The sequence below is a fragment of the Pinus tabuliformis genome, chromosome X (genome assembly GCF_031772625.1).
Source record: "Pinus tabuliformis cultivar Carrire ecotype Pingquan chromosome X, CPIR1, whole genome shotgun sequence".
NCBI lineage: Eukaryota > Viridiplantae > Streptophyta > Pinopsida > Pinales > Pinaceae > Pinus > Pinus tabuliformis.
The window spans coordinates 320,297,376-320,358,323 of record NC_142308.1 but is presented as its reverse complement, the minus strand read 5'-3'; the positions used below and the strand labels follow the sequence as shown (position 1 = coordinate 320,358,323).

General features: G+C 37.0%; 1 protein-coding gene and 4 pseudogenes across 1 annotated transcript; 1 reads left to right on the top strand and 4 right to left on the bottom strand.

Annotated features, from left to right (window-relative positions):
• Positions 1-6,058: 6,058 nt before the first annotated feature.
• On the bottom strand, positions 6,059-6,523 carry LOC149139749 (short-chain dehydrogenase reductase 2a pseudogene; annotated as a pseudogene).
• A 69-nt stretch (positions 6,524-6,592) lies between these two features.
• LOC149139748 ((21S)-21-acetoxyl-apo-melianone synthase SDR pseudogene) lies at positions 6,593-17,478 on the bottom strand (annotated as a pseudogene).
• A 30-nt stretch (positions 17,479-17,508) lies between these two features.
• On the bottom strand, positions 17,509-18,048 carry LOC149139747 (short-chain dehydrogenase reductase 2a pseudogene; annotated as a pseudogene).
• A 4,420-nt stretch (positions 18,049-22,468) lies between these two features.
• Positions 22,469-26,061, top strand: LOC149139746 (short-chain dehydrogenase reductase 2a-like). The gene is made up of 2 exons (XM_089452962.1): positions 22,469-22,482; positions 25,257-26,061. Exons 1-2 carry the CDS (start codon positions 22,469-22,471, stop codon positions 26,059-26,061), a joined length of 819 nt encoding a protein of 272 aa, XP_089309088.1.
• A 32,743-nt stretch (positions 26,062-58,804) lies between these two features.
• Positions 58,805-60,622, bottom strand: LOC149139745 (zerumbone synthase-like; annotated as a pseudogene).
• Positions 60,623-60,948: the final 326 nt, after the last annotated feature.

Genomic DNA, 60,948 nt, shown 5'->3' with positions numbered 1-60,948 from the left:
AACAACTTAAATTACTTGAATTGTAATTGATGCATGTGAGATATTGAACATCACGAGTATGTTAATTTGGTTTCCTTGTTACAGCAGGGATTACCATGGCAACTCCATGAGCTTCAAATTCATGGCCATAACTATGTATTTATTTATCTATTTTCATTGTCTAATAGCGTGTGTGATTGAAAACACATCATAAGTAGCATAAGACAAAGCCAAGGTAGAAATGAGGACTGGAATGGTCCAGTATAGTTCTTAGTAGTCTCATTATGGAAGTGAAGAGGTCAGGGTCAATGAAGAGGAAATATCAGTTAACCAAAGGGTAGGGATTCACTCTTTAGATTGGATGGATACCCTAAGAAGCCTAAGGGCTAAAGTTAGAAGCTTCAAGGAAGATAATAAGAGGCTAGTGAGAGCTGAAGAGAAGTAAGCTAAGATAAATGCAGTCATTATGAAAAGTCTTTTAGATTTGCAGAGGTAGAGGCAATTCGAGATGAGGGTCAGTTATAGAGATAGAAGGAGCCCTCAGAGATGAGAGGAGTATACCAATGAGGCAGATGGTGGAAGTTCTAGGAAGAGGATTAAGCCTGAAAGCTAGGACACCTTGAAGGGAGATGCACCAATGAGCACCCCAAGAGGAGGAGCCAACATTGATGTGCATCATGCTAAAAAACCATCTAGTTCTACTACTAGGAGGAACTATCATTGTTCTAATCATCACCATCATCATCATCATCCAAGAAGAAAGGAAAATGATTACACACCTAAGGAGTTTAAGAAAACCAAGCCACTCACATTTGATGGGGATATGACGAAGGTAGAGGATGAAAAATCTTGGCTATTGGGCATGAAGAAGTTTTTTAGAATACATAACTATTCTAAAAATATGAAAGCTAGAGTTGCCACCTACAACTTGAAGGGAAAAACAAATATATGGTGGGAAGATCTGAAGAATGTTAGAGTGATTGTTGAGAGGGAGTTGACTTGGACAAAATTTGAAAAGTTATTCACAAAGCAATATCTTTCTGAACACTATTATGATGGAAATGAAAAGGAGTTCTATGAACTCAAGATGGGGCCATTATTAGATGAGGAATACATCACGAAGTTCCTATGGCTATTGAGGTATGTACATATCTCAATCATGAGAAAGCAAAGATTCAAAGGTTCATTAGTGGCTTTCATGTGGCATTCAAAGATAAAATTAAGTTTCTGGAACCATTAAATTTGAAGGATGCCATAAAAACGCTGAAGCACTATTATGAGCAAGAAAAATGTAGGCCAGAGATCGAGGGAAAATGGTAGGAAAAGGACAATGCCAGAAATAAGAGAAATTAGCCCAAGAAAAACTCAAAAGATAGGGAAGGTAAGCAACCAACCCCTGTAAACCAATTTCAACAAAAAATATAACGTTGTTGTTAAGGAAAATGTGCAACAACTAGCACTAGAGTAGACCAAGTTTGAGGGATGAGAGCCACTAAAATGTTGGATTTCTGGTGAACATCATAGAAGAAGGGATTATCCACATCAACAAAATGTTGGCCCAAAGATCTATAGTGCTCAAGAAGCTTGGACAATAGGTGATATAGCTCAGAACATGCCGAGAGTTTATGTAGTAGTGGACAACTACCAAGCAGACCAGTAGACATCCATTATTAAGAGGGAAGGTAAGTTGCATGACCAAGTTATTTCCATTTTAGTTGATCTAGGTTCTAGTTATAGTTATGTCAACCTAAATATTGTTGGTATATGAAATCTACTTAGGGAATTGAATGAAGATCCATGGTTGGTTCAGTTAGTAAATAGAACAAAAAGGAAAATTTGTCATTGGGTAAGGTCGTGCGTATTTGAGCCTAGCGGCATGCCTATGAAATCTCACTTGAATGTATTTACATTCGTTGCATATGGCGTACTATTGGGCACAGACTGGTTACCCCCATGCCCAAAGATGACACATTCTATGTCAAGATAAAAGCATAAACATAGGTTTGATATAAAGTGGTCATTGTATTAAATATAAAGTTTTGTCTTAAAATATTTTTGTCTCAAAATGCTTTTGTCTTAAATATAAAGTTTTGTCTTAAACTAATTTTGTCTTAAATTGTTTTTGTCTTAAAATAATTTTGTCTTAAATTGTTTTTGTCTTAAAATAATTTTGTCTTAAACTATTTTTGTCTTTAAATTTTTGTCTCAAACTACTTTTGTCTTAAAATATTTTTGTCTTAAACTATTTTTGTCTTAAACATAACGTTTTGTCTTAAAATATTTTTGTCTCAACCTATTTTTGTCTTAAACCTTATATTTGAGACAAATCAATTAATATTAATTTTTAATGTAAAATAAAAAATGAGTTTTTGAGACAAAAGACTTTTTTTGAGACAAAAGATTTGTTTTGTCTCAAAAAAATGTCTCAAAAGTGCCCTTGGTGTAGTAGTGTGTCCATACTGCGACAACACCTCCAACCATGGAATGATAGGGCTGATGAGGAATGACGCAGCTGAGCTGGGCAAATATGGCATCTGAGTCAATGTCGTGTCTCCTTATGGACTACCCTCGGATCTTACAGTTGGGTACTTCAAGAAGAAAGGCAACACCTCCTCATTTTCAAAAGAAGTGGATAAGCTGGTCGTGGCCAACTTTTGCAGCAGTGTTGCCATCATAGAGGGAACGAATCTTACAGCAAACGATGTTGCAGAGTTATGTCTGTAGTTGGCTAGCGATGAGTCTAGATATGTCAGCGGGCATAACCTTGTTATGGATGGTGGAATTAGTGTTGTTAATCACTCCTGGCACACCTACCAATGATAGCTGAATGATACTATTTGTTAATACTGAAGTTGGCTAAGAATCATAGTCCTACTATATAAATAGTGTCGGTTGACTAGTTCTTCATCTGCTGGTTTCGGATACCATCTGAAACTGTTATAGTTTCTGAAAACCCTAGTGCTACAACAAAATAATTGTTGTTCACCGCTGCTTCATCTACTGATTCTCGTAAATATTTGTATTTTCTGATGTCTTTCCTCTGTGAACTTGTAACATGTCCTTCGGCTTTACATATTAATAATTATACACAATATTAAGTGGACCATTTTTTTTTAACTCAAATATTCATCAAAAAAATGGCTAGAAGCTGCACTTCGAACTAGTAGCCTTGTTCGTTTTTTGTTTTACCACATAATGAGATTTTTCAAGTTATTCATCCATGGTATAAAATAATCAATAATTTTCTTTGTTATCTTGTGGTTATGATGGGCTGAAGTCATCAAGTTACAAGTCTATAATAAGTTGTTTTATGTTGTAGTATTCTATCCCATTTTCACATTTGAGCACGGTTGCTCATAAGGATAACCAACCTAAATTTTTATAATTCTCAATTGAATGTTTACTTATCATTACATCGAGATAGGGATAGTGTAATGTACCCCTAAAAAAATTATTATCTCAAGTAATTCGCCACTTGAGAAAGAGTCAATTCCATGATCCCTGATAGCAATATGGTTTAATCTAAAACTTTTAGGTTTTACTTCTAACAATGTATATGGTTCTTTACTTTATTATTATTTTATTTATTCTTTTTACTGTATTATAGTTCTCCATCCTTTTATGTATCATGGTGTCTTTGTACATATCTGTTATGACCTCAAAATTGGTAATATAAGGGACTATGATGAATTTTACACTATGCCCTAAATATGGTTGGATATAGGGTTTTTTCCACAACACTTATTATAAAGTTTATCATAGCAATATTCATTGAGCCTAGGGGTTTATTCTATAACTCAGTATGAGGGGATGTGTAAGTTTGTCTTTGCCCTCCATTCCCTTTAAAATAAAAATAAAAAATAAAAATTATGTTATAAATAGAAAAATAATGTGAGCTATAATTAAAAAGAAAATGAATATGTTGTAAAGTAAATAGAAGTAAAAAAAATGTGTGAATAAGATGTTTAAATCTTATACTTTTCAAAAATATTTCAATAAGAAATTTAAATAAACTATTTGAAGATATATGTTAACTAATTTATGTGGATATCAACTTCATATATATATATATATATATATATATATATATATATAAGTTTTATGGTTAAAATTTTTATTTGGTCCTTTATTTACTCTATTTACCATTTAAAAATACAATTTAAACAATGAAAAATAACACATTTTATTTTTCATTCTAAAAAATTTACAGGTAAATAAATTTGATCCTTTTAAACTCATGTTAAATCCGTACTTAAAATGAGATGAGTCTATACTAGTATTAATATTAAATTATGTTAGACTGACATCTGTATGGTTATAGAAATATGTTATGAAAATCCATTGGAAGTCTTCGACATAATGTCTTGAACCTTCCAAATGCATATGGTTGTGTATGACATTGTTGGTTGTTGGGATTTGCTCTACCTTGTTGATCATGAGAACTTTAGGATCAAAGACTCAAAAAGGTTTTTGAAATCAACGACATATCTATTGCTATGCAGTTATCGAGTTGTCTTGTCTCAGATATGAAGAATTAATTGGATAAGAGGGCTACACGTCTGTCGATCAAATTCTTACTCAATCTAATGATGGTAACTCTCCTTGGGGAGTTAGGGTAACTGTCTCCTCCCTTGCTCCACGGAAAAGCCTCTCACTTGCACAGAACTATTTTGGAGGAGACTCTTTAACCCTAAAACCTCGAGTGGATTCCATTCTCGTTCCTCTTCTGTTTTGAACATAGGTTTAATACATATAATTTAATCCAGGTTGATGACTAACCCAAGGCCTTTCTTCCGGCATGCGAGATGCATAGAATTTCACCAATTTTTGAGGATTTTTATTTTTACTTGTTTGTTGCTATGGATTTATTATCTTATAGCACTTCCCCTCTATCCACAGGTGGTATCGGGGCTCGAGCAGGAGGCATACAGGGATTTATGACTTTGCTCATACCCTACCTTCAACAAATTGTTAACATTATTGAGTGTAGCTACAGTTCAAATTTAGTTTATATTACATGGAATTACTACGGGTTTACTCTACTCTCCAAGATTATAAGAAATCAAATCTGCATGTAATAATGTATAATCAATCAAATCTGCATAGATTTGATATGGATTATCATACTCTATAATTCCAAATGTTTATATTTATATATGTTTTTGTATTGTCATTAATTAACCTCTGCCATGGGTTTGAAGCCCTTAATAGAAAGTTTTCCCAGTCTTGAATTAATAACTGGTAATCCAGGTCCAAACAATATTGTATTCCCATATATATATATGTGTACATATTATCACTATTTGGTGCATTTCTAAAACAATAATTGCATGTTTGAATTGGATAAGTTTTCCTCCAGTTTTCTATAGCCAGATAAAGAATATGATCTTAATATTCTACTTGTTATCGCAGTTGGTCACTGTTATTATTATTTTTTTTGCACATGGGCTTGTGAATATGAATATGGGTGACATATATGTCTATAGAAACACCCTAGTATTTTACAAATTCTTACTACTTTCCTAGTAAAGAAATTCCTGTGAAGAATTTATATACATGTTTACTCCTAATTAACCTGTATTTACTCTACGGATCACCAAATGGTCTACCCTGGCCTCTCTTTCTATTATAGCACCCTCGTGACAAGACTTGTAATCATCTTAGGTTGTTGGTTTCAAATGATTGACCAATAATCATCTTTGGTTGTCGGTTTCAACCAATTGGCCATGAGGACTAACCAACCCATTTATCCTAACTAATATAATGATTGAATAGTGTTTGACTTGGAAGCACACCCTCATTACCATGACTTTTGTATACAATTAGACTCACAAATTTTCACAAAGTAATTCACTAACGAGAGACAGAAATATTAGAAAATAACTTCTAGCAAGAATAATTCATAGAGAAAATTTATAAATAAAACATAATTTTTGGAAATTTATAATTAGTAGAAATACTTATCTGCTCAAGGTTAGTTAGGGATGGAAGAATGTCCCTCCCAATAAACGAGCATGGTATCCCACCAGGGCTCTCCCCGAGCTATTTTCTATTCAGGCATTCTTGGATTGAGACAAAATTAGGTCTGCATAGAAACTCCACTGATTCCTCCATCCACAACAAGGTTATGCCCGCTCACATATTTAGATTCATCGCTCGCCAAGTACAGACCTGCCTCTGTGACATCCTCCGTTGTAAGAACCGTTCCCTCTAAGTTGGCAACTCTAGTGCAGAAGTCGGCCACAACGGGCTTATCCACTTCTTTCGAAAATGCAGAGGGGTCACCTTCCTTCTTGAAATACGCAACTATAAGATCCGCGGGCAGTCCATAAAGAGACACAGCGTTGACTCGGATCCCGTATTTCCCAAGCTCAGTTGCGCCGTTCCTTGTCAGCCCTATCACTACATGTTTGGAGGTGGTGTAGTCATATGGACAAAGTCCTCCTAAAACACTTGTAATGCTGGCAGTGTTTATTATGGTGCCCTTCTTCCGTGGAATCATCGCGCGGGTAGCATGCTTCATGCCCACCATCACCCCTCTCATGTTTACCCTAATCACTCGATCGAATTGATCCCTGTCATACTCTGCTACGCTTTTACCTGGAGCTATTATTCATGCATTGTTAAACATTATGTCTAGTTGACCATGTTTCTCTATGACCAAATCCACCACTGTGCCCACGTCTTGCTCATTTGTCAGATCGCAGTGCACGAAAATTGTGGGAGGAGAAAGTGATTCAACTAGCTTTTTCCTAGCTACATCGGCAACGTCTACAATTATGACTTTGGCTCCATGCTTTGTGAAGAGCTGAACAATGGCTTCTCCGATTCCCAATGCTCCACCTATTATTATTGTGACCTTGCCCTCCAGTCTGCCTTCAAAGATTATTGCGCAGAATTTTAAAACCAATGACCATTGCAAACACCATTAAAAAATGGCAGGTTTCGGCTAAAAAAAAAATAAAAAATTACACTAACAAAGACCAGAACATTCAAAAGTGGACGAGAGGGCTACACGACTGTCGATCAAATTCTTATTCGATATAATGATGGTAACTCTTCTTGGGTAGTTAGGGTAACTGTCTCCTCCCTTGCTCCACCAACAAGGCTCTCACTTGCACATAACTATTTTGAAGGAGACTCCTTAACCTTGAAACCTCAAGTGGATTCCATTCTTGTTCCTCTTCTATTCTGAAGATAGGTATAATACATATAATTTAATCCAAGTTCATGACTAATCCAAGGCCTTTCTTCCAGCATGCGAGATGCATAGAATTTCACTAATTTTTCAGGATTTTTATTTTTACTTGTTTACTGCTATGGATTTATTATCATATAGCACCTCCCCTCTATCCACAGGTAGTGTCGGGGCTCGGGCAGGAGTCATACAGGGATTTATGACTTTGCTCATACCCTACCTTCAACAAATTGTTAACATTATCGAGTGTAGCTACGGTTCAAATTTAGTTTCTGCCACATGGAATTACTGTGGGTTTACTCTATTCTCCAAGATTATAAGAAATCAAATCTGCATGTAATAATGTATAAGCAATCAAATCTTCATAGATGTGATATGGATTGTCATACTCTGTAATTCCAAATGTTTATATTTATACATGTTTTTGTATTGTCTTTAATTAGCCTTTGCCATGGGTCTGAAGCCCTTAATAGAAATCTTTCCCAATCTAGGTCCAAACAATATTGTATTCCCATATATATGTGTACATATTATCACTATTTGATGCATTTCTAAAACAATAATTGCATGTTTCAATTGGATAAGTTTCCCTCCAGTTTTTTATAGCCAGATAAAAAATATGACCTTAATATTCTAGAAATATGACCTTAATATTCTACTTGTTATCACAGTTGGTCATGGTTATTATTATTTTTTTTTTGCACATGGGCATGCGAATATGAATATGGGTGGACATATAGGTCTACAGAAAGACCCTAGTCTCTTACAAATTCTTACTACTTTACTGGTAAAGAAATTCCTATGAAGAATTTATCTACGGGTTTACTCCTAATTAATCTGTATTTACTCTACAGATCACCAAATGGTCTACCCTGGCCTGCCTTTCTCTTGTAGCACCCTCGTGACAAGACTTGTAATCATCTTATGTTGTTGGTTTCAACCGATTGACCAATAATCATCTTTGGTTTTTGGTTTCAACCAATTGGCCATGAGGACTAACAAACCCATTTATCCTAACTAATACAATAATTTAATAGTGTTTGACTTGGAATCACACCCTCATTCTCGTGAATTTTGTATACAATTAGACTCACAAATTTTCACAAAGTAATTCACTAAACCAAAGATAGAAAGTTTAGAAAATAACTTTTAGCATGAATAATTCATAGAGAAAATTTATAGATAAAACATAATCTTTGGAAATGTAACATTAGCATAAATACCTATCTGTTCAAGGTTAGTTAGGGATGGAAGAATGTCCCTCCCAATAAACGAGCATGGTGTCCCACCAGGGCTCTCCTCGAGCTATTTTCCATTCAGGCATTCTTGGACAGAGACAAAATCAAGCCTGCATAAAAATTCTATTGGCTCCCAACAAACTGAAGAATTTCTTTCTCAGAACTTTCACAGACTCACAAGTTTGTACTGGAGTTCTCCTGGTCAGAACTAGCTCAAGAAACTTTCTATGGCAGTGCCCTGTCTTACCTTAGCAATGTCCTGTCTAAGGTAATGAGTTTTCTTCTGCTCTTCCTTGAGTGTTTTTGGTTCCTCTCTCTACCCTCTGGCTCTCTTTTCCCAATAGGGATATTTATCCCTACGAAGAGGAGTAACTTTCCATTAACTATCGGATTGGTAAATCTCCATTTAGCATTTCCACCTTCCCATGATCCCTTGGCTGACCATAACTAATCTTGGTAATTTAATCAGTTTCTCCAAGTCCTAGCCTAATCTACTTGGAAATAATTCAACCAAGTCCAATGATTTGGATCCTTTTGGACACAATAATTGCATCATTTTCCTCTAGATTTCTATAGCGAAATAAAGAATATGACCTTAATATTCTACTTGTTTTCACTATTGGTCACAGTTAGTAATATTTTTTTGCACATGGGCATCTAAATATAAATATGAGTGGACATATATGTGTACAGAAACACCCGAGTCTCTTACAAATTCTTACTGCTTTCTTGGTAAAAAAATTCTTGTGAAGAATTTATCTACAGTTTTACTCCTAATTAATCTGTATTTACTCTACGGATCACCAATGGTCTACCCTGACCTGTCTTTCTCCTGTAGCACCCTTGTGAGATGACTTATAATCATCTTTGGTTGCTGGTTTCAACCGATTGGCCAGTAATTATCTTTGGTTGTTGGTTTCAACCGATTGGACATGAGGACTAAACAACCCATTTATCCTAACTAATATAATAATTTAATAATGTTTGACTTGGAATCACACCCTCATTCTCATGAATTTTGTATACAATTAGACTCACAAATTTTCACAAAGTAATTCACTAAACCATAGACAAAAAGATTAGAAAATAACTTCAAGAGGGAATAATTCATAGAGAAAATTTAGAGATAAAACATAATCTTTGGAAAAGTAACATTAGGAGAAATACTTATTTGTTCAAGATTAGTTAGTGAAGGAAGAATGTTCCTCTCAACCAATGGCATGGTATCCCACCTGGGCTCCCCCTAAGCTATTTTCACTTTAGGAATTCTTGGAGAGAGACCAAATCATGTCTGCATAGAAAGTCCACTAGCTCCCAAACAACTCTAGAATTTCTTGCTCAAAACTTTCATAGAATCACAAGTTAGTACTCGAGCTCTCTTGGTCACAACTAGCTCAAGAAATTTTCAATGCAATGTCCTATCTTACCTTAGCAACATCATGTCTAAGGTAATGAGTTGTCTTCTCCTCTTTCTTGAGTACTTATGGTTCCTCTCTCTACCCTCTGGCTCTCTTTTCCCAATAGGAATATTTATCCCTAGGGAGAGGAGTAACTTTCCCTTAAGTGCCTGATAGGTAAATCTTCATTTAGCATTTCCACCTTCCCATGATTCCTTGGCTGACCATAACTAATTTTGGTAATTTAGTGAGTTTCTCCAAGTTCTAGCTTGATCTACTTGGAAATAATTCAACCAAGTGCAATGATTTGGAGCCTTTTAGATTCATCACAATCAAAAACCCTGGGCACCGAAAATCTTGAAGTTTGAGAGCCATAGCCAAAATTTCCCAAAATTTCCACCAGATTTTTGTAGAAATCCCACAGAATTTCCAATTATTTTCACCTGCTATATGTCAGGACGTTAGGTAAAATGTTTATTTTGTTTTTATTAAGTTATTTTATTATTTTTTAATCTAAAATTTTATTGATTTGGAAAGATATGCTACTTATTATATAGTAGGTAAATCAAATAACTGGTAAAAAAATAGGTTACTAGTTCTGAGATAGATACAATAAATAACGAAATAAATGAGTTCAAAGTGTTTCACTAAAGCATCATGAAGGTTGCATGTGAGCATCCCTTCAGGGATTGGCAGAACCCAAACAGGTGAATTTCAGCCTCCCAGGAAAATTCCCAAAAAATTATATAATATCTAAAATAAATATTTATTTTTAGAAATTTGATATATATAAAGTTGTAAAGTTTAAAATAATTTGAATGTTGTAAAATCTTTCCATACTATTGTTGAATTGATTTATACAAATCATTAATCCATGATCAAACTTCAATCATAATTACAAGTTAGAGGATTGTTTGAAAAATGCAAGTTGTGTTGACCTAACTCTCGCTTGGAGGGTCATCATCCTACTTTCTATTGAAATGATGAAACATTCAATAAAATAGTGTATTAATTCTATAAACGATAATTTTAGTAATCAATCCATCTTGCAATTATAATCCTTGATATAACTATATTATGAAAATTTTAAATTTGGAAAAATTGCATAGAATTTTGACTTCCATCTTGCAGTAGCAAAGACCAGAACATTCAAAAGTGGATGAGAGGGCTACACGTCTATCGATCAAATTATTATTCGATCTAATGATGGTGACTCTTCTTGGGGAGTTGGGGTAACTGTCTCCTCCCTTGCTCCACCGATAAGGCTCTCACTTGCACAGAACTATTTTGGAGGAGACTCCTTAACTGTTGGGTATACGAACAATGTCCCACATTGATTAGAAGTGATTGAAGTGGGAAGGATCATGGGTATATAAGGATGAAACCCTAGGAAGGAGGAAAAATGGCCAAGATGTCGAATGCAAGATTCGAGGTGGAGAAATTCACCGGAAAGAGCAATTTTGCTCTTTGGAAACTGAAGGTCAAGGATCTGCTTGTGCAACAAGGGTTGCACAAGGCATTGGATGGGGTTACTAAGAAACCCACAACCATGACTACTACAGAGTGGGAGGACTTGGATGCCCGTGCTCTCAGTACCATCCGGCTATGTCTAGCGGATGAAGTTCTCTTCAACATCGTTGAAGAAACCACGGCGTCAAGTTTGTGGGAAAAACTTGAAAACCTTTATATGACAAAATCATTAACTAACAGAATTTATCTGAAACGACAATTATACAGTCTTCGAATGAAAGAAGGTTCAAGCGTTGCAGAACATTTGAATGTCTTTAATACACTAATTTGTCAATTAACAGATATGGAAGTAAAAATACAGGAAGAAGATAAAGCCATAACCTTGCTGTGTTCTCTGCCTGAATCATGGGATCACTTCGTAACCTCGATTAGCTTCAGCTCTGCTGATTCTTTGAAGTTTGAATCAGTCGTGGGAGCTCTTCTGTCTGAAGAGGTACGAAGGAAATCCAGCACTGATACAACTGCATCAGAAGCCATGGTTGCTAGAGGACGCTCAAAGGAAAGAGGAGACAAACCAAGGGGAACTTCCAGGTCGAAATCGAAGGGCAAAAAGTGTAAGGCAAAATGTTGGAGCTGCGGTAAAGTTGGACACTTGAGGAAGGACTGTTGGAAACGAAAGGAATCCGAAAACCTGAAGAACGAAGCGAATCAGGCTGATTCAGGTATTGTAGACGAAGTTTTATCTGCTGAAGATTTGTGTACGATAGATGAAACTTCACCTGAATGTAATGTCTCTCAGAGTTTTGATAGCTGGCTGTTAGACTCTGGTGCTTCGCATCATATGTGCCCACATAGAAACTGGTTTACTTCGTATGAAAATGTAAACGGTAGTTTTGTGTTTATGGGTAACAATATGTCATGTCAGACTGTTGGGATGGGAGATATCAGGATTAAAATGTATGATAACACAGTTAGGACATTAACTAGTGTTAGACATGTGCCTGATTTGAAGAAAAATTTAATCTCTTTGGGAGTGTTGGATTCAGATGGTTATAAGTTTACAGGTCAGGATGGCGTCTTGAAGGTCTTCAAAGGTGCTCTTGTGGTTATGAAGGCAGAGAAGGTCGGGAATCTTTACAGGTTAAAAGGAAGTACTCAGGTTGGTGAAGCAGCGGTTGCGTCAGAAAAGGAAGAAGCAGGTACTCGTCTGTGGCATCAGCGTTTGGGTCATATGAGCGAGAAAGGTCTTCACACACTGATGAAACGTAAATCTCTTCCCGGTCTGAAATCCTTGAATTTAGATTTCTGTAAACATTGTGTGTATGGGAAACAGTGTAAACAGAGATTTAAAGTTGGCAATCATAATAGTAAAGATGTTTTAGACTACATTCATTCTGATCTGTGGGGGCCTTCCCCTGTTATGTCATATGGAGGTGCATTGTATTTTTTAACGTTCATTGATGATTATTCTCGTAAGGTTTGGGTCTATCTGCTAAAAAGGAAAGCTGATGTATTCAATGTGTTTAAACAATTTAAAGTAATGGTAGAGAAAAGAACAGGCAAATCTATTAAATGTCTAAGAACTGACAATGGTGGTGAGTTCACTTCTGTTGAATTTGAACAATACTGTAAGGATGAGGGCATTGTTAGACACAAAACTGCTGTTTATACTCCTCAGCAAAATGGTGTTGCTGAGCGTATGAATCGGACTCTTATGGAAAGAGCCAGAAGCATGATCAGCAATGCTAACTTGCAAAAGGAGTTGTGGGCGGAAGCAGTATCTACTGCTTGTTATTTAGTTAACAGATCACCCTCAGTAGCAATTGATTGTAAAATTCCTGAAGAAGTCTGGACAGGTCAGTCTTGTGACTATTCTCATTTGAGGATATTTGGCTGTGATGCTTATTCTCTGATTCCGAAAAATCAGCGTTCAAAGTTAGATCCAAAGTCGAAATGTTATGTCTTTGTTGGGTATGACTATGCAGTGAAAGGATATAGGTTGTGGGATCCTACATTGCGGAAGATAGTTATTAGTAGAGATGTAACATTTGATGAATCATCTTTGTTAAAATCAAATGTTGAAAGAATTGAACAGGAACAAGTATCGCCGAGTCAACGAGTTCAGTTGGAGGCCAGATCTTTCGGTGGCAGTCGAAAGGAAGGAGAGACTTCTGGAGACAAAGGTGTTGAAGACACAAAGGAAGCCGTTGAAGCTTCTGAACCAGAGCAAGTTTCTGAACCAGTTCAGCAACCAGTCGCTCTGAGAAGGTCTACAAGGGAAAGGAAAACTCCCAAAAGGTATGAAGATTCTGCTGCTTCATCTTTTGCTTTGGTCACTGAAGATGGGGAACCGTCTTGTTATCAGGAAGCGATAGATGATACAGATAGCGAGAAATGGAAAAAGGCTATGGAAGAAGAAATGGACTCTTTAGCCAAGAACAATACCTGGGATCTTGTAGAGCTTCCTGAAGGGAGAAGTGTTGTTGGATGTAAATGGGTCTTCAAGCTAAAACGGAAAGTTGATGGTAGTATTGAGAGATATAAGGCGAGACTGGTAGCAAAAGGGTATTCTCAGGTTGAAGGTATAGACTTTCATGAGATTTTTTCTCCAGTTGTAAAACTTGTTTCTATACGTACTGTGTTGGCACTAACTGCGTTGCTTAATCTTGAGTTAGAACAGTTAGATGTTAAAACAGCTTTTCTACATGGTGATTTGAACGAAGAGATATATATGGAACAACCAGAAGGTTTTGTACGAGGTCGCAGCAGAAGATTAGTTTGCAAGCTCAGGAAATCATTGTATGGTCTGAGGCAGTCTCCCAGACAATGGTACAAGAAGTTTGATTCCTTCATGGTGAGCCAGAACTTTATAAGAAGTGAGTATGATTATTGTGTGTACTTCAAAAGTTTCAATGGCATATTCATTATCTTAGCTTTGTATGTTGACGATATGCTTATTGCAAGCAAAAGCATGGAAGAGATCAACAGGTTAAAGGCTCAACTCTCTAGGGCGTTTGATATGAAGGATCTTGGAGCAGCAAAACATATCTTGGGCATGGAGATACACAGAGACAGGAAAAATGGTAAGCTTTGGTTATCACAGCAGAAGTATGTGGAGAAGGTACTTGAAAAGTTCTCTATGAATAATGTGAAACCTGTTAATGTTCCTTTAGCTTCCCATTTTAAGCTTTCTTCGGTTTTGAGTCCTAGAGATGATGAAGAAAAGCAGTATATGTCTCATGTACCATATGCAAATGCGGTAGGCAACTTAATGTATGCGATGGTATCTACAAGACCTGACATTTCACATGCAGTTGGAGTTGTCAGCAGGTTCATGGCAAATCCAGGTAAAGAACATTGGCAAGCAGTGAAATGGGTGCTTCGATATCTAAGAGGCACAAGAGATCATTGCATCGTCTTTGATGGTAGTGAAGGATCAGTCTGCGGATATGTAGATGCTGACTATGCTGGTGATTTGGACAAAAGAAGATCTACTACAGGTTACGTCTTTACTCTTGCAGGTGGAGCAATTAGTTGGATGTCAAAGCTTCAAGACACGGTTGCATTGTCCACTACCGAAGCTGAATATATAGCTGCTTCAGATGCCAGTAAAGAAGCAATCTGGTTAAAGGGTTTGCTCGATGAAATCGGAAGGACGCAAGAGAAAGTGAGTGTACTTTGTGACAGTCAAAGTGCTATTCACTTGGCCACAAACCCTGCCTATCACAGCAGAACCAAGCACATTGATGTGAGATATCATTTTCTGAGACATGTGATCGATGGTGGAAAAGTAGCTCTTAAAAAGGTCCACACACGAGAAAATTGTGCAGACATATTCACAAAGCCAGTTACAATAGAGAAGTTGCGGTGGTGTTTAGCTTCTCTTGGCTTGCAGGAGAGATGATGAATGGGAAAATTGTTGTCAAGGTGGAGTTATTCGAGAATAAAAACAGATATGTGGTGTCCTGAGACCCAACAAGTGGTATCAGAGCCAAGTTCGAGGTTACCCAAGTGGATGAATCCTCGGAATGCCGAAACAAAGATGGTGAGCCCCTGTAAGCCTGTGGATGAGCTCGGTTAAACAGGCGGTGTGCTCCGGATTCTTCATGGACGTGTCTTGTCTACCACCAACACGACACGGTGAAGAGGAGTTGACCTGGGATGGAGCAAGCTCTCGAGACCGGTGGTGCTACCATGTAAGGCGTGAGCCACCAACGCATTGGAGCGGAGAATCCTGGTTGGTAGAGAGGGGAGAATCCTGTGGATGGTTTGAGGGGAGGCTCGATGGTCCTTTGTTCGAGGGGAGGATTGTTGGGTATACGAACAATGTCCCACATTGATTAGAAGTGATTGAAGTGGGAAGGATCATGGGTATATAAGGATGAACAAATATCTCCATTGGAATGAGGCCTTTTGGGGTAAGTCCAAAAGCAAATCCATGAGGGCTTAGGCCCAAAGTGGACAATATCATACCATTGTGGAGATATGTGGTGTCCAGAGTTCTAAAACTACTCGTTACAAAACTGTTTAACTACATTTTGCCAAGAAACCGTTGTCAAACTAACATTAACCCTGAAACCCCAAGTGAATTCCATTCTTGTTCCTCTTATTTTCTGAACATAGGTATAATACATATAATTTAATCCAGGTTCATGACTAACACAAGGCCTTTCTTCCGGCATGCAAGATGCATAGAATTTCACTAATTTTTTAGGATTTTTATTTTTACTTCTTTGCTGTTGTGGATTTATTATCTTATAACACTTCCCCTCTATCCACAGGTGGTGTCGGGGCTCGGGCAGGAGGCATACAAGGATTTATGACTTTGCTCATACCCTAACTTCAACAAATTGTTAACATTATCGAGTGTAGCTACGGTTCAAATTTAGTTTCTGCTACATGGAATTACTGCGATTTTACTCTACTCTCCAAGATTACAAGAAATAAAATCTACATGTAATAATGTATAATCAATCAGATCTGTATAGATGTGATATTGATTGTCATACTCTGTAATTCCAAATGTCTATATTTATATATGTTTTTGTATTGTCTTTAATTAGCCTCTGCCATGGGTTTGAAGCCCTTAATAGAAATCTTTCCCAGTCTTGAATTAATAACTGGTAGTCCAGGTCCAAACAATATTGTATTCCCATATATATGTGTACATATTATCACTATTTGGTGCATTTCTAAAACAATAATTGCATGTTTCAATTGGATAAGCTTTCTTCTAGTTTTCTATAGCTAGATAAAGAATATGACCTTAATATTCTACTTGTTATCACAGTTGATCACGGTTATTATTATCTTTTTTGCACATGGGCATGTGAATATGAATATGGGTGACATAGATTTCTACAGAAACACCCTAATCTCTTATAAATTCTTACTACTTTCCTACTAAAGAAATCCTGTGAAGAATTTGTTTACGGGTTTACTCCTAATTAATATGTATTTACTCTAGGGATCACCAAATGGTCTACCCTGGCCTTTCTTTCTCTTGTAGCAACCTCGTGACAAGACTTGTAATCATCTTAGGTTCTTGGTTTCAACCGATTGACCAATAATCATCTTTAGTTGTTGTTTTCAACCGATTGGCCATGGGACCAACCAACCCATTTATCTTAGCTAATATAATAATTTAATAGTGTTTTACTTGGAAGCACACACTCATTCTCATGACTTTTGTATACAATTAGACTCACAAATTTTCACAATGTAATTCACCAAACCAGAGACAGAAAGATTAGAAAATAACTTGCAGCAGGAATAATTCATAGAGAAAATTTATAGATAAAACATAATCTTTGGAAATGTAACATTAGCAGAAATAATTATCTGTTCAAGGTGAGTAAGGGATGGAAGAATGTCCCTCCCAATAAACGACCATGGTATCCCAACAGGGCTCCCCCGAAACTATTTTCCATTCAGGCATTCTTGGATAGAGACAAAAGTAGGTCTGCATAGAAACTCCATTAATTACTCCATCCACAACAAGGTTATGCGTGCTCACATATTTAGATTCATCGCTCACCAAGTACAAACTTGCCTCTGCAAGATCCTCCACTGTAAGAACTGTTCGCTCTAAGTTGGCAACTCTGGTGCAGAAGTCGGCCACGGCGGGCTTATCGACTTCTTTAGAAAATGCCGAGGGGTCTCCTTCCTTCTTGAAATACCCAACTGTAAGATCCATGGGTAGTCCATAAGGAGACACAGCATTGACTCACATCCTGTATTTCCCAAGCTTAGTTGTGTCGTTCCTCGTTAGCACTATCACTACATGTTTTGAGGTGGTGTAGTCGTATGGACAAAGTCCTCCTATAACACTTGTAATGCTGGCAGTGTTGATTATGGTGCCCTTCTTCCATGTAATCATCACGCGGGCAGCGTGCTTCATGCCTACCATCACTCCTCTCACGTTTACCCTAATCACTCGATCTAATTGATCCATGTCATACTCTGCTACGCTTTTACCTAGAGCTATTATTCCTGTGTTGTTAAACATTATATCTAGTTGACCGTGTTTCTCTACAGCCAAATCCACCACTGTGCCCATGTCTTGCTCATTTTTCACATTGCAGTGCATGAAAATTGCGAGAGGAGAAAGGGATTCGACCAGCTTTTTCCTGGCTGCATCGGCAATGTTTGCAATTATGACTTTGCCTTCATGCTTTGTGAAGAGCCGAATAATGGCTTCTCCGATGCCCAATGCTCCGCCTATTATTATTGTGACCTTGCCCTCCAGTCTGCATTCAAAGATCATTACCCAGAATTTTAAAACCAATGACCATTGCAAACACCATTAAAAAATGGCAGGTTTCAGCAAAAAAAAAAAAAAACTTACAGTAGCATAGACTAGAACATTCAAAAGTGGACGAGAGGGATACACGTTTGTCGATCAAATTCTTATTCGATCTAATGATGGTAACTTTTCTTGGGGAGTTAGGGTAACTGTCTCCTCCCTTGCTCCACTGATAAGGCTCTCACTTGCACAAAACTATTTTCGAGGAGACTCCTTAACCCTGAAACCTCGAGTGGATTCCATTCTCATTCCTCTTTTGTTCTGAACATAGGTTTAATATATTTAATTTAATCCAAGTTGATGACTAACCCAAGGCCTTTCTTCCGGCATACGAGATGCATAGAATTTCACTAATTTTTTAGGATTTTTCTTTTTACTTCTTTGCTACTGTGGATTTATTAACTTATAGTGCTTTTCCTCTATCCACAGGTGGTGTCGGGGCTTGGGCAGGAGGCATATAGGGATTTATGACTTTCCTCATACCATACCTTCAACAATTTGTTAACATTATCGAGTGTAGACACGATTCAAATTTAGTTTCTGCTACATGGAATTGCTGCAGGTTTACTCTGCTCTCCAAGATTATAAGAAATCAAATCTGCATGTAATAATGTATAAGCAATCAAATCTGCATAGATGTGATATGGATTGTCATACTCTGTAATTCCAAATGTTTATATTTATATATGTTTTTGTATTTTCATTGATTAGCCTCTGCCATGGGTTTGAAGCCCTTAATAAAAATCTTTCCAAGTCTTGAATTAATAACTGGTAGTCTAGGTCCAAACAATATTGTATTCTCATATATGTGTGTACATATTATCACTATTTGGTGCATTTCTAAAACAATAATTGCATGTTTCAATTGGATAAGTTTTCCTCCAGTTTTCTATAGCTAGATAAAGAATATGACCTTAATATTCTACTTGTTATCACAGTTGGTCAAGGTTATTATTTTTTTTTTTGCACATGGGAATGTGAATATGAATATGGGTGGACATATATGTCTACAGAAACACCCTAGTCTCTTACAAATTCTTACTACTTTCCTGGTAAAGAAATTCCTGTGCAGAATTTATCTACAGGTTTACTCCTAATTAATCTGTATTTACTCTACGGATCACCAAATGGTCTACCCTGGCCTGTCTTTCTCTTGTAGCACCCTTGTGACAGGACTTGTAATCATCTTACGTTGTTGGTTTCAACTGATTGACCAATAATCATCTTTGGTTTTTGGTTTCAACCAATTGGCCATGAGGACTAACCAACCCATTTATCCTAACTAATACAATAATTTAATAGTGTTTTAGAAAGACAAAATCAAGTCTGCATAGAAACTCCACTGGCTCCCAACCAACTGAAGAATTTCTTTCTCAGAACTTTCACAGACTCACAAATTTGTACTGGAGTTCTCCAGGTCAGAACCAGCTCAAGAAAATTTCTATGGTAGTGTCTTGTCTTACCTTAGCAATGTCCTGTCTAAGGTAATGAGTTGTCTTCTCCTCTTCCTTGAGTACTTCTGGTTCCTCTCTCTACCCTCTGGATCTCTTTTCCCAATAGGAATATTTATCCCTAGGGAGAGGAGTAACTTTCCATTAACTATCAGACAGGTAAATCTCCATTTAGCATTTCCACCTTCCCATGATTCCTTGGCTGACCATAACTAATCTTGGTAATTTAATCAGTTTCTCGAAGTCCTAGAGTGATCTACTTGGAAATAATTCAACCAAGCCCAATGATTTGGATCCTTTTGGACACAATAATTGCATTTTTCAATTGGATCATTTTCCTCCAGATTTCTATAGCCAAATAAAGAATAAGACCTTAATATTCTACTTGCTATCATAGTTGGTCACAGTTATTAATGTTTTTTTTCACATGGGCATCTGAATATGAATATGAGTGGACATATATGTGTATAGAAACACCCTAGTCTCTTACAAATTCTTACTAGTTTCGTGGTAAAGAAATTCCCGTGAAGAATTTATCTACAATTTTACTCCTAATTAATCTGTATTTACTCTACGGATCACCAGTGGTCCACCTTGACCTGTCTTTCTCCTGTAGCACCCCTGTGACGTGACTTATAATCATATTTGGTTGCTGGTTTCAACCGATTGGCCAGTAATCATCTTTGGTTGTTGGTTTCAACGGATTGGCCATGAGGACTAACCAACCATTTATCCTAACTAATATAATAATTTAATAGTGTTTGAATTGGAATCAGACCCTCATTCTCATGACCTATGTATACAATTAGACTCACAAATTTTCACAAAGTAATTCACTAAACCATACACAAAAATATTAGAAAATAACTTCGAAAGCGAATAATTAATAGAGAAAATTTATAGATAAAACATAATCTTTGGAAATGTAACATTAGGAGAAATACTTATTCATTCAAGATTAGTTAGGGAAGGAAGAATGTTCCTTTCAGCCAACGGCATGGTATCCCACTTGGGCTCCCCCTAAGATATTTTCCCTTTAGGAATTCTTGGAGAGAGTCAAATCATGTCTGCATAGAAAGTCCACTGGCGCCCAACCAACTCTAGAATTTCTTGCTCAAAACTTTCATAGAATCACAAGTTAGTACTGGAGTTCTCTTGGTCACAACTAGCTCAAGAAACTTTCAATGCAATGTCCTATCTTACCTTAGCAACATCATGTCTAAGGTAATCAGTTGTCTTCTCCTCTTTCTTGAGTACTTGTGGTTCCTCTCTCTACCCTCTGGCTCTCTTTTCCCAATAGGAATATTTATCCCTAGGGAGAGGAGTAACTTTCCGTTAAGTGCCTAATAGGTAAATCTTCGTTTAGCATTTCCACCTTCCCATGATTCCTTGGCTGACCATAACTAATATTGGTAATTTAATGAGTTTCTCCAAGTCCTATCTTGATCCACTTGGAAATAATTCAACCAAGTGCAATGATTTGGAGCCTTTTAGATTCATCACAATCAAAAACCCTGTGCACTCGGAATCCGCAAGTTTGAGAACCATAGCCGAAATTTCCCAAAATTTCCACTAGATTTTTGTAGAAATCCCACAGAATTTGCAATTATTTTCTAAGAAAAATTATAGCCTCATTAAAATACTAAGATTTTTGCAACACAAGTCCAAAGCACAATTTCACATGATTAGACAGTTTCACCTCACAAACTTTAATCCTCAACCCACAGGCTCTACTAGGGACAAATAACAATACACCTGCTATATGTGAGGACGTTGGGTAAAATGTTTTTTTTTTGTTATTAACTTATTTTATTATTTTTTTAATCTAAAATTTTATTGATTCAGAAAGATATGGTACTTATTAAATAGTAGGTAAATCAGATAACTGGTAAAACAATAGGTTTCTAGTTCTGAGATAGATACAATAAATAACGAAATAAAAGAGTTCAAAGTGTTTCATGAAGCATCATGAAGGTTGCATGTGAACATCCCTTCAGGGATTCGCAGAAGCCAAACAGGTGAATTTCAACCTCCTAGGAAAATTCCCAAAATATTATATAATATCTAAAATAAATATTTATTTTTAGAAATTTGATATATATAAAGTTGTAAAGTTTAAAATAATTTGAATGTTGCAAAAGCTTTCCATACTATTGTTGAATTGATTTATACAAATCATTAATCCCTGATCGAACTTCAATCATAATTACAAGTTAGAGGATTGTTTGAAAAATGGAAGTTGTGTAGAGCTAACTCTCACTTCGAGGGTCATCATCCTACTTTCTATTGAAATGATGAAACATTCAATAAAATAGTGTATTAATTCTACAGATGGTGATTTTAATAATGAATCCATCTTGCAATTATAATCCATGATATAACTATATTATGAAAATTTTAAATTTGGAAAAATTGCATAGAATTTTGACTTCCATCTTCTCTCTTTCCTACGCTCTTGCCTTACGGCGTTCCCATTGCAACATGTGGTGCAATTGCTAGTTTATTATATACTTAGTTAATGATTATTAAATATGTATTAATTCTACAAATGGTGATTTTAGTAATGAATCCATCCTGCAATTATAATCCATGATATAACTATACTATGAAAATTTTAAATTTGGAAAAATTGCATAGAATTTTGACTTCCATCTTCTCTCTTTCCTAGGATCTTGCCTTACTACATTCCCATTGCAGCGTGTGGTGCAATTGCTAGTTTATTATATATTTAATTAATTATTATTAAATATGTATTAATTCTACAAATGGTGATTTTAGTAATGAATCCATCATGCAATTATAATCCATGATATAACTATATTATGAAAATTTTAAATTTGGAAAAATTGCATAGAATGTTGACTTCCATCTTCTCTCTTCCTACGCTCTTGCCTTACATTATTAAATATATAATATAATGTAGCATTGATATGAGCTCTCGAAGGTAGTTGAAGTGACGGTGAAAATGTAAATGAAGTATTATATGAGTGGGGGTTCAGAATTCAAATCCTCACTTACTTGTGTGTGAAAGAGGCATAAATATGCACTTAGAGTTTTTAATATGCACTTACAGTTTTTATAGTGTTAGCACTTAGAATGGACATGAGTATGAGACTAGCGAGTTGTCAACTCCTCTTGTAAAAAAACATTGATATAAATATATGATATTATCTTAATATTATATTCAATAAATACTATAATAATATTACAAAATATTATAATAATATATGTTAATACTAATCAATTTTATTAGATGAGTAATGGGAAAAAAAATGTAAAATAGGAAAGTTAAAATTTAAAATTAAATGGAAATAAAACTAAAATGATAAAAAAAAACAAAAAAAACATATATATATATATATATATATATATATATAGATAAATAGATATAACTTTGTTTAGTTACATAACACAATATTAATAGCCAATATATATAATAATATGAAATGATTCAAATAATTACAAGTGTCAATGTGTAATTTACAATTCATAACTATGCAATCTCTTTTTATTTTTAAAATTATATGTTAATAGCCTAGTATCTAACTATTCATTACTAAGTTGTCATGTAAAGCTCATTAATATTATACTTATTAATATGAATAGATCCAATTATTACAACTATGAACGTATAATTTATAATTCATAACTATTCACATAAACATGATTTCCATAACATTTATTTCTCCTTTTGTTTTGATCATATGTAAATAATTTAATTTCTAACTATTCATTACTAATTTTCCATGTATTGATTAAATTAAAACTCTAACTCCGGTCAAAATCCCCACCTGAGGATCAAGCAAGGGTAGCATAGGGATACTCAGCGTTGGCTCAACCATTGAGGGATAAAAGAAGAGATAATCTTGGAGAATAAGGAAAATATTAAAAATACTATTACTTCCAAATTTAAGGGAAATTGAACACCTGACTTCTTCTTAATAGAATCCACTAATTGTGCTAACCCTCATACTTAAATTTTTAGATACAATATTTTAATAATACTCACTTTTTTATTATTTCTTAAAAGAGTTATAATTTTTCATTTCAATTTTACACTTTTTGAAATTTTTATTTTAAGTTTCCTATTTTGTAGAATCCTTTAGTTATTGTGTTTTTTGTTTTTTCCTTTTTTACTTTGTTCTTTTTTCTCTTATTTTCTACCATACAACTCTATGATGTGATTCTTGATTATAATATTTCCTTATTATTAGATGAAAAAAAGAAAAAGAATTATTTCTTTATTATTAGAGGAAAAAACAATTATTTCCTTATTATAATAAGATGAAAAAAAGAAAAAAATTAAAAGGAAACAAAAAAACTAAGTTTTGGATTTTTTTTTTTTCCTTTTAAAATCTTGTTTTTTTAATTATTTTATATTATACACTTTTATGTTGAGATTGCTCATTTTGATATTGTTATATTATTGGATGTGCTTCATACGATTCTTTAATTCCTCATTTCCATATTCTTCTATTATTAGATGAAAAAATAACAATTTCTTTTATTTTTATTATTATTATTATTATTTCCTATTTTAAAGTCTCTTTTATCCTCTTTTATTGCATTTTTTTCCTTTATCATATATCCAACCCTGGGCTTTCATATGGTCAAACGGGAACAAATTAAAGGTAAATAAATTTTTATTAATTTTTGTGGTTGGGATTTGGGATGTTAAAGTTTAAATTTTTATTAATTTTTGTGGTTGGGATTTGGGATGTTAAAGTTTATCTCTTGCCATGCTTGTTTTTTTTACATGTATCCAACCCTTCAAGATTCTTGGCTTTCATATGGTCAAACGGGAACAAATTAAAGGTAAATAAATTTTTATCAATTTTTGTGGTTGGGATTTAGGATGTTAAAGTTTATCTCTCCCCATGCTTTTTTTTTTTTTACATGTGCTAGCTATAGTGGTTGCTATTTTAAATGAGCCGGCAATATTATGGTAAGGATTTTCCAGATTGGATTTTCCAAATAACCTAGCTGTAGTGATTTGTAAGTTTATTGCGTGCGTTTCTATCTTCTTAGTTGTTAGAGTTATCCTTAACTAACACGGTCCTCCATCCTCCATTATTATATATAATGAAGATCTGGAAAAAAAAACTTGTCATCAATATCTTTATAATTGATACTCTTGCGTAACAAAGTTATCTATACATTATTATAAACAAGCCCTCTCTAGGCCCTGCCTGTGCACAAAATCTCCGCCGAATTGAGATTTCCTGCGTCATCCTGTCACCCAGATTTCGTTCCGAAACATGTCTAGTCAAGAGGCTGACGCTGCCGTTAGCACTCTCAACATCAGCGTAGGCAGACGGTAATCACACGACAATAATCGCTTTATTTTTTTCCTTTAAATTTAGCAACCCAGTTTTCCTTCTTATTTCTTATTAAAAGTTTAATCAATAAAGTTTTCCTTTTTAATTCTTATTAAAAGTTTAATCAATAAAAAATATATATAGAGTTCTTAACCATAAGCTTAGATCATATTTCAAATATATATTGAATTTGATTTTGTTCAATTTTAACGTATAAATTGATATGAACTAATCCATGTACTAGTTCAAAAAAGTAAAAAGTCAATAATACTGTTAACAGATAAATTTATTAATTTTAATAAAAATATATTCATAGAGAAAAACCCTAATTTGAAGTAAATTTATATATTTGAATGTTATATGAACAAGTTATATATGAATAAGGGATCTTTCATTGCAGGTTAGACGGCAAGGTCGCACTAATAACGGGCGGAGCATCTGGCATCGGAGAAGCCACCGTTCGGCTTTTCACAAAGCACGGAGCCAAAGTCATAATCGCAGACGTTGCCGACCAAGCTGGGAAAAAGCTCGCCGAATCCCTTTCTCCTCCAGCAATTTTCGTGCACTGTGATGTCACCAAAGAGCAAGACGTGCGTGCAGCGGTGGATTTGGCCGTGGCGAAACATGGTCAACTCGATATTATGTATAACAACGCAGGAATAATAGCTCCGGGTAAAAGCGTAGCAGAGTATGACATGGAGCAATTCGATCGAGTGATTAGAGTCAATGTGAGAGGAGTGATGGCGGGAATGAAGCACGGGGCCCGCGTGATGATCCCGCGGAAGAAGGGCACCATAATCAATACTGCCAGCATTACAAGTGTTATAGGAGGACTCTGTCCATACTGCTACACCACCTCCAAGCATGCAGTGATAGGGCTGACGAGGAACGGCGCAGCTGAGCTGGGCAAATACGGCATCCGAGTCAACGCCGTGTCTCCTTATGGACTGCCCTCGGATCTTACAGTTGGGTACTTCAAGAAGAAAGGCGACGCCTCCTCATTTTCAAAAGAAGTGGATAAGCCGGCCGTGGCCAACTTTTGCAGCAGTGTTGCCAACTTAGAGGGAACGATTCTTACAGCAGAGGATGTTGCAGAGGCATGTCTGTACTTGGCTAGCGATGAGTCTAAATATGTCAGCGGGCATAACCTTATTGTGGATGGCGGAATTAGCGTTGTTAATCACTCCTGGGGGACCTACCGATGATAAATGAATGCTACTATTTGTTAATAATGAAGTTGGCTGAGCGTCGTAGTCCTACTATATAAATAATGTCGGTTCACCGCTTCCTCATCTGCTGGTTTCGGATACCCTCTGAAACAGCTATAGTTTCTGAAAACCCTAGTACTATAGTACAATTATTGCTGTTCACCGCTGCTTCATCTGCTGATTCTCGTAAATAATAGTATTTTCTGATGTCTTCCCTCTGTGAACTTGTAACATGTCCTTCGGCTTTACATATTAATAATTATATACAATCTTAAGTGGATCATTGTCTTTTAACTCAAACATTCATCAAAATAATCGCTAGAGGCTGCAGTTCGAACGGGTAGCCTCGTCCATTTTTGTTTTACCAAATAATGAGAGTTTTAAAGTTATTTACCATGGTATAAAATAATCGATAATTTTCTTTGTTATCATCTGGTTATGATGGGCTAAAGTAATCAAGTTTTCCCCATAGTTACCCAATTCGAATTCGAATAGGGAAAATTTGACATTATACCTCTCATAAATATTTAAATATATTATTTTTTTAATTTTATTTATAAATTTAAATAAACAATCATTTTATTCAAAATTTTAATGAAAATATAAATGTTATATAAATTAATGTTTTTTTTGCAAGATGGAAGTTACTGTTTTTTTATGTTTTATATAATAGTTATTGATTTGCAACCAATTTGCTCTTTTATAATTTTTTTGTAAAGTAGGAATTATGTTTTTTTTTTTATTTGTAATTTGTTTTTTAATAAAATTTTCTAATATAGAAATTACTTTTTTCTTTCTTTGAATAAAAATTATAGTTTTTTTATTTTTTTATTTTTTTCCGATAAGAGTTAGCAATTTGCTGGGATAGAAATTACAATTTTTTTTTTCTATAAAAATGGTATTTTTTTTAAGAAATACGAACTTGCTAATTTTTATAAGAAAATTTATAAAAGATAATTGATCTTAGCATTAGCTTTGCCTTTCTCTACATTATTTCAATTTTCCACCATGGTTGCATATTTCCAAACTTGTTTTTCCCTTCTGTGTATCATTTTCACAGGGTTGGGCAGGTCCAAACTTGTATTCTTCCAATACATCGACTAAACAAAGTTAGAATTAACTTGTATTCTTCCAATGCATCAACTAAGCAAAATTGGAATTAAAAATTTACCTTGCTAGGGTAATTCTTATTCAACAATTGAAGGGTAAGTTCAATGACCTATTTCCATCAAAGTTGAGCGGTTCCAAATTTCTATTGTTCCAATACATCAACCAATCAAAATTAAAATTAAAAATTTACCTCTCTCAAATAGGTAATAGATGCCAGTATAATTAGTATTCAGCAGTTGAAGAGTCAGTTCCTAAGTTATTAGGGTAACAGTAAGTTTTATTTTTAACAAAATAAATTAAAAAAAACAATATTGTTCAATTTACATACATAAACACCATTTTCTAAATTTATAAAATGTATTTATACAATATTTGAAAATCAAGAAATGTGAAAAATTCTTATATATTTTGTTAACCATATAGATTTGTATATATCAAACTTCTATTTACCGTATACCGTGCTACCTTGTTTATGGTCATTGTTCAAACTTCAGTGTAACTAAACTCATTATGATTGTTCAGTGTAACGAAACACGTATTATGTATTCATGTTATTGCCCGAAACACATTCAAGAGTGAAGAGACGAAGCAGAGTGAATGTTGGAGACAGCGAACAGGAGTGGGTGCCTTGGACAAAAATATATAACATGCCCGAAACACATTAAGATTGAAGAGACGAAGCAGAGTGAATGTTGGAGACAGCGAACAAGAGTGGGTGCCTTCGACAAAAATATGGCACCGAACCGAATTCTCCGAATTAATCACCGTACCGAGTCGAACTGGCGAATTAACTTATTTTTTTCGCGGGTACGGATGAACTTGGTAAATATGGTTTCAAGTTTATAATTAAGTTGTTTTATGTTGTAGTATTTATTCCATTTTCACATTTGAGCATGGTTGATAATGAGGATAACCAACCAAAATTTTTATGATTCTCAATTGAATGCTTACTTATCATTACATCCAGATAGGGATAGTGTAATGTACGCCTCAAAAAATTTATCTCAGCTAATCCACCACTTGAGAAAGAGTTGATTCCATGATCCCTGATAGCAAAATGGTTTAATAAAAATGGATATGTTTCTTTACTTTATTATTGTTTTTATTGTATTACACGAGTCGTTTGAGGTATCAGTTTGTTTTTACATATTTTTTTATGATCTAAAAATATAATAAAATGGACTATTATGAATTTCACACTATGCCTTTAATATGGTTGGATATAATTATGAAACTTATTACAGCAATATTTATTGAGTCGAGAGGTTAATTCTACAACTAAGTATGAATTTATATGTAGGTTTATGCCCTTAAAATAAAAAGAAAAATTAAAAATTTTCTAAATAGAAAAATAATGTGAGCTATAATTAAAAAGAAAATGAATATACTATAAAGTAAATAGAAGAAAAAAGATATGTGAATAAGATGTTTAAATCTTATACTCTTCAAAATATTTCAACAAGATATTTAAATAAACTACTTGAAAATCTATGTTAACTAATTTATGTAGATATCAACTTCATATATATCTATAAAAAAAGTAAGTTTCATGGTTAAAAAAATTATTTAGTCTTTTATTTTCTTTATTTGGCATTCAAAAATACAATTTAAACAATGAAAATAGCACATTATATTTTTCATTTATGAAAATCCATGGAAAGTTTTCAACATAATGTTTTGAACCTTCCAAATGCATAAAGTTATATGGCATGGTTGGTGGTTATATGGCATGGTTGGTTGTTGGGATTTGCTTTACATTGTTGATCATGAGAACTTTAGGATCAAAAACTCAAGATGGCTTTTGAAATCAACGACATATCTGTGGCTATGCAGTTACGAAAGTAACTACATCCCCTTTGTCGCCTCACTTCATCTCAGTTGCCTCTCTCTCTCCACGAGGGTTAGCTCTGCAACGTGAGGAAGTCTGTCCATATCAATTTACATGGGTTAACTATGGAAAGACTCCAACAGGTAAATTCTTTTCGAACTATGGGTTCACTTTTATAGTCCCATTTTCAATTCCTCCATACTTTAAGTTCTTCATACTTTTGGCTCCTTTAATTCAGTGCAGCTAGGGTTTTCCTTTCCTATGTATGTATAGTGTTGGCAACATCTATCGCTTGAAACTTTCCCTATGGAGAAATGAAATCTCACTCTCACGCTTCTTGTTGTAGTTGTCTACTTCTCACTAGCAAGTTTAGCATTCTAGCTTCAACAAGCCGTCCTCTTGGATAGTAAAATGTTAGACCAGAGCATACATAACACACAACAAATTTATACTCAAAGACTTAGATGACAATAGCAAAGAATAATTCACAGAGACAAAATAATGGAGAAACAACAAGATTACTCAATCAGAAATAGCAGAATAGATAAAACAATCACTGGAGAATAGAATTCACTTTGCATTATATAACAGACTTGGGCCTTTCCTTACCTTCCTTAGCTAGAGAAACTACAAATTTATAGAGGTAGAAGAAGGATCTAGAATCATGTATGTGATTCAGATGGATATATGGAATGATTTAGAAATGAATGGTGGTGTAGAAAGATCTAGAATCCTGGAGATCTAGAAACTGATGGGGGTGTAGAAGAATCTAGAATCCTACATGTGATTCATGAATTTGGCTTCACACTTAACATTCTCCCACTTGAAGCCAAATAAGAGTCATCAAGTCATACCGAGTCCTACCATGCCTCTACATAAATCATGTTTATTTTGTTGTAGAACCTTAGTGAGCATATCAGTAGGGTTCCTATCTGTATGGATATTTTCCAAGGACAATTGTTCTTCCTCCAACAGATGCCGAATCCAATCGTACCTTAAGTCAATGTGCTTGGTTTTTGAATGAAATGTTGGGTTTTTCGCCAAGTGAATGGCACTCTGACTATCACGATATAACACATACATGTCCTACTTTATTCCTATCTCTCCTAGGAATCGTTGCATCCACAACATCTCTTTACAAGCTTCTGTTGCAGTTATGTACTCTGCTTCTGTTGTAGAGAGGGCTACTATTCTTTGTAGCCTTGACACCCAAGATATTGTTGCACCTACAAATGTATACAAATAACCTGTAGTGGACTTTCTAGTATCCATATCTCCAACCATATCCACATTTGTAAATCCTTCAAGCACAGTCTTATTATGAGCAAAACATAAACAATAATGACTAGCACCCTTGAGATACCTCAAAATCCATTTTACTGCTTGCCAATGTTGTTTGCCTAGATTGACAAGGAACCTGCTCTCTACTCCCATTGAATATGCAATATTTGGTCATGTTCATACCATGGCATACATCAAACTGCCAACTAATGAAGCATAAGGAATCTTTCTCATCTCTTCTTTCTCCTTGTCATTACTAGGACATAATTCAGTACTCAGCTTGAAGTGGGCTACAAGGGGTGTACCAACTGGCTTGGCATCTTTCATATTAAACCTTTCAAGCACCTTCTTGATATATTTTTCTTGTGACAACCACAACCTTTTGTTTTTCCTAGCATACATATTCCGCATGCCCAATATCTATTGTGCTAGTCCCAAATCCTTCATTGCAAATTTTCTACCCAAATCTTTCTTCAACCTATTGATCTTATTCTTACCATGCCCAACAATCAACATGTCATCCACATATAACAATAATATGATATACTTTCCTTGATCATACCTCTTGATATAGATACAATGGTCAGCTTCCAACCTTTGAAAACCATGTTCCAACATGAGTGAATCAAATTTCTTATACCATTATCAAGGTGTCTATTTCAACCCATAGAGAATCTTCTTCAGCCTACAAACAAGGCCATCTTTGCCTTTTTCTATGAAGCCTTCTGTCTACTCCATATAAATTTCTTCCTCCAATTCACCATGAAGGAAAACAGTTTTTACATCTAAATGGTAACATTCTAGGTCTAAAGCAGCAACTAGACCAAGAATGACTCTAATGGATGACATTTTAACAATAGGTGAGAAAATTTCAGGGAAGTCAATACCTTCTTTTTGGGCAAAACCTTTCACCACCAACCTTGCTTTATACCTCTCTTTCTTTTCGTCACCTTCATGCTTAATCCTCTAAACCCATTTGTTTTGTAGAGCCTTTCTACCTTTTGGGAGGTTTACCAACTCCCAAGTTTTATTTTCCAGCAAAGAGTTCATTTCTTCTTCCATTGCTTTCTTCCATTCTTTAATGTGCTCGACTTTTCAAGCTTCTTGAAAACAATTAGGTTCACCTTCATCAATTAACAAAATATAGTTTGAAGGAGGATACCTTTGTGAAGGCTTATGAGGCTTAGAAGATTTGCGAACCAACTGTTGTGGTGCATTATCAGGTTGAATCTCCTATAAAGGTTCCTGCAAGCTTCCTTCTTCTTGTTGTTCTTCATGCTCCTGAATTTGTTGCTTATTTTCTTGTATTGGTGGTATGTTTTCCGGCTACTCTTCAAACCTGTCAATAACCTTCTTGACCTCCAACTCACCTACAGTCCTCTTGAACATTTCTGACTCATTAAATATAACATCCCTGCTTCTAATAATTTTATGTTTAACTGGATCCCATAGACAATAACCAAAATCTTCATCCACATATCCCAAAAAAATGCATTTCATAGATTTATCATCTAGCTTAGTTCTATTCTCTTTGGGAATATGTACGAATGCTTCACATCGAAAGATTTTCAAGTGAGAATAATTCAAATTCTTAATAGTCCAAACTTCTTCAGGGATACCGCCATCTAAGGTTGTAGTTGGAGATCTATTTACGAGGTAGTAAGCGATCTTGACTACTTCAGCCCCAAAATTCTTCTCCAAAATGGAATTGGACAACATACTTTGCACCTTTTCGATAATGGTGTGATTCATCCTTTCTGCGACACCAATCCGTTGAGGAGTACCAGGCACAGCCTTCTCATGCTTTATGCCAAACCTGTTACAATATTCCTTAAATGCATTTGAGCAATATTCTCCACCATTATCTATTCTTAAACACTTCAATAATTTGTTAGTTTCTCTTTCAACAACAACATGGAATTTTTGAAATATTCCAAACACTTCACTTTTATTTTTCATAGGATATGCCCAAACCTTCCTGGATGCATCATTTATAAATGTTACAAAATATGATGCTCCTCTTAATGATTTGAGGTTAACAGGCCTAAACACATCTGAGTGTACCAATTCTAACACATTTTTCTTTCTGTCATGGCCACCTCTAAGGAATGAAACCCTTCTTTTTCTACCATATATACAATGCTCACAAAGATCAAGATTGTAGGATTTTAAAAGTGGCAATAAATTTTTACCAACAAGGACTTTTAAGCCCTTCTCGCTCATGTGGCCCAAACGCTTATGCCACAGATCTGCTAAATTTCCTTCTTTTGTGACAACAGCCAAATCTGATATTCCTATCAGTGTCTGCAATGTGTATAACGTTCCTGTCTTGGGTCCTTTGGCCACGACCAATGCACCTTTGCTAATTTTCCAGCCTCCTTTTCCAAAGCTTGTCAAATAGCCTTCATCATCTAGTCGTCCAACAGACATTAAACTAATGCGCATTTCTGGTACATACCTGACCTGTTTCAACAATATATCTTGTCCATCTTTCATCTTGATCCGGACATCTCCCACTCCAACAATACTGCAAAAATGATTATTGCCCAAATGCACTCTACCATAATCGCCAGGATTATATGAAACAAAACTATCTTTGCATGGGGTTACATGGTGAGGTGCCCCAGAGTCAAGGATCCAATCAAATCTACTATTAGATGTATATACACATGCATCCTCTACTGAAATAGTAAACAACACCCCACCAACCTTGGCTACAGAAGTAGTCTCACCTTCATTTTTGTTGGATGACTTGTGATTTGTATTACATGGTCTCTGATCCTTTTGTCCTTTCTTCTAGAATCGACATTCTTTGTTCATGTGCCTAGCTTTGACACAATGAAAGCAGATGATTCTACCTCCCCTTTATTTTGATCAGCCTCTCGATCTTGATCGCCCCTTGCCAGCCTCGATCCATTCTCCTACCATGATCAGCTAGCTAGAGCCTCTCCTCCCTGGTTTTCCGCAATTGAGTGGCGTCACAGCTTTTTATGAAACCAGCTCAAGAAAAGATAGAAAAGATAGATCAACACCTTATAATTCAGCCTCTTTGAGGGGGAAACCTCCTTTACATTACATAAATGAACAATTCTTCGATGATACAAATGAAAAGACCTCCTTTCTATATATAGGAGTCTAAGGGGTTATAACATAATCAAAGCCAACATAACAATAATAATGTAAGGGCACAATAATAACAATAGTGGGCTTCTATGGGGCACAATAGTAACAATATGGGAACTACATGGGTACATCATTATAATAAGTGGGTTATATTAATAACAATAAGGGGTTACACTATTAGTATAGGGGCCTAACATGCCCCTCCTTCAAAAATCGTTGTCCTCAACGCTTGAGTAGTTCTTGATGTTTCTGTATAAAATTCTTGTCCTCCCATGTGGAATATTCAGTGGGTAAGTTCTTCCACTTGATGAGATACTCTGAAATTGACCGATTTCGTAGCTGTCGGGTTCTTGTTTCTGTGACTGCTCCAGGTTCCAATATGATTTCTCCTTCCTCTTCAATTTCTCGCAATATTGCGTGAATTGGGGTCTTTTGCAACTTTTGAATAAGTGGCCATACTTCTTCATCCTTCTTCCATTCATCCCTTGCTTCATTTATCCAATTTGGTTGGATAATATAAATAGCACAAAACAATGCTTCCACATCCTCATCCTTGAAGAGTCTTCCCATTCGGTAAGGTCGCCATTTTTTAAGTGCATGTAGTATTGCCAACATTTCCTTCTCATAAATAGCTTGCTTGAGATGTAGCAGTAAAAATACCCAATCATCTACATCAAAAAAAAATTCACTACGATGTTGATCTACCTATTGTTTCATTTGATTTTGCACCGAAACGACGTTATCCTTTAAAAGTTGGAGAACTTGTTGTTGATGCTCGATGTGATCTTTCTCAGCTTGAACGTTTTTCTTCTTGATATGTCCTTCTATCTTTTGAGGAGTGGTAATTTCTTCCAGTCCTTTACAAGATATGGTCGGATTCATTTCTTGATGCTCGATGTGATCTTTCACTTCTTGAAAATTTTTCTTCTTGATGTGTCCATCTATCTTGATAGTTTGAGGAGTGGTAATTTCTTCCATTGAATTACAAGATATGGTTGGATTCATTTCTTATTTCTCAATGTGATCTTTCACTTCTTGCACCTTTTCCTTCTTGATATGTCCTTCTATGTCGAGAGTTTGAGGAGTGGTAATTCTTGCCAATGCTTTACAAGATATGGTCTGATTCATTTCTTCTTTCTCTGGGGTGGTGTCCTGGCATATATCCTCTTCTTTTGATGTTTCTTGATCCTTTTCTTCCTCCTCTTCATATTCTATGTAAAATAATTTCTTCTCAGCACACCTATGACCTTTAGTGCATTTGCTATCACAATTGTAACAAAGCCCTTTTTCTCTTTTTTCTTCCAATTGTTGTGGTGTAACCCTTGTAGGTTGTGGAAGGTTGGGAGAAACAACACTTCCATCTTTATAGTTGTGAGGGGTATGCTTCCTGGTTTCCATAATTTTGCTTTCCATTATGTCACAAAGCCCTTTTAATCTTTCCAATTGTTATGGTGTTGCTCTAAAGATGGTGTTGCTCTTTGTATTCTCATAATGTGCTATCATTTCCTCTGTGAAAATTGACCACGTAACAAGTTTTTTACGAGAACAAAGCCCTTCATACCATAAAAATTGATCTGGTTCTAAATATGAAGATGAAATACATACCTTTTGTAACAGTTGTACACCATGTAGATCAAAATATTGCTCCATCTAAAGTATCCAATTTACCGGATCCTTGCCATTAAACTTCTTCATCTTGCTTTTTCTTGATTTTAGGAGCTCGACCTTGAAACGACTATAGCTTTGTACTTTCAGATCTTTAAGTTCTGAAATTGTGAACTATAGTAGCCCTCTATGTCCTCTTTCCAATTCCACTAGTCTGATCCAAATTGGATTCTCTAAGATTGGGTTATGCACAATCTCCCAAGATGACCTGATTATAGACCTTTCCAGAAGAGCGAAATTGCATGAAGTGCCACGTGTCACTGTTTCAACCTTTGGATCTAAAAAAATGCATACAAGAAACTATAGTCTATCCTCTTTTTGTAGCTTCTTACGAAATTTCAATCCAATCCCCAGAGAGAAGGTTATGACGATTATCCCTAGGTCACCTGTTTTGAATGTAATTCAGGAGTCTGCAAAAAGACCAACTTCCTCAGATCATATCTCCGCAAATATCGTGCAAAAATCTTTGAAATTCGGACTCAAGGTTCAGCGCGAATTCTTCTCAAATGGGTTTTTTTTGTGACTTCTGAAACATCACAGAAAAAAAGTTATAGCGCAAAGGCCATGATAACCTGTTTGGAGCAGCGAAACCCTAGAATCCAAAGCTCTGATACCAAATGTTATGAATCCAGCTCAAGAAAAGATAGAAAAGATAGATCAACGCCTTATAATTCAGCCTCTTTGAGGGGGCAACCTCCTTTACATTACATAAATGAAAAATTCTTCGATGATACAAATGAAAAGACCTCCTTTCTATATATAGGAGTCTAAGGGGTTATAACATAATCAAAGCCGACATAACAATAATAATGTAAGGGCACAATAATAACAATAGTGGGCTTCTATGGGGCACAATAGTAACAATATGGGAACTACATGGGTACACCATTATAATAAGTGGGTTATATTAATAAAAATAAGGGGTTACACTAGTAGTATAGGGGCCTAACACAACTCCTCATTCATTAAAATGCTGCTGACATCATCAAACATCAGGGCCCCTATAGTTGCTGAAGTGCTAATAGAAACAATTAAGTTTTCCCAACTGTCTTGCATAGAACACATCATCAATATGGCTCTAATTTCATCATCTAAAATGATTTTAACAAAAGCAAGTTGATTACTAATAACATTAAATGCATTCAAGTGCTTAGCTACTGAAGCACCCTCCTTCATTTTGAGATTATAAAGCTTCTTCATCAAGAACACTTTGTTTGATGTCGTTTTCTTCTCATATAGATCATGGAGCTTCTTACATAATCCTTCAGCCGTCTTTTCTCCGGATACATTGAAATACACATTCTTTGCTAAATATTGGCAAATTGTTGCAATCAACTTTCTATCTAGCTTATTCCACTCTTCATTTGTCATCGATGAGGGTTTCTTTGTTGTGCCCTAATCGACAAATATTGATCCTTTAAAATCACTGTACCCTCCATCTGTGATTTCCATATCTATAAGAACACCATGTTTCAACTCCAATCTCCATTGATCTCCACTTTTCAAACTCCAGCAACACATTTCAACATAGGTCCACAACCTTGTTCTGTTTGCAGCAACTGTCTTTTAGTTCCAGTGTTCCTCAGCTATTTCCTGGACAGATCCTTCAACAACTCCATGGGTAACAACCAACATTTTAACGAACGCTGCCAGAGTAAGGCAATGGCACTAGGCAGGTTGCATAGTGGATATTCGACCCTAGCTCTGATACCAGTTGTTAGACCAAAGCGTACATAACACACAACAGATTTATACTTAGAAACTTAGACGACAATAGCAAAGAATAATTCACATAGACAGACAAATGGAGAAACAACAAGATACTCAATCATAAACAACGGAATAGATAAAACAATTTCGGGAGAATAGAAATCACTTTGCATTACATAATAGGCTTGGGCCTTGGCTTGCTTTCCTTGGCTAGAGAAATTACAAATTTATAGAGGCAGAAGAAGGATCTAGAATCCTGTATGTGATTCAGATGGAGATCTGGAATGATGTAGAAACGAATGGCAGTGTAGAAAGATCTAGAATCGTGGAGATCTAGAAACTGATGGCAGTGTAGAAGAATCTAGAATCTTGCATGTGATTCATGAATTTGGCTTCACACTTAACAATAAATTCAACTTCTTCCATTCATTTCAGAAATTTTAGTATGTTTAGGTAATGAGTTGTTATTGCCTTCATGTTTGCTTACATGTTTGACTTTAACCCTAACTTGTCCTTTGTTTCTCTTATATTAATTCTTAGAGTATAAATTACTTTTAATGTGTTTTCTTGATATGATCGTGACAGGTTAAGATTCTCTTAACCCTTAATGATTTATAGACGTTGGTTTCACTTTATGCAAAGGGTTTCAGGTTTTAATGATCTCTTCTTGGTTGATTTGATTCCTTGTTTCAACGAGTCTGAAACATAATCTTTAGTGTTTTTAAATGATGTCATCCCAGCTCTCAGAGTTTCTATTTCTTTTTATTGAGTAAAGTTTGTTTCTAGGTATGGATTGTCAACCATGTAACTCAAACATTTTTCACGCGAGTCCCTATTATAAAAAATATGAGGGTTGGAGTTCATGTTTTTTATGTTTTCCAGTTATTTCATTGTTATGGTGATTGAGAATTTATAGCCTCCCGCCCTATTATAATTTGATAGATAATTTTGTTTCTGGAACAATTTATGTTGAAAAATGTAGCAAGAAATTTTCAATTTGATATTGCCTTGATTAAATTGAGAAAATCTAATTTCCACATCAGCACACAACCTGGATGCCCTTAACTAAGGTGACATGCCTCTTGTCACTCAGTTAGCTCAATAAACTAGAGTTGGAGGAGTTAGAATTCACTTAAGCATCTGTGATTGCTAATTTGTAGCAATCAAGGTTAGTTATTTCAAGTAGTTTTCAGTTAAACTAGTTTGTTGGAGGAACTAGTGGAAGGTCAGTAGTGCAATGGGATTTCAATCAAACTCAGTGATCATCCATTTAATTGATTAATGAACCCAAAATAGCTAGCGCATGCAGAGAGTTTGAGTTCCCTTGCTGTGGCGGAGATTCCAAGCTAGTGTAACATCACTTTTAGACTAGTCTTGAGTGTACAAGTGTTGCATGCAGTCAAATGATCAACCTTAATGATCAACCTTGGGAATTGCGCAATCAATGTTGGAAAAATTCTTAAATAATAGCGGCTTAATTTCTCGAGGAATTTTGCAAGGAAATAGGGCTCCAGTAGAGGCATATATTGACTAAGTCTAGGTCAAAGCTTCTTAGTGAGAAAAGAGATAGGTTATTCACTTGCAAGTTGTGCTCAGTTGAGAAAAACAATTGTAATACTTCACTATTCGTGAAATTAATGCAAACAAACATTATGGTTTTTAGCACATTGTTTTCCCCTAAATCGTATTATGTGCATGCATGTTATTTATTAATACATGTTTGTGTTTTATTTTTAAATTGTGAATTGGATTTGATAGAGCAGTAGAGTAGGTTTTTGTCTTGTGATTTTGATTAAAGTTTCATGAGAAGTTGAAAATATACATCATAATCTCTACATGGTATCAAAGCACAATTCATATTAAAAAAGAAATTTCGAAGTTGGTTCTCAAGAGAATCAAAATTGTATTTTAGTGTAGCAGGATCTCTATAAAGTTCGGAAGATGAACATCAACAGGTTGATGCTATAGTATGCTTTGGAAGGAAACTCTGATTTCATCACATGGAAGGATCGCATGGAGACAATATTGGATGAAAATGTCTTGCTAGAATACATCAAGACAAATGTTGCAAAACCATAGGAATATGATGCCCACAACCTAGCTTAGTGGAAAAAATATGTAGGTAAGGCGAGGAGAATAATCTTGGATGGAGTATGTGATCACATTGTCTCAAATATCCACAAGAAAGAAACTTTTTTCACAATGTGGAAATCATTGACGAAATTGTTCAAGAATAATAGTGACCATGGGAAGTTGGCACTCATGGATAAACTTTGATATATTAAGATGCAGAAGAATGACACTATCATGTAGTACCTGAGCAAATTTACAAAAATCCATTATGAACTTAGTGGGGTTGGTGTTAATGTTGTAGAAGATGACTTGGTAAAGCTATCCCGTCTAGGTCTTCCCAAGAGCTGACATAGCTACCAAGATTCGGTGAAGGAGAGGGAGAAACTACCAAATTCAGAAAGCTAATGAATTATTTGTTACATAAGGAAATAAAGTGGAATACTTGATCCATATCTAAACAGGAACACAACAAATTACAAATATAACCATAAATACAAAGATGCAATTGAAATAACACTTCATTTCATTAATATCAAATAATGAAATATGCTTACAAACAAAATAGAAATAAGACTAGCCTGGGCGATGGTGGCTTATATTGGAGAAGAGATGTGAAAATTACATGCCTCTGAACTGTGTTACAATGAGGCTCAAAGGACTATTTATTATTGAGAAACAATGGAAAACCCTAAATATCCAAAAAGCTAACCCCGGGAGATGAAACACCAAAACTATGGGCCCCGTTTGGGTAAATTGGCACATCAACTTACCGAGGTCATAACTTTGGCATACGATCTCCGTTTGGCTGTCATAATACCACGTTTTAAAGATCCCAAGGAGAATTCCGAAAGAAAACTAGCAAACTAGTTTAGGACATTTCTAGTCTCTCTGGTTTCCCTAAAAATGTCGTTCAGGGCCTCAAAACGGCTCTGGAAGTTTAGGACCCGAAAAACTGCGAAAAATAGTAAACTGTGCTACAATTAAGGAAAATAAAAAATTGAAAGAGAAAGTGTTGGAGGTGCAATTGCAATAGGTAGGTGGCCACCAATATTCACCCGGATCATTCTTCCCCCCTTAGGAAGCAATTGTCCCCATTACGTTAAGTTCCTCCATGAGATGAGGAAACTTCTGCTGAACTTGGTCCCTGGTGAGCCACTTGCCCTGGTGAAGGAGTTGACCTGCTTTGACAACTCGATATAGTTGGATCCTTTGCTTCTAGGTGTTCTGATCTGCGTGTCCATGATCTGATCAGTTGTGGCTTGTTCCATGCAATTCGATTTAACTCTATAGGTGTGAGTCATTCTGCAATGTCTGATGTGTCTAGCAATGGTGGGAAGTGTGGTCGAAGGTGGTCCTCGTTGAACATTGGGTGCAGGCCAAGGAATGGGGGAATGATGAGCTCAAATGCATTGTCTCCCACAACCTTGGTAAAGGTGTAAGGACCATATCAGAGTGGTTTGAGTTTCTGATAGGCTCAAGTAAGGCATTCCTTTTGCAAATGCAACTAGACTTTATCGCCCACGTGAAACTTATGTGGCACCCGATGTTGATCATGTCGCTACTTTTACTTGGCATTTGATTTCTCCAGAATGTCGTGGAAATGCTGGCAGATATGTTGGATGTGATCAATGAAGTTGTTTGCCTTACCAGTTTCGGATTGGACATGAGCCAAATCTACATGAGTAGCTGCAAATGGCATGGCCACATCAATGGGACATAGTGGCTGGAATCTGAAGCCCACCTGAAAAGGGTTGTGGCCAGTCAAGCTATGGAGAGCCTGGTTATAGTTGTGCTGGACATAGGGGAGGCTCTAATCCCATGTGCGTGGATGCTTTGAGTTGTACATGCGTAGAATGTGTATGATCATCTTGTTGACGACCTCTGACTAGCCATCAGTTTGGGGATGGAAAGTTGTGGACTTAGTGAGCTTGGTGTTCAACATGGACGAGAGAATAGAGTAAAATGTATTGAGGAACTTGTTGTCCTGATCTGAGATGATATACTCTGGGTTCCCAAAGTGTACCCACACTCATTCAAAGAAGAGTTTAGTAGTGGATTCCGCTGTGATATTCTTATTGCAGGTTGCCATAATGGCCATCTTCGAGAATATGTCAACAACTATAAAAACACAGTCATTGCCATGCTTAGTAGAAGGAAGGCTTGGCATGTAATCCATGGAGATGGAATCCCAAGGTCGACTAGGGGTAGGCAGCGGATTATAGAGGCCTTGCTTCTTGATGGTCGGTTTGGCAATGATGCAGGCAGTGTAGGATCTGATGTACTTCCCATCATCCTATCAAAGATTCAGCCAATAGAAATACTTATGTAGTAATGCCATCATTTTCTCAACCGCAAAATGCCGAGCAACCTGACTGTAGTGTGCTTCCAAAATCATCTTAGCACGCTCTCTTGAAGGAACACAAAGGTGTCCTAAGTAGCATAATAGGGCATCCTCGAGATTTAAATATGGAACTTGCTAACCCTCCAAGAGTGTCTCGTACGTGTGGTCAAATCCTAGGTCGCTTTTGTAGAGAAGTGGCCAATCAGAAGTCTCGATCCCACAAGAGTTCAACACGGTGGTTAACACCACGATTGGTGGTCGGATGAGGCAATCTGCAACATTATTGGTGCTACCCTTCTTATACTTGATATTCAAATGGAACTGTTGCAGGTATGTGAACCACATCTGATGGAGATCGTTCTTCAACTTCCCTTGCATATGTATGAACTATAGGGGCTGGTGGTCTATGTGGATGATCGTTTCCTTCCCCAAAATGTAATGCTTCCATTATCGGTAAGCCTGAACAATGGAATACATCTCTTTGTCATAAGTGGGATACTTACAAACTGTGTCTAAAAGTGTCTCACTATGATATGCCACTAGATGCCCCTGTTGAGTAAGGACTGCCCCAATAGCATAGTCAGAGGCATTTGTCTCGATCTCAAATGGTTGTTTCAAGTCTCTAATGTGAGCACTAGTGCTAGGAAGAGGCAACGTTTCAACTATGTGAATGCCTTTTGTTGAGATTCATACCAAAAGAATTTTTATTTCGCTCCTCCCTTGGTGACTTGACTCAAGGGCCAGATGATATGAGAGAATCCCAACATGAACATGCGGTAGAAATTGGCAAGACCCAGAAAGTGGAGGAGCTCTGTCAAAGTGGCTGGAGCTGGCCAATACCAGATGACTTGGATCTTGGCTAGATCCACATGCACTGCCCGTTCATAAATAATGTATCCGAGATACTAAACCTGGGTCATGCCAAAAGTGCATTTCTCCAAATTGGCACATAGTTTGTGTTGCTGCAGTGTTTGGAGAACCTGTTGGATGTGGTGTAGGTGCTCTTCCCAACTCTGGTTGAAGATCAGGATGTCATCCAAGTATACCATTACAAATGAGTTAGTGAATGGTCAAAGATGTCATCCATCATCCTCATCAAGGTTGCAGGAGCATTTTTCAACCCGAAAGGCATAACCAACCATTTGAAAAGGCCCTCCTTGGCTTTGAAGTTAGTCTTCCAAACATCGAAGGGTTTGATTTGTACCTGGTGATATCTTGACTTCAAGTCGATCTTGCTGAAATATTTTCACCCCTTCAATTGGTCTAGAAGGTAATCAATATGTGGAATCGGGTATCTATTCCAGAAAGTGATCTTGTTCAATACCCGATAGTCAATATAGAGTCTCTAAGTCCCATCCTTCTTCTGTACCAACACGATTAGGCTCCCACAGGGTGGTGAACTCGGCCGAATGTGACCTTTCTGCAGCATCTCCTGAATCTGCCTCTTGATTTTGCTGTTCTCCAGAATGAAGCATCGATAGATTGGTTTATTTGACAGCAACATACCTGGGGTCAAATCGATGGAGTGCTTGACCTGACAGTGCAGAGGCACCCCTACGGGGGAGGTGAAGATGTCCTCGTACTCCTCCATGACCTTGTCCATTTGTTGTTGTCCTGTGGAGAGGCCCTGTTTGGAGGTCATGGACACCGTCTTCTACTTTCCCTGAGGGCATATCATCAGGAAAACAAATTTCCTGGTTTTGGAAATGAGCTTACTACATTGTTTTATAGTAACCAAAGAGATGGCGATATGTGGTGCTACCTTCGGTATCTTATACAACTTATTTTCCAATGTAACAATAATAACACGAGGCCTTGACTCATACACAGAATGTCACTTCCATAAGTATGGTTAGCCTAATAATACATCACAAACATCAAAGGGAGAAACGTTAGATAATACCTCATCCATGAAAGGCTTGATGTTCTATGGAAGCCGGAACTGCTGGCTCACGTGAAGATCTCGTCCTTGGTGAAGCCACCCAATGGTGTCAGTTGTGGATGTGTCATGGTCGATAAGCCTAGCCACTTCATGACCTCTGTCGAAATGATGTTATTTTGGCTCCCACTATAGCGCGGAACCCTTTACCCACATCTCAAAGTGGAAGAGGTTCTCCTCCTCCTCTGGATCTTCGAGTTCATCCTTCTGGATCTTCGTGGTGGAAACGGTGGCGTTGGGTTCCACATCAATAATATGCTTCGCTTTGTCATTCCCCTTGTCAAGTTCTGAATCAGAGTTGAAACATGCATCTAATTCCAAAGCATTTAGCTCAACCACCAGTGACTGTTTAGCTTGACACTCACTTGTGTTGTGAGTGGAGCCCTTATGGAACTCACACCACTTTCCCGTGTACTTCTTCGGCTTCACTGTGTTGTTCTTTTCTTGTGGATTTGGTGGGTTTCCCTGGGTTGCCCCACCTTGGCTTTTTCCTTTGTTTTACAATTTGGGGGTACCTTTCCCTTGCTTCGGGTTCCTAGATCCAAAGTCTTGCTTCTTCTGTTTAAAGTTTTTCTCGATCTTGACAGCATATCAGTATGTTGTGCTGAGTGAGGAGATGTTCAGGAACTCCATATCATCCTGGATGTACCTGTGTAGGTAGCCCAAGTACTTGAGAACCAAATGGTTCTCAAAATCCTTCATACCCAACTTTGTGCGAAGGGTATGAAAAACATTAGTAAACTCTGGTGCATCTTGGTCACTTCCCTGTCACAGCATTATCCACTTTATGTATTTATCCACATAGCTCTTGACAGGGTAGTACTATTCCTTGATGGCATCCCAGAACGAGTTCCAAGTGGGTGCGGCTAAAAACAATGAGTTCGTACTTTCATCCTTCTGCTCACAGTAGATTACCCACTAGTCCTTGACATGGAGGACTTCTTTGAGAAGTACAAAAGTGATATTTTCCCGGCTGGAAAAATCATGAACAAAAAAATATCCTTCTAGTATATTTAACCATTTATCTACAACATCTGCATCTATCTGACCCTCAAATATGGGAATTTCAAAGTTAACTTGTAACTTAAAAGGTGTGGCACTTCCAGAGTAGCTTTTGGAAGTAGATGCGTCGCCCTTGGGTAGCAACTGAAGGATCTGGACAAAATTGTCCATCATCGCGTTCCTTTATCGCTCAAGGGCTTCTTCGAGCAAGATTTTGATAAGGTCTCCTGCTCCCTCGTCTTTATTTTCATCCGCCATGGGTAGCCGTTAGGATTTGCGAGGCTGGTATTTCAAATATCGACCATTTAAAGCCCTAACTCCTTATATCACGACCTCGTTGGTGCCATGCAAAGAAAAACAGAGAAAGAGAAGACTGCTCTCATACCACTGATCCGAATTTAAACAGGAACACAACAAATTATAGATATAACCATAAATACAAATATGCAGTAGAAATAACACTTCATTTCATTAATATTAAATATTGATATATGCTTGCAAACATAATGCAAATAATACTAGCTCGGGCGATGGTAGCTTATCTTTGAGAAGGGATGTGACGGCTACATGCCTCCAAACTGTGTTACAATGACACTCAAAGGCCTATTTATTATTGAGAAACAATGGAAAACCCTAAACATCTAAAAACCTAACCCTAGGAAATGAAGCGCTAAAATTGTTGGCCCCGTTTGGGACATTTCCAGTCTCTCCATTTTTGCTAAAAACGTCGTTCAGGACCCAAAAAATTACCAAAAATAGTAAATTATGTTACAATTAAGGAAACTGAAAAGATGAAAGAGACAGTGTTAGGGTTCCAAGTGGAATAAGTAGGTGGCTACCAATATCCACCTAGATCAATACGAGGGATGGGACTTCATCTAAGGGCGAGGATGAAGAAAACTTTGCATTGGTTAGAATGTGAAAGAAGGGAAAAGGGAATAAATCTCAATCCAAACCACAGTCTAGATAAGGGGGTAAGAATAAATGGTTTTCCAAAACTAAATGATTCCATTGTCATGAATTTGGGAACTATCCCACGAAGTTTACACACAAAAAGGAAAGTAAGAAGATGTCAAGAGGAGTAGCAAGTGAAGCCTTGGATTCAAGTTTGAGCTTGATTTTACCTTTATCACATGCATGTCGATCACGGTGATGGGGAGCGTGTGGTACTTAGACTCAGGTGCATTGCTCTACATGACAGGGTGTAGAGACTTCTTCAGTGACCTAGAGGAGAAAAATCTCTAGATGCACATTGAGATAGGGGACGACAGAAGATATAGCGTGACTAGGATTGGTATAGCCACCTTTCATAGGGAGTCAAGCTCCCCTCTCAGACTCAAGGATGTCATGTTTGTGTCCTAAAGAAAAATCTCATCCCTATTGTAGTTTTGGAAGATCGTGGTTATGATGTTATCTTCAGCAAAGGGAAAACATTATTGAGACACATAGCCATGGGACACGTGAAGTAGATTGGGGTTCATGTGAAGAACCTCTATAAGATATATGTGGAAGACTGTGTTGCATTAAGAACTATGGTGGGGAAAGTGTAGAGTCTTGAAATCAATGAACTTTGGCACAAAAGACTTGGCTATTTGTGTCATGGTGACTTAAATATTATGCAGAAAATAACTAGTGGCCTCCCTAAAGGAGCACTTGAGTAGTAAGATGTATGAAAAGGATGTACCTTGGGGAAGTATACAAAATCCTCACTTCATGATTGGGATAGAAAAGCACATGCTGTGTTGAAAGGGATACACTCTCATGTTTGTGGACCTTCAGTAACATCCTCCACGGCCAGAAACAAATATTTTTTCATTTTTATTAATGACTTCTCAAGAAACAAATTGAGAAACAAATTGGTAATAAGGTGAAGGCTCCTAGAAGTGATAATGGAGGTGAGTACGTTTCAAATGAATTCAAGAATTTCTGTATGAACGAAGGCATTCTACGATAGCTGACAACACTCCATAACCCACAACAGAAAGGGGTGTCTGAGAGAAAGAACCATAGCAATGTGGGAGCTGCGAGGGCTATGTTGCATGACTAAGGCCTACCACTGCATGTGTGGGAGGAGGCATGGAACACTGTAGTGTATTTGTAGAACTGGTGTCCTCATTGGATTTCAGGCATGATTACATTGGAGGATGCTTTCTCCGAGATAACGTTGAATGTCTCGCACTTCGGGATTTTTTGAGCCTCTATTTTCTACCATGTCTCTGAAGAATGAAGGAAGAAGCTTGAGTTAAGAGAAAAATTGGGGTTATTTATGGGTTACACAAAAATTCCCAACAACTACCGTGTGTACATTCCACCCCTCAAACTGATAGTTGTGCAAAGGGATGTAAAATTTGATGAGGAGAAAGAGATTTGGTGCTCTCTTGAGAGGGAGCATCATATCCCACCAAAAGAGGAGCTTTTAGCTCCAAAGGAGGAGCCTCAAGAAGTTGTGGAGAAACCACTATAGAAATTTAATGTGTAGATTCAAAACTGCTCATGAAATTTAGAAGATCACAAGACTTGAAGCTACTTTACTCATCTGCAGAAAGAAAATCATGATGAAGAACAAAAATAATTAACATGCATCAAGATTCACAATACATACATAAATATTTACCTATTGTAAATAAACTACTCAAAACCCATTACTGTTTGTATTGCATGAAGCAAAGAATATAGAATAAATATAATTCTTGCTCAAGCCTTAACAACCTCTTCGCTAGTATAATCTATCTCACTCCCTCACAGACTGACTCAAACCAATACTTAGTTAATTTCTCAGCCTTCCAAGCTCCTATTTCCTTACCTTGTTCTGTTGGGAATTAGGCTCCCATTAATTAGGAAATGCACCAATTTGGATTGACCAATTCCTTTAGGCCCTTATTTGACTGCATGCACCAAATGTACAACTTATAATAGTTTACAACTGATAGTACACTTCCCTTGAACTCCAATATCAACTGGGTAACTCAAATTCTCTACATGCATGAGTTAATTTAAGTTGATTGATAAATTTAACTGGATGAACACTCAGTGTGAAAAACGTTACACTGTGAAAAAAGTTACACACCCTTGACTGAACCTCCACTAATTTTGCTAGCGATGAGAACTAGTTACATTGACAATAAGTCAAACTAAGAGAAATAGATTGCTACAAATTAGCTATCAATCATGTAGAAATGAACTCAAGTGTCTCAAAATCGAATTTACAAAGTTAACTGAGTGACAAGATCAATGTCACCTTGATTAACTACCTCCAGGCATTTTACTGAAATTGAAATTTGAATTTCTCCTAATTTAATAAACGAAAAATTAAATTAGGAATTTCTTGCTGCATTTTAAACACTCCCTCTCAACAAGAAAGGTATCATTAGATACCCCAATCAGGATTATATGGAACTTGAATTTTCCTCTTGAAAAAGCCTTTTTCAAAATATCTGCATCATGTTCCTTTGTTGGAATGTACTACAACAACATAATATGCCTATGTACACAACATCATAGATGGTGATACTGAATGTTGATATGCTTGGATCAATCATGAAATAATGGATTCTCAGAGAGTTTGATTCAAATTTTATTGTCATAGTAAATAATTGTAAGATCTATCTGCTGATCAAATAACCCAACAAGAATATTTATCATCTAGATAACCTTACATGTTGCTTGAATTGAAGCCACGTATTCTTCTTCTACTGAGTTGAGTGCCACAAATCTCTACTTCCTTTTGTACCAAGAAACTGTTCTTGACCCAACGCTAAAAAAAACTCCTGGAGCTCTCTTCCTATCTAATGGACTCCCCGCCCAATCTGCATCTATGAAGCCTTTCATATTCACTCCCTCTATTCGTCTGTACCAAAGACAAAATTGAGTAGTTCATATGAGGTATCTCAACACATGCTTTGATGCCCTCCAATACATTTTGGTTGGCTTGACCATTGCTTGACTAAGCTGGTTAAATGAATAACACATGTCTGGTCATGTGTTCACCAAATACATGAGTGAACCCACAAGATGCCTAGAAATGGTATCCCCCACTACTTCACCTGAGGTAGCATCGTCCTTCCTCTAGTTTCCTACTAGAGAAGTCTCCAAGGTTTTGTACTTGTCCATACAAAACCTCTGAATTATATCATTAGCATGCTTTCCCTTAGAGAAAAACAGTTCGCCATCTCCTTGATATACTCCCAATCCAAGGAAGTAGTGCATGAGGCCCATGTCCTTCATCTTGAACTCTATTGCAAGGTCCTCCTTACAAGATCTGATCAACTACTCATCACTAGTAAGGATCATGTCATCGACATATAAAACAATAATCAATAATTTACCTTCTGCCAAAATGTGATAAAGGTTTGCATTTGCTTCACTTTTGGTGAAGCCCAAACGAGTGAGATAGTTATCGATTTTGTTATACCAAGCACACAATGCTTTCTTTATCCCATACAATGCTTGCTTGAGACTGCACACATGTGACTCTTTGTCAAAGGCCCAAACCCCTCTGGTTGCTCAATATACACCTCCTCCTTAATAACTCCATTGAGGAATGTTGTCTTCACATCCATTTGATGGATATTCCACCCCATCTACATTGAGAGTGCTAAAATTGACCTAATGGATGAGTACCTTGATACTAGAGCAAATGTCTCCTCATAATCAATTCCCTCCAGAGAACACCTTGGCCGCAAATTTTTCCATGTGTTTCTCTATCCTCCCATTTGCTACATGTTTTTCCCTCTAAATCGATCTCGAACCACCACAAATTTGTCTGTTGGTATTTGGACTACTTCCCAAACATTTCTTTTGACAATGGAATCATATTCCTCTACCATAGAATCAACCCATATTGTTTTCTCTACAACTTCCTTGAATGAGGATGGCTCTATCTCTATCATATCACTCATCAGAGCCATGTAGCCAGTGTACCGATCCGGTAACTACCTCTTCCTATGCTATGAAGTGGTCACTCCCACATTCTATCTAACATCCTGCAATAATCTGTTAGCTTCCCTCGTTCACTTCCTTCCTTCAATGGATGTCTCCACTTTCTACTCCTTTGCTTGTAGATGCTCCACAACTTCATGAGGTTCTTCCTCTGGAGCCAAAAGTTCCTGATCAGGCTACAACTAAAGCTCCCTCTCAAGAGAAAACCTCATTTCCTTCTCCTCATCAAACTTCACATCCCTCCTAACCACTATCATCCTGACAGGTGGAAATTACACCTGATAGTTGTGAGATGTTTTTGTGCACCCCACAAATATTCCCAACTATGTTATTGACTCTAACATTTTCCTTGCTTCCTTGGAAACATGATAGTCAATTGATGAGCCAAAGATCCTAAAGTGTAACACATCTAGTTTCTTGAAAAATCTTCCTCTGGTGTACTCATGCCAAGAATCTCGTGAGGGCTCTTGTTGTGCAAATAGACCATTGTGTCACATGCTTCAGCCCACAAGTATATAAGTATACATTTGTCATGCAACATCGCTCATGTTTCTCCCACAAAAATTTTGTTCTTCCTCTCATCCACCCCATTCTATTGTGGGTTATGGGGTGTTGTCAACTCTAATCGAATTCCTTCCTTTCCACAAAAAAATTTAAACTCATTCAACAGATACTCACCACCGTTATTGCTCCTGGGAGCCTTGACTTTCTTATCAGTCTCTTTCTGAACAAGTTCTTTAAACTCAACAAATTTGGAGAATGTATGGCCTTTCTTGTCCATGAACTAGATCTATCAATTCCATGAGAAACCATCTACAAATATAACATAATACTTGTGCTTGGTAGAGGCTATTGAGAAAGGTCCACATATATCACAGTGGATCCTTTCAAGGGTTGCATTTGCCCTCCTATTTCGATAATTGAAGGTGGATTTTGTATACTTCCCCAATGTACACCCTTTACATGTATCCCACTACTCTAGTTCTCCCTTGGGGAGGCCTATAGAAATCTTCTACATGATCTTCAAAGTGCCATGATGAAAATGGTCGAGTCTTTTATGCCATAATTCACCATCTCAGCTCTGCACCTTCTCTTCTTTTGTGCTCAATGTTGCACAGTCTTCCACATCTAATTTGTAGAGTTTCTTCATTTGAATCTCGATCTTCTTTACTTGTCTCGTGGAAATATTTCTCAGAAAATTATTCCCTTTGTTGAATATCACATTGTAGGTACGGTCCTCCAACACAGCTATGGAAACTAGAATCTTCTTGGAGATCCTTCTCCTCCAAGTCACTGAGACAATATTTGTTTCCTGTCATGTGGAATGAGGCACCACTGTCAAGATACCACAGACTACCCATCCTTGTGCTTGTCATGCATGAAATGAGGGTAAAATCAAGTTCAAATTGTGAAGGAAACGCTTCACCCGCTGCTACTCTTACGGTCTTGTTTCTTTCTTTATTGTGTGGACACATCATTGCATATCACCATTCATGACAATGAAAGCACTTGATTTTGGGCAAGTCTTTCTTCTTAAACCCTTGACTTGAATCTGCTTTGGATGTGGATTTATTCCCTTTCCCTTTCTTTTCATTTTTAGCCAAGGCATAACTCTCCTCATCCTCACGCTTAAATGAGGTCCCATCTCTGGTGCTACACTGTATCTCCTCCTATACCAAATAAGATAACAAGCATTCCCAATTTGGTAGCTTCTCCCTCCTATTCACAAATCTTGGTAGTTGTTCCAACTCTTGGAAGGCATAGAAGAGCTAGGCACACCAAACCATTTTTTTCTACAGTAACACCAACTTGAACAAGTTCATCATGACAATGTGTGAACCTTCTCAGGGACTTTGGAATGGTCTCATTCCTCTTCATCTTGATATTTCAAAGCTTTTCCTTGAGTGCCAATTTCGAGTGGGCACTACTATTCTGGAACAAATCTGTCAGCTCTTTCGACATTACATACAAAGTCTCTTTCCCATGGATATTAGAGACAATATGGTATCATACTCCTTCCAATGTGATCCTCCTCACCTTGGAAACACACTTCTTGCATTTTGCTATATTTTGAGCATCAACTCCTACTGGTTTCGGAATATCATTATCAAAGAACTCCTTCAACCCATTATCCTCCAGTACTTACTCCAACCGATCCTTCCATGCAACATAATTTGAGATTCCCTCAAGGGAATACTCGAGCCTTAGTCCACTGAAATCCATCTTCACAGTCTTGAATAAAAGCTACAACTTGATCTTCAAATTTGATTCCCCTGCAATGACAACTTTGAAATCTCTTCTCTATAGTTTTTTTACCTCTGATACCATGTTGAAATTAATGTGTAGATTCAAAACTACTCATAAAATTTACTAAATCACAAGACTGGAAGCTACTTTACTGATATGTGAAAGTTAATTCAACATCTAAAAAAAGAATCATTTACATGAAAAAGGAAACATCAAACATACAAAGCGATTTATCTAGGGGAAATAATCTACTCAAAATCCCGTACTATCTATATTGCATTAATCAGAGAATAGAAAAGAAATACAATGTGTGCTCAAGCCCAAGCACACCTTGCAACTGTATAGACTATCTCTCTACCTAATTGACTCACCCTGACTCAACACTTAGCAAATTTCAAGCCTTCCCAATCTCCTATTTCCTTGCACTATCCCCTTGGGAAATTATCACTATTATTAGGAATTTCACACCAAGAAATTTCTCAATTACCATAGGTCAATCGTTTTACTGCATGCACCACCTGTACAACTTGGATTAGTTTACAACTGATAATACACTACCCTTGAACTCCAATCCCAACTAGGTAACTTGAATTCTCTACATACAACAATTATTTTGGTTTAATTGATCAATTAAGTAGTTGATCACTCAGTGTGATTAAAGTTTCACACCCACAACTTGACCTCCACTAGTTTTTCTGATAGTTAGAACTATTTAAACTCACAATAACTCAAAGTAACTGAAATAGACTACTACAAATTAGCAATCAATCATGTAGAACTAAACTCAAGTGTCTCCAACTCTAATTTACTGAGTTAAGTGAGTGAGAAGAGCCATGTCACCTCAGTTAACTACCTCCAAGTATTCTACTGAAATTGAAATTTGAATTTTAATCTAGTTTCACCAATGGAAATTCAAAACTAGATTTTCTTGTTGCATTTTGAATAGATGGGTTGGTAACTATTAGGCCAACCTTGCATTGAAAACAATTGTTGTTCAAGGATATCTTGTTCTCGGCCATCATTATTTATATTCACCAATGAGGAAAATGCATGTAGATGGATAGGAATGCCTCTAGAAGAAAGTTATTGGAACAAGGGATGTTGTGGTTGAAGTTGTGCCATATTTTTAGGAAACCCTAATAAATTTTCCATCTCCAAGTGTAACAACTCTCTTAAATTTGAGGTAGCATTGAAATGGGCTGAAATTCTTGGTATCATTTCCCATTTCTATTTGTTCCCCCTTTACCACTACATCCACCTTTATTTCGATTAAAGAAAAATATTTTGCAACATATTTATTTAATTACTTATTACACGTAGGTGACAAATAGCATGGCATCGTCCATTAATTCATTAACAAGACTGAGCCTTTTTAAGAAAAATAAGATAAGACAACGACTCAAATAGGGAATAAGAAATGCAATGATATACAGATATAATCAACCTCGCTGGAAAACACAAATGGCCTAAAACTATATTAATACCCTAACTCGAACAAAAGGACTTCGAAAGACATAAATATATTAAATAAATGTGCATGGCTCGATAACATATGCAAATGAAAATAATCAACGAGGAGACCTCAGCTTACAAAGATAACTGTATATTTCAATATGAATTCCCAAATGGAGTCAAAACGAAAAGTGATTAAAACCAATTCAATTGGAGCACTTGCATGATATATTGTATAACTGACGAATGTATGTGCGGTGCTTTTGTTGGTTCGAGGAAAAGCATGATAAACAATTATTAAGACAATCATAGCTGGGAAAAGATTAATTTGTGTAATTTTATTATAGTGAGGTCGAATGACATGGGAATAATTTAAACCCTTGATTGTACAAAATGAGAAATTGGAGTGCCTTTTGTACGGAAATCTTGGTGAAAACCAGTTTATTGATTTATTTGAACAAAAATTCCATGGAAACCCTGTGCATGGCCTTTGCATGGATTTCTTTCTCAAAAGCCCTAAGGCCTCAAGAGCTCCATCATGCGGCTTAATAGACAAACTTAAAAAATGTATTATGTTTTTATTAAATGTAATCATAATAGGGATATTTAACTGTAATCATGAGAAATAATGGAGTTTCAAACAGAACCCAAATAACTTAAGAGCCATTGAAGGCGAGAATAAGATCGATAAATGAACTATCGTGTAAGAGCCAACCTGTCACGCCCCTACACCTGCGGTAGTCTTCCAACCGCTTGTAGCAAGGAGCGGCACCACCGAACTCTTTCTTTTCACCAATACTAACATTCGTGGACTACGCCTACTTTCACATTAACATACTTAGCTTGTGTTTCACAACTAAGTAAAAGCAATTATCCTTTATACTTAATGAAGCCCATACTCATTCATTATCATCATGCAATTATACCGAGAACAATAACAATTGCAACAAGTATAAAGGGGAGGGGCAACTCCCCATAATGTGAGTCTACCAGACAATTTTATTAAGAATATCAGATTTACAACACAAGTGTGTCTTGGCTGAACCAAGTCTCACACTTAGACAAATTTACAAGATAAGCAACCTGCTTTTACAAACATGTGCACCCTTACACAAAGAGAAGTGCTCACCCGAGCCACTTATTCCTCTCTACCAAGTCCTGCACAAATCTGCATACAAACCGAACCCCGGCACACTTGCCTACACCTCAACCGGCACAAGAATATACCAAATCTGCACTTAGATAAAGCGCATGAGATATATGCATCTCCTATCTCTCCTTGCGCAGATTTTACCCCTCTTCTTTATGCGTAGAGATGATGAGAGTTTGTTTGATGATGAAATGAGCCTCAAGCTCCACTAATATATACCATTATCAACGTGGGTTTACATGGGGTGTGCAGCCCCATGGCCAACCCCCAAACCACTAACGCATGCCCACCTATCTTCCATTACAAGTCGGCTTGCATACATTTAATATCACATATATATGTGTACGCTCCAACACTTAGTCGCATAAGTGTTTTCCCTAACGTCACATATATCGTCGCATTTTCTCCACACAAAATGTCACACCCATCGCACATTTCCTCCGCGCACCCGTGCGCCCGCCTGCGTGCCCGCTCTCATGCACGACTCGCCGGTGCCTGTCGCACTCATCTCTCGAAGGCCTTACATCCTCCTCCACCTAAAATCATTGTCGTCCTCAACAACATACCATCCCGGTAGCCATCCATCAAGATCATCACTCATCCGTGATGTGAACTCATCTTCGCAAGGCAAACATCCTTGCAACATATATAGAGACTCTTCTCCACTATGTCCTGGCTCAATGACCAACTGCCACCAAGCTCACCATACCAAGGTGTGCACCTCCACGGTATGCTGTCCATCAGATATCTTCTTGATCCTTGATTGCTGACCTCTTGTCTTCATCATGTGTCCCTCCTCCATGTAGTCTCCCTGTCAGATGCCAACACATATGTGTCACCATGTCTCGACTAATGCCAACATATCTCTGCACATTGGTACCCCTCATGACTCGAACTAGTCAGGTGATCAGTCCAACCATACGTCCAAACCATAAGAATGCACATCCTTATGCCATCACAAGTCTTCTCCCGACTTCTGCTACATCTTGAACTCATCAAGAATCTATCAATGATCCCATGCTTAGGTCCATGGAAATTCCATCTCATCTGCAACATGCTCCATATAACCAACCTGATGTCCATGACTCTAGCTGCCCATGATGTCTAACCCATGTAGACTCCATCTCAACCTTTGGCCATCTGCATCCGAGTCTGCACCTGTCATAAAGAAGCCTCATCCAAGGCCCCTTGCAAAGTTGGTGTGGTTCCTCCCTATCAAGGCCTCCACACCAACCTTCCTCCAAGGTTATCTATAGAGAAAGGAAGGCCAGGAAGTTTCCTCCCTGACTCTCATCCACCCATGTGTCAGATTGATGTTGTGTCCTCAAGTATCTATGCACAGCTTCAATCTCCTCACATGTACATCCAAGCTCACCTAGCTTGTTCTTTGTCAACTGAAAGTCATATATGCCCATAGCATATCTACAAAAGTCCACTATCCCGGCAGGATCTCTACCTCTATAACCCTAATCAACCACTGCCTCTGAAGTAGCACTCGGGCTCCCTTCACTTGTAGCTCCATTGTGAAGATCATCAGTAGAAGATGCTCCCAACAAGTGTCTCCATGTTTGTGAGGTTTTCTTCTCACTTCCTTCTTTCTCCTTTCCAGCTCTTGCAACGAAGTCAACAAGCTTCCTTTCCTTCGTTGTTTGAGTCACACTCCTAAGTCCTCTTTGCTCCACATCCTCATGCTTCACATTCGGATCTTTGGGATACAAAGTCATAGAAGCCATCCTTGGTCTATACCCCAAGCAACTTCTTCTATTCATCGGTACCATCATGGTCTTCCCTTCAGCTGTGATCAAGAGAATGTCTCGGTCCACCATTGGTATGGCTTGTGCAAGCTCCATAAAGTCCAGCCCCAACACCATATAATGATCATCCATGTCCACAACTCTCAAGTCCAACTTTCCAAACCACGATCCTACTTTCACCTGAGTGTCTTTCAATGCCCCATCAACAGCTCTAATGGTAGAGTTGACTACTTTTAAAGCACTCCATTCCATCTCCATCTTTGATTTCTTCCCAAAAGACTTTGCTGCCTTCCTGCTTATGACGTTATGAGTAGCCCCCGTATCCACCAAAGTTGCAAATCTCTTGCCCTTCATGGTTACCTGCACAAAACTTAGCTTCAAGGAATCACCTCCCTCTGTTGGCTTTGTCTTGCGCCTCACATCAGCAACCTTCTTCAAGAATTCGGCCTCAGAAGTGTCGATTGGCTCATGCTCCACCTTGACATTCCTCCTAAGGTACTTCACCTCCTTGCTTGGCTCCTCTAAGCAACCCAATCCTGGTCCAGCTTGACTCTCTTCAAGCTGCCCTTCATCGCATCTTGCTCAAGTGCACCAACCAAGTGTCCACTGACCAAGTTCATAGAACTAAACTTCGGAATGTCCTTTGGATGCTCTCGGTAGTGAGTTCCCAACCTGTCAATGTAGTTGAGCTCTTCCTGCCCAATCACAACAACCTTCTTACCAAGAAGCTTCTTCTTTATCTCTTCCTCGATTTGCTTGATTTCGAATTCCACCCTGGCACTTTCCTTCCTCAACCGGGCTCTTTCATCCCTCAACCGGGCTCTTTCATCAAAGAGCTCTTGAAGACCAAGACCACTTCGTTGGATCTCCTCATCAAGTTCACTAAGTTCAACATCTGTCGTACTTCCGCATTGGCTCTTGAGTTCTTCAAGTTCCTTCTTTAGTTCCGAATAGCTCTCTCGAATCTTCATGTTCTCGGCCTTCATCGAAACCCATTCAGAACTCCATCGACTCATATGTTCCAATACTTCGTACCGGAGAGCCTTAACTGCACTATGGCTAGATTCACCTTTCATAGGTTCATCTACCATTACTGCCTTTTCAGCCTTCTCCATGTTCACCGAGTCACCTGCAACCTAAACCAACCCTTGTTCCACTTCGTGTGAAACGGTTTCCTTCACCTGCAAGTACCTGTCACGAGCAACCCTTGCTCAACAGCTTCATCGAACCGAAGCTCTGATACCACCTGTCACGCCCCTACACCTGCGGTAGTCTTCCAACCGCTTGTAGCAAGGTGCGGCACCACCGAACGCTTTCTTTTCACCAATACTAACATTTGTGGACTACGCCTACTTTCACATTAACATACTTAGCTTGTGTTTCGCAACTAAGTAAAAGCAATTATCCTTTATACTTAATGAAGCCCATACTCATTCATTATCATCATGCAATTATACCGAGAACAATAACAATTGCAACAAGTATAAAGAGGAGGGGCAACTCCCCGTAATGTGAGTCTGCCCGACAATTTTATTAAGAATATCAGATTTACAACACAAGTGTGTCTTGGCTGAACCAAGTCTCACAAATTTAAAAGATAAGCAACCTGCTTTTACAAACATGTGCACCCTTGCACAAAGAGAAGTGCTCACCCGAGCCACTTATTCCTCTCTACCAAGTCCTTCACAAATCTGCATACAAAACCGAACCCCGACACACTTGCCTACACCTCAACCGACACAAGAATATATCAAATCTGCACTTAGATAAAGCACATGAGATATGCGCATCTCCTATCTCTCCTTGCGCAGATTTTACCCCTCTTCTTTATGCGTAGAGATGATGAGAGTTTGTTTGATGATGAAATGAGCCTCAAGCTCCACTAATATATACCATTATCAACGTGGGTTTACATGGGGTGTGCAGCCCCATGGCCAACCCCCAAAACCACTAACGCATGCCCACCTATCTTCCATTACAAGTCGGCTTGCATACACTTAATATCGCATATATATGTGTACGCTCCAACACTTAGTCGCATAAGTGTTTTCCCTAACGTCGCATTTTCTCCGCACAAAATGTCGCGCCCGTCACACATTTCCTCCGCGCGCCCGTGCGCCCGCCTGCCCGCCCGCTCTCGTGCACGACTCGCCGGTGCCCGTCGCACTCATCTCCCGAAAGCCTTACATCAACCAAGCCCAAAGACAGTAGCTAAGTTTGTTATCAATTAATTAATCAAGTGATGTCTAATTCTAACTAAAACTTTTAAAATGTAAAATAATACAACAATGACCAGAATAATAAAATGAAAAATACCTTTTTAAATCACATACCATGACCACCACGAAAATTCTTGTTACTCAATAAAATCTAACAAAATATTATAACACATTGTTGAATATTTAAAAAAATACAATATAACTTTGGGAAATGTAAAATAATACAATAATGACCCAAATAATAAAATAATAAAGTATATTTTTTTTTAAATCACATACCATGAGGACCACCATAACCACAAAGAAAATTCTGATTACTTAATAAAATCTAACAAAATATTATAGCACGTTGTTGAATATTTAAAAAATATAATATAACAAAAAATGGTTTCCACAAAATCTAACTATGAACAGCGACAAAAATAAAGAATTATTGAATCTCATACAATGCCACAAAAATAAAGAATTATTGAATCTCATACAATGACCAGTAAGAAAACTCTCATCGCTTAATAAAATCGAACTAAATATTACATCACTTTGTTGAGTATTAAGATTAGAGTCTGGGCATTTTACTAACCTAACTAAAAAATAAAAAATAAAAGGAAGGGAAGACAAGCAAGTTACGATCATATATAATTATTAATATGTAATGCCAAAAGGACTTGTTACAAGTTAACGAAAGCGACCAAAACCATCAAATGAACCAGCAATGAACCGCAATTATTTATATCGTAGTGTTACGGAGTGGTGAACCACAATTATTTATATCGTAGGGCTACGTTACTAAGAAGTCACAACGATTTCAGAGGGAATCCAAAACCAGGAGATGAAGCAGGGGTATTTATATAGTAGGACTACCACTCGACTCTGAGCTAATTTCATTAACAAATAGTAGTATTCAGTTATCATCGGTAGGTTCCCCAGGCGTGATTGACAACACTGATTCCTCCGTCCACAACGAGGTTATGCCCGCTCACATATTTAGACTCATCCATCGCCAAGTACAGACCTGCCTCTGCAACATCCTCCGCTGTAAGAACCGTTCCCTCTAAGTTGGCAACTTTGGTGCAGAAGTCGGCCACAGCGGGCTTATCCACTTCTTTAGAAAATGCGGAGGGATCGCCTTCCTTCTTGAAATACCCAACGTTAAGATCCGTGGGCAGCCCATAAGGAGACACATCGTTGACTCGGATCCCGTATTTCCCAAGCGCAGCTGCCCCGTTCCTCGTCAGCCCTATCACTGCATGCTTGGAGGTGGTGTAGTCGTATGGACAAAGTCCTCCTATAACACTTTTAATGCTGGCAGCGTTGATTATGGTTCCCTTCTTCCGCGGAATCATCACGCGCGCGGCGTGCTTCATGCCCACCATTACTCCTCTCACGTTTACCCTAATCACTCGATCGAATTGATCCATGTCATACTCTGCTACGCTTTTACCTGGAGCTATTATTCCTGCGTTGTTAAACATTATATCCAGTTGACCGTGTTTCTCTACGGCCAAATCCACCGCCGCGCCCACGTCTTGCTCATTGGTCACATCGCAGTGCATGAAAATTGCGGGAGGAGAAAGGGATTCGGCCAGCTTTTTCCCAGCTGCGTCGGCAATGTCTGCGATTATGACTTTGGCTCCATGCTTTGTAAAGACCCGAACGGTGGCTTCTCCGATGCCAGATGCTCCTCCCGTTATTATTGCGACCTTGCCCACCAGTTGCATTCAAAGATCACTGCCCAGAATTTTAAAAACAGTGAGCATGGCAAGAACATTTAAAATATCTTAAAAATAAAAATATTCTAGAATGGAAATAGATTCAGCATTTTAAAATGGAAATAGATTCAGCACCATTAAAAATTTCTAAACACTCAGTTTTAAGTTTAACAACTATAACTTAAATTTACAAAAATTTATACTAGATTTTATCAAAATCTTGTCAAAATTTCCATAATTTAACAAAAAAAAAAACCAAAAACAATTGACTTATATTAAAGCCAAACAAAATACCAAAACCTGATGAATCGAAACAAACAGTTAGTTAATCTGCACTTCCGGGAATTGTCTTCTTTGCTGAAATTCAAGAGTGTAGGTTTTGATTGTTAAAACCCTGCTGTTGTCTCCACACCCTATGAATCCAGCCATGCTGCTAAAATCCTATCCACAAAATCCTTTTTTTGGAATTTTTTTTGGTTAATTTTCACAAATTTAATTTTCTATATGGATTAAAAGAAAATGTTTTCAATAATTTTTGAGTTGAAACCAGATTTTTAATTTTGTTAGTTTATCATCAAAGTTGAAATTTTAACAATATTAAAAAAATGAAAAGTTTAAAATAATTAAAAATAAATAACTATATAAAATATTTAAAAAATACTTATTCATAAAACAAAATTACACCCAAAAAAAATAGATGCCTTGGCTCATGTTAATCCTTATTCGACTTAGATTAAATCTATATTTAAAATAAATCTATATTAATATAAAAAAAACCAAACTCCAAAATCATACTTTACTCCTATACCATTTATACTTTATATTATACTTTAAATCTATAAAGAAATTTACATTTTCATACTATTCCTACAAAACAGATCACAATTTCAGAGAACTCTCGAATTTAACAGCTTGCAAAATGATAAAGAGATTCTTCTCCTGTGATTACCGCCGGTCTGCGTGGATGTTCAGATTTCCAACACGGGTACCGAGTGCATCAGCCTCTTGGTTAGACATGGTTTGGAATGAAATTTGGGTAATTAGATAGCGCAGGAAGCTTCACATGCAATAACAGGGAAAAGTAGGTGTATGGAATTATCAGGTGTTACCCTTTTATAGCTTCCTGTGTCGTATTTGATTGGGATTGTTATTGGTAATACCTGACAATTTGTTACCCCACTTTTAGAAGGTTCTTCAATCTAAAATAGAACTTTATTTAAGTAGTTTACTATTGTTTTGGCTTGTGTTAAATTTAAGTGGATTAAGATTTTATCAAATTAATTCACTATTATTTTGATTGGGATTGTTATGGGTAATACCTGACAATTTGTTACCCCACTTTT